A 72,089-nucleotide genomic window follows, 5' to 3' on the forward strand; every position below is an offset into this window, starting at 1 on the left:
TTTTGAAAGTATCTCACTTAAATCACCTGGAGATCTCAGCAGTAAAATGAGCTCAATATAATGACCAAAAGGAAATTTCCTGTAATTTTGTAGTTTGAGCAGTTGCAGTGTAGACTGGGGCATAGACACTGAACCACTGAAGCAGGGTTCATGCTGCAAGGTATACTTAAGATTACAGGGTTTTTGCATGGTCTACAAATGCTATCAGTTTTCTGGGGACTCGTTTTTGGCTGTGAACTAATAATTCTAACCTTGCTGGTGTCCTGTGCATGTGTCATGTGATGAGAAATGATATAGTTTCTGGAGGATTTTTTTTTTAGTTTTGTTTTGTGAGTTCTTCAGAAGTTACACATTATCAAAGAAAAAGTATTGTTTACAATAAGACTATTGTAAGGTGGTGAAGTCAAATACACCAAATATCCACTCTTACAAACAAAATTAACTAGGTTTTCAGGAAAGTGAGGTAATTGCAACATCCTAGAAGGATTTGATTGAAGGATTTATGGACTTTTCTGCCACATTTTCTGGCAACACTGTAAGCATTAAATAAAAACAACCTCACTTTAATCTCATAATTCCACTCAGCTTGTTTCTTTTTTTTTTTTCTTTTTCTGTTATTTTTCATTAGTTCTTTTGCAGCCATATATAAGACTTCTTATCAAGATCTGAATCCCATTTTTTTGTCTGCTTTATTTGTGTATGAAGACAATTAATACACCAAAGAGTTCACTGAAAGAAATTGTAATAGATATCTACTCAACAGCCCATTAAGACACAAAGGTAAAGAGAGGATTACCAGCATTAAGACTACCTGGAATGTCTTCAGCATTGAGAATTCATCAGAAGATGGCGTTGCATCAGTTGGAAAATGCTTTGTGGTTATGTATTTGTTTCAATTGCCTTTCATTCAGAAGCAATTTCAGGTCTTTGTGGGAAAGAAGGGCATACAGGGTTTGTAGAAAAGCTTGAGAACCCAAGAAGCAAAGTTTTGACAACACTGTTTCGCAAGAGAAATTTTAAGGTTTTATTTCTACTTGAATTCTGAAATAAAATCAAATTTTAAAAGCTACCCATGAAAGAGATGTGACCAAACTTATCTGATGTGTTTGCTTTACTAATGGAGGATACGAGCTGGAGTATCTAAGTATATTGCAAGTGGATATCGGTAACTCATGATACACTTCCCCTTCTTCTTTATTCTTTTTATATGCATTTATTCTGGGTTACTGTTAAATACAGTCAGCGTCAGCTTAATAAACCCCACGAGCTTAGACCAGTGTTTCTGTTCCTGTATTTTAGAAAATATAGATCTCAGGTTCTTACTGAAAGTTTTTTAGTAATCAAGAATGTTGAAAAAGATGAGTAGAAAGGGAGGGGGAATGAAGCTTCTTCATATATGTCAGACAGAAATCTCTGCACCATGTGTGATCTCTGTTCTACAGAATTCAGACAAGAAAAAGACAAGCCAAAAGAAAACTTTCAAGTGCTAAAACAGTTCATCCTGTTGTTAAAAAAGAAACCAAGCAGAAAAGCTTAGATGACAGCAGAGCTGGAAAGATCAAAGAGAAAGCAAGAATGGTTCTGGAAAAAAAAAAAAAAAAAAAGCTTTGCTTTCACATCCTACATTTGGGTTTGAAAAGTAAGGATATGGTTGTGGCCAGACATCCTTGGCCAGCCCTGGTGGTGCCAGCTGAGGACATTTTCATGGCCAGTCTACTCCCATCATCTTGCTACCATGCCCTTGGGCAAGGCTGCTCCCTCCTCAGATCCTCTCTCTGAGACAGACAGCAGGCTAAAAGTGTCCTTTTTTAGTTAAAATAAGCTCTGTGAGACAATACTGTTGATACTCATTAGACTAGCTGGGCTGTGTGTGCCCACACCAGTCAAGGAAGCACCATGCCAAGCCTTAAGACCAACACATTTAAGGGCCAATGACCTCCAGAGGTGGGACAGAGACAGAACACTGGTGTATTAAATATACGTGGCAGAGTTTTGGTAGTGGGGGGAGCTTCAGAGGTGGCCTCTGCGCAGAGCCCAGCAGCTGCCCCATGTCAGCTCAGAGTCAGCTCCAAAGAGCTCCAAAGGGGACCTGCTCCTGGGCCAGTGAGTGATACTGGTTGTGCCTCTGGGAGAGCAGATTTAAGAAAGGAAAAACACTGCTGCATCTGTGCAGATGGGAGAGAAAGAGTGAGAACCAGCCCTGCAGCCCCCAAGGTGAGTGCAGCAAGAGCATTCCAGGCATGGAGCAGAAGTGCCCTGCAGACTGTGGAGAGGCCCCTGGTGCAGCAGGAAGTCTCCTGCAGCCCCTGGGTCCCACATGGAGCAGATCTCCATGCTGCAGCCCATGGAGGAGCCCCCGGTGGAGCAGGTGGATGTGGCCTGGAGGAGGCTGTGGCCCATGGAGAGCCTCCACAGGAGCAGGCCCCAGGCCAGAGCTGCAGCCCATGGAGAGGAGCCCATGCAGAAGCAGAGGGTTCTGGAGGGAGCTGCTGCTGTGGGGGACCCATTCTGGAGCAGTTTGCTTCTGATGGATGGATTCAATGGTATGGAACCATACTGGAGCAGTTCCTGAAGAGCTGCTGCCTGTGGATAGCCCCCACAGGTTCAGTTCGGGATGGACAGCATCCTCTGGGAGGGGCCCCATGTGGAGCAGGGGCATATTTTCTCCCTCTGTCGTTTGGAGGAAGGGGAGTGAGAAAGAAGCATGGTGGTACTTGGCTGCCCTTCAGCATTAAACCATCACAACTGGAGACCATGGTATGGGGGAAAGGGGCTAGATTTCCCCATGCCACAGAGTTCGTAGGAGTTGTATCAGTGGCTTGTTGTCTGTTCAGACAAGCGTGCCCATGGGGACGTGAGGCAGATAAGGAAACCCTCATTAGCTGACCCACCAACTCATTAAAGGTGGAGGCAGCCCCTAGCAGGATGAGAGAGGAAACCAGAGCAGGTGGCTTCCTGGGTTGGTAAAGGGATGTACAGGGTATTTACATATACATAGATTCAGTTTAACAACAGTTTCCCAAAAGGTAAAATTCTCATTGTCTCCAAAGACATGTTCTGCTTTCCCACACATACAGTCTTCTGCTTTGCAGTTTTAATAAGTATCTTCCTCTATATGCCATTAATTGTGTGGTTTATAAGAGGCAATAGGAGTATGGGATTTAGCTCGCTGGCCAAGTATACATTTGCCTTGTGTGGTGTGAGTTTACCAATGAATTCATCGTTTTGGAACACTTTGGGTTCCAGAGAGTTAATGCTATAGAAGTCTTTTAGAAAAAATGGACAGAGGTGTTTGCAAAGCTATTGGGCTACACGCAGCAATCCTTAGTATAACGGCTGACGGCAGTATTTATTTTCATTTGATCAACAGTGAGAGCAGGGCCTGTCCCAGACTTCTCTCACTCCATTCAGAAAGCAATATTTATGGACAGCTGCAGGGAGTTACTCACAAGAGGCTTAAGCAGGGAGGGAAAAAAAGGGCCATTCCTCCGGGCCCACCCAGCCACTGGATTTTTCAGCTGAAGAGCAGACTCAGTTTCATCCCAACTGGCCAGTGAAAACTGAGCCCAAGCAACTGTCAGGATCACAAAAGCTGGAGAGAGGGAAAGGATGAAGATAAATGTATGAAATGTATGGGCAAATCATTCTCCTAGACCTGCCTGATGTTCTTCTTGTTTGGGCACTGTCAGATTTAACAGTGGTTTGTGGGCTAACACAACATTAAAAAAAAAAAAAAAAAAAAAGGTAATTCACAGACATCAGAAAGATGTTTGGGAAAATGTCTTTTTTAGTTCAGAGACTCTTTCAACACCAATAGCTCCACCTGTTTCAAAAGAGATGCAGCTGATTTGCACAAGTAATTCCATGCATTTCCCCTTTCTTGGTCTGGATGTAGGGAAAAAACTTGTAGAAGAAGGATTTCTGCCTTTTAGGACTCAAGGACTTATTTTAATGACTTACTGGTACACAGCTTTTGAATTTCTTAGATGTGTTTTGAGGGTTACACCACTGTTGGGATTTGGAGAGGTTAAAAGAAAAAGAGGAGTTTTCTCAGTCTCATGGACAGGGAGCCAAGTCCCATCTGTTTCTCAGCCTCCTGAAGACATAAAGTACCAGTTCTGCCTGTATAGAAGTGGAGCAACACCTTCCTTTTTCAGTTACTGCACTATATACTTTGATGGAGACTTGAGGTCTCTAAATTTAAGGAATTAACTCTTATGTGACATTTACCTGAGACTTTAGCAAAAATTCTGTCCTTTTATACCACATAGTTATCAGTTATGCACCGTATATCTTCTGTAACTTACAAAAAAGCTTAATGTGCAATTCAAACAGTTTCTCTTGTGTTCTGGGGAAATGCAAATATCTTATCCATGAGTACCTTGAATATGGAATCAAGCTGTTTACATTAAATCTATGTTGCCTTAACATAGACTTCAGTTATAATTGCTTATTAATTACAGGTAGTCTTCTGCGTAACTAGAAGTTGGTTAGATTTTCAATTTGATCAAAGCTACTGAACAAGCTGGAAAATGTTTCCTGTTTCATACTTAATTCTTTGAGAATTAGAATAAATCTGAACACTATGTGAAATATTAACAGTCTCTGCTCTTCAGCATGTGGAGTTTGCACACAAACAGTACAATTTTCAAGTGCTTTTAGCAGTGGCTTCCATGTCAGTGTAAAAAGAGTTACCATTAATTTTTTTTTCATTGTGAAAAGAATAATTTTAATAGTAGCACATAGCATATTTCATCACAGGAGTTGAGACAAACATTGATTAATAAGACTTAGAACATCTATGAAAGCATTGATTTTAAACGTGTTTTATCAATTACCACAATCTCGAAGCTCCAGTGGGTAGTCTTCAATTCTTCTGCTGCTAAGGAGGTGTTACACCATTATGTGCCAAATCCAGATATAGGGTAAAAACATCTAAAAGGTGCAATAGTTGGAAGCAAGTATGCAATATTCAAAGTGCTGGTCCAGTGACCTGCTCTACCAAGAAGGGTAATGAATATTAAGAATAAATGTTTTCCTGTACCCACATTTGGTGATCACTTTGACCCCAATCATGGGACAAGACACAATAACAAAACATGTCAAAGAGGACTCTCTGTAGCGTTTCTGTTACTGATTTACCTCATCTGGTACTCTGTCTCCAGGGATAGTAAGTCTCTGAGACTTCAGAAGACTTGAAACATTAACATGAAAAACATTGCTGAGAACAATGTGGAGCTCCTTTTTCTTTTCTAGAACCGAAAGAGAACAAAAAACAACAACAAGTAGAAACAGACTCACAGGACTCAATATAGGAATAGACTAAACCAACAAAATAAGAGTCTCTATATGGTGATTTTTACAGTAGCTTTTATGACAGTATCAATATCAAGTCATTGGGATGAATAAAACATTGCAACTGTCATTCTGCATTCATGCCCAGCCAACAAGCTGAGCTTCAGTTAGGATTTTTAATTCCCAGTAACATTAAGCGTGTCCATGTATATTTTGACAAGGCAGATTCATAAAGAAATACCTGGCAGCATCACTTCAGTATCACTCAGTACCCTCCAGTCAGCAGTGTTACCACTTCTTAAACTAACACTTCAGTTTAAACGAAAAAAAAAATCTTTAAAAACTGTAGGAAAATAAGCTTTTGAGTAGAACCAAGGACAAGTTCCCAAAGAAAGCCACAATCCTAAACCCTCACATAAATCTCCACTTGGCATTTAAGTCTGCAATTTTCTTTCTTTAGAGGCTGTACATTTTCACCATGCTTGTAGATGATTTTTAAGTCTACCAAGTCTACCATACCACTACTGGCATGGTTGGTTTTGAAAAGAGCCAGTGCCACATTCTCTGTCTAAATCTACTTCCTCCCGTAATGAGTTGAACTTCATGGTGAAATGTAAATTAATTGCAAATGAGCTTTTCCCTAGGCATCCATATGCTATAGTGAGTCCAGAGTTCCTAACTGGTTGAAGTGAGAGTAGCAGCAGAAGGCACAGCTGGATTCATCTACAAGCCATACACCACAGGGAAGAGCAGCTTAGAGGTTTCCTTACACACTGTTCTGTGAATGAATCACAGAATCACATCACAGAACGGTTGATGTTGGAAGGGACCTCTGGAGATCATCTGGTCCAACCACTCTGCCAAGCAGAGTCACCTAGGGCACGTAACACAGGATGGCATCCAGGAAGATTTTGAGTATTTCCAAAGAAGGAGACTCCACAGGCTCTCTGGGCAACCTGCTGGCAACACTCTTCTTAATGCACGCCAAGATACCGTTGGCCTTCTTGGCCACTAGAGCACAGTGCCGGCTCATGGTTAACCTGCTGTCCACCAGGACTCCCAGGTCCTTCACAGTGCTGCTTTCTAGCAGGTCAGCCCCCAACCTGTACTGGTCCACGGAGCTGTCCCTCCCTAGGTGAGGACCCTTAATTTGCCTTTGTTGAACTTCATGAGGTTCCTCTTGGACTAGCCTGTCCAGGTCCCTCTGAATGGCAGCACAGCCCTTTGGTGTATCAGTCAGTCCTCCCAGTTTTGTGTCATCTGAAAACTTGCTGAGGGTGCAATCTATTTCATCATCCAGGTCATGGATGAATAGGTTGAACAGGACAGGACCCAGTACAGACCACTGGAGTACACTGCTAGCTACAGGCCTCCAGCTAGACTCAGTGGGCTACTGATCATAACCCTCTGAGATCTATCATCCAGCCAGTTCTCAGTCCACATCACTGTCCACTCACCCATCCCACACTTCCTGAGCTTGCCTATGAAGATATTATGGGTGACAGTGTCAGAAGCTTTACTGAAATCAAGGTAGACAACATCCACTGCTCTCCCCTCATCCACCCATCTAGTCATTCCATCATGAAAGGCTATCGGATTGGTCAAGCATGATTTCCCCTTGGTGAACCCAGGCTGACTACTCCTGATCTCCTTCTTCTCCACCATGTATTTGGAGGATGAGTTTTATTTTTTACAGGAAAAGTTGTCTGAAGGGGCAGACTCGTCCCTGCTTACCCATTCTGTCCTGCTTTTTGCCTATAACTTCTTGCTTTGTCATGCAAAGTAGATGTAAGTACAGCCTGGACTATCCCCACCTGCCTTCAGCATGCACAGCTGTTTTATTGGCATCTTACTGTAAGCTGGCCAACAGCCTGTGGGTCACAAATGTGGTCTATCCAGACAGGTGTGCTTGGGCTTGGGCACTCTGTGTGCTTTGGAAGATATGCCTCAGGTGCCAGACTTGCCACAGTATGATCCACATGGAAGGGCATGCTGGTCTTGAGGCAGTGTGGTCATGCCCAAAATGCCATGGTGTCGTTAAGGGTGAATCCTGGTAAACAGAAGCTTCTCGTGAAATGATGGACTTTGGCTGCATGCCCCTGACGCCCAAGGAGCCCTGCAGGGAAATGACCTAAGCATGCCCCAGCCCTCCACCCCTTCGCCTTGGTTTCCACAAGGAGGAACACAAGAGATCAGGCAAAATGGAAACAACTGGACCTTGGCCAAGGCCTTACTCAGATGGCCATGGGCAAGAGACTACAGACAGCCTGGTGGAGCTCAGTTGAAGTACAGCCAGCACTTACCCACTTCTATGTACAGAAAGGCCAGTCTTGCCATTCTTCAAGGCCCAGCACAGAACATCAAAACGATTATTTAGGCCATGTTTTAAAGCATTGATTTACTTCACTGGCAGTAATCTGCACTGTGAAGTAAAGTGTGACTAGTTGTACCCAGAGCACCTTTAATCCCACAGATTCAGGTAACCAGGTTACTATTATGTCTCTAACTTTTGTGTGAGCTGCACAAACCTGCTTGGGACTGTGGGGACCTCTATGGCAGCCTCTTAAACACAGACACATCACTGGGCAGAGCACAAGATAATGAATAACAGTGTCTGCCTGATTTTATCCTCTTTCTGATGCAATTGAAATTCTAGCATCAAAATAATATATCCTTAAATTACAAAAAAACAACAACTTCACATTTGAGAGGCACATATTATCAGTTCACAGAATCACAGAATTTCTAGGTTGGAAGAGACCTCAAGATCATCGAGTCCAACCTCTGACCTAACACTAACAGTCCCCACTAAACCATATCCCTAAGCTCTACATCTAAACGTCTTTTAAAGACTTCCAGGGATGGTGACTCCACCACTTCCCTGGGCAGCCTGTTCCAGTGCCTCACAACCCTTTCAGTGAAGAAGTTCTTCCTAACATCTAACCTAAAACTCCCCTGGTGCAACTTTAGCCCATTCTCTCTCGTCCTGTCACCAGGCACGTGGGAGAACAGACCAACCCCCACCTCTCTACAGCCTCCTTTAAGGTATCTGTAGAGAGCAATAAGGTCGCCCCTGAGCCTCCTCTTCTCCAGGCTGAACAAGCCCAGCTCCCTCAGCCGCTCCTCATAGGACTTGTTCTCCAGGCCCCTCACCAGCTTCGTCGCCCTTCGCTGGACCCACTCAAGGACCTCAATGTCCTTCTTGTAGCGAGGGGCCCAAAACTGGACACAGTACTCGAGGTGCAGCCTCACCAGAGCCGACTACAGGGGGACGATCACCTCCCTAGCCCTGCTGGTCACACTGTTTCTGATACAAGCCAGGATGCCGCTGGCCTTCTTGGCCACCTGAGCACACTGCTGGCTCATATTCAGCCGACTATCCATCATCACTCCCAGGTCCTTCTCTGCCTGGCAGCTCTCCAACCTCTCATCTCCCAGCCTGTAGCTCTGCTTGGGGTTATTGCGCCTCAGTTGCTGCAGCTCAGCTAGATGCAGCCACATCTTTATCTCTGCTACTCTTACCAGGCATCCAAACATTTGAGCCTGAGCTCCCAAAAGTACTCAGAAGATTTCCAATGATACTTCAAACAGTGTTGGGAAACTAGGTGGGATATTACTCTGATGTCCAGACAATTTGGGAAACAAGCTAAGCTGAACTGAGTGGCTACATCAATCATCCAGTATACAGTGGAAATGAAGAAGATGGACAGGACAATCTCTTAGTCTGTGCAAGAAACTGTCAGGGTAGTTACGGTAGGAGAAGGTGGTCTTCTAATTTCTGTGTGTTTCATATATTTCCCTTACATATTCTGACTGAAATTTCCAAAGCTGTGTCCTTACATATTCTGACTGAAATTTCCAAAGCTGTGTTATGATGTTGACCCACCATCCCTGTTAAAGATTAGAAATTTAATATCTGAATCTCCTAGGCAGATGTAAAAGCCTGGGCCAAAGTATTAAATATGTAATTCAACTTGTTTTACTGTATTTTACAATAAGTGGATGAAAACACAAAATGAAATTTCCCATGGTATTTTTCTGGCCTGTGGGTTTGAGCTAAGCAGCTGTTTGTCCTACCACTACTGTGGACTCGCATGTGTTTTCCAGTGTAGATGTTGGCATGTTCATTACAACCAAAAACGCAAATGCAGGCTCTGAACAGCCCACTTGTTTTAATCTGATCTCACAATGGCCTGTTTTCTTTCAAAACATGCCCTTTGAGAATGTCATTATGCTTGTTATAAACTAAATGGACTTCACTTCCTCACCACCACAGCCATTAGGCTGACAAGGACAGCACGCAAATATAATCAGCAAGTGTAGTCAACAACAGACGGAAATAAAATCAAATTTATTTTAAATAGCCTTTTACTAATGACAATAAGGAACATTCAGCACCTCAGATACTTATTTCCAGTATAGTACAGGAGGAAGGATATCCAAGATGCCATCAGATGTAGCCAAGAAAATCTGCCCTAATTAACACTTCATCCATAACTCATGGTGTTGTGGAAAATGGAAAAGGAACCATGACATCTATTCAGGACAGAAAATCACATCTGAAGTTTCCTGATTTTCATGAGTCTGGATGTGAAGAGGCTAAGGGGAAGAGGGTGAAGATAGATATTCATGATCTACACCTTTTTTTCCAAAAAAGCAACACTATTTTTAATCTATTTATCTATTTTTGAAACCACACACACACACATACAATTTCCACTGGAAAAAAAAAAATAAAAGAAAGAAAAGTATAAACTGCTGAACATCCACAGTTTCAGAAAGTAAAGCTATTTTACAGCCTCTCTGAAATCAGGTCTAATCAAAATTATCCAATTCACTCAAAATCTATGTAACTACCTGATCTTTGACCAAATTTGATTATGTCATTTTATGTGTGTCTGATCTGGGATAACAATGGTCCCTTGAATACCCTGTTATCGAGTCTCGTCTGCCTACTGAGTCATTTCTTATGTTGTGGTCCTTCTTAAATCTCTTCAGCTTTACTTGAATATGCAGCTCAAAATTTCTGTTATCTTTATGTCACACTCATGTATCTTTCACAGAATAGTTTTGTTGAAGTGTCCCAGAGTAAAGGAGCTTGGAGATTACAAATTTTAAGAGATGTAGAAAATGTGTGCCCCTTAAAGCCATTTTTGTCTTCTTACTCTGACGGCTTGAAGGAAAACATTCTTTACCACATCACAATGCCTCTTCTGATGCCTGAAATGTCCCTTCTGATTTTTTTCTCTTTGTTCTTGACCAGCTGTTCACAAAGGCACTGTTCTGAGGTGCAACCAGCTAAGGCTGATATTAAAGGGGAAAAGGAAAAATCCCCAAGGCAGATTTTAAAGTTGCCTTATAGCCAAAGATACATATATATATATATATATTGATTTACACACTATGAAATGCCACTGAATTAACCTAATTAATTAAGAGGTCAAAAAATCCTACCACTGTATTTGATTTCATCAACTGAAATCTCATAGAAAAGTACTATCTTCCTATCTATGGAAGATAATATGTCACATGTTTGAAAATGAAAGTAGAAAAAAGCCCTCCCTGACACAATATATGACATAATTAGCTTCCTTCATGTGTTGCCCTGGCCAATAAATTTTATGCCTGAGACAAAATGGTCGAGTTCTTAACCAGTATGCTTTCAAGAACTAATGTATTTTCTCAGACACACTGTAGTATGCTTCAAAGTCACTTTCTCATGCCAAATTACTTCTGCAGTGTAACTTATTTGCCCTCAGCAGAAATACACTTCCTAAATTAATTGGTCCTATTTGTTAGTTTTATAATCAGGCTGTTTGTAATATTTATACATTTTCATTAACGTCAGGACTCCAACTGGTGCATTAGTACATCTGTAATGTTTGGGAGTGCCCTGAACACATCAAGATTGTCATCACCGACCCTCTGTAGTTCTAGACTGACGATTTCCACATGGACTGGAAAGAAATGCAGTCACCAATTTAATAGTTAAATCAAAGTTTGGGAGGTTACCAAATTGTCCAGATGTATCTCTCTTGCTGCTGGAATCCCATGTTGCTTTGCATGAATATAGAGTTCCCTTCTAAAAGTGATTGCAAGTGTTTGTGTACAGTAATGTTGGGAGGAAATAAGGAAATAATACTAGAAAAGTTCATGGCAATCAGTTCTTCATTCCAGATAAATAACGCCCATAGTAAGGAGGGACTTCATGACTGCATCAAGAGTCTTATAAGACAGCAACTAGACATAATTTTAACAATATCAGAAGTTGAAAAATATGTTCACACCTTCCTTCAGTTGCTTGTTCTGTGACCAACTATAAATGTCCATGGAGAACAAGAGTAACTGAATAAATGATAGAATCATAAAATATCCTGAGTTGGAAGGGACTCACATGCATTATCAAGTCCAACTCTTGAGTCTGCACAGGACCACCTAAAAATCAGATCAAGTGTCTGAGAGCATTGTCCAAACACTTCTTGAACTCCAGCAGACTTGGTGCCACGACCACTGCACTGGGGAGCCTGTCCCAGTGCCTGACCACCTTCTGGGTGCAGAAGCTTTTCCTAACACCTAGCCTGACCCCCTCCTGTCCCAGCTCCATGCCGTTCCCTCGGGTCCTGTTGCTGTCTCCAGAGAGCAGAGCTCAGTGCCTCCCCCTCTGCTCCCCTCATGAGGGAGCTGCAGGCCGCCATGAGGCCTCCCCTCAGTATTGGTTCCCACAGTGGTTAAGAAGTGGTTCTTTCTTCTTTCCTAAACTGTTTGTTAAAATACTCTTGTCTGGACATTGTTCTGAATTGGAGTGATTTAGTATTTAGAATGCAGAAGGGATTGGCCCAGGATCCTAGCATGCTATGTAATCAAAGACAAAAAAGAGAAAGTCCTTGCCCTGGAGAGTTTGTAGCCTATAACTTAAGAAACAACAGATAAACACAAACAAATGCAGAAAATTAGTGGGGATAACATGACTGCATTTGCAGTGGTAAACTAAATGGGTCTGCCCAGGACCAATTGGTTGCTCTAATGCCACTGGGCACACTATAAGCACGCTCATCTTCTGAAACAGGGGTGGCATACTCCCTCCACCAACTGGAAATGTCCTTGGCCTGCACTAATCTCTAAACCCTGCCTGGGGATTGTTTGGATGATGACCTCAGCAGACACTGTGCCGTGGACTAATCCAGCAACTTGGCAGCAGAGACCGCTGAGCTCCTGTGTTCAGAGTGTTTTGGGGTACAGGCTAATTTACTAGCATAGATGGAGTCACTAGCATAGATGGAGTCACAGGCCATTCTGATGGGATTTGATCAAAGTAAACCATCTGCCTCTCCAATGACCTAAAATACAGGAAACTATATAAGAGTTGGACTAGATAATCCTTGTGGGTTCCTTCCAACTCAGGATATTCTACGATCCTGTGATTGTATATACAGTGTGTTCAGATCATTATAATAAAAATGTAATCTGAGCAAGTAGGCTCACTGCTTGGATAAACCATATGAACTTTCTTTTTTCCTCCACCAGAAAAGTTTGTAAAACAAACATATCCAAGAGTTTTAAAAAGGTTATGGACCCTCAGGCTTTTGTGCATAAATCATCTTCTAATGAACAGTGGGTTAGCAGGTGATTTTCTTCCAGTGCAAGTTATTACTCTGTACAACTTCTTTTTCTGCCTCTATAACAGATGGTAGAGTTCAATGTCTAAAAGAGATTAGTGAAAGAGATGGACACCTTAGGTTTCATTTTTTTGTGCATTTATATTAGACAAATCTATTTTATTGAGACTTATCTGCATGCACACATGCAGACGTTAAGGCCATTAACACCCAAAGTATGAACACACATGATATTATATAGAGCAAAGCCACAAAAGCAATCAAATATATCTTTCAACCATCTATTAGTGTACTGCAGTGTAAACCACTTATGCTTTTTTTCTGGAGGAAAATGTCTTCCCTGTCCCATAACCACTACATTTCAAAGCAGTGTATTATAACACTGTCTGTCCTGTAGTGGTAATGATGGATTGTATGATGAAACTGCCATCATAATCCCATAAAACGAAAGTGGGAAAAAAAAATAATAATAAAAAATTAAAAAATAAAAAAGGTTTTACAAAAATCTTGGACTTGTTCACAAAAGGAAATGCATTAATTTGAGCAATTGAAAAATATATAGTCTGTGACCTGCCTTGCTGTAGGCTATGGTCCCTGCATGCTGATAATTGGGTCTTAATAATCCAAGGATATTACTAGCTGTACTAGCGCAGTCATACTCTCATGAATATCCAGTCAGACATACTCAAGCTACTGCTGCTTAACTGTGCATTGACCCTTCTCCCTCTCCTTTATGCCCCCACAGCTTTTTTTCCTTTCATACCATTTCAATTTTCTCTTAGAGAATCTTCAGGGAAAAGCTCCCTCTGGCTTTGCAGTAATGAGGTAAGAAATAGAGTTTCTGTTTTCATAGCTGTAGTAGCAATGTATCTCAAAGGGTGATAGTGGCTGCAGAATTTACAATACCAAGATTTCTTTGTGTCCTTTTGAGTTTTGATGGTGGTTATTTAAACGCAGCACCAAACCTCATTAACCCTTAATTCTTTGCTATCCATTCATGTCAGTTCTGTTGGTTGTAATGATAGCATCTGTTCATGTTCACAGACAAAAACAGGCAGCATGCAGTACAAACAACTAGCAGATTCTTTCTAGACACTTTTTTCTTTAATAGGAAATTATTACATATGGACCAATTGGACCCTTTTTCTCCTCCAGACAACATGATTTTATTGGGCCAACCAGAGACACAACAGTGAAATTTGAATACTGCTAGAGTTTCCCAGTGTTCTGCAATTTAGCATCTAGTTAAGCAATTGGTATTTGAAGGAGCCAGTGTACTGCAGATGGTATCATTTTCTTCATTGGTGAAACAGAACTGATGGCTTATCTTCAAACTATTTTCACTGAAGAGCTGGTGGCTATAGTGGTGCTGGTCAGAGGTATGCTTGCAAAGCCAAAGGTTGGATCCTGGTCCCTAGACACCAGATCCCACCCCCCTGTTGTCCCTTTCTGTTTTATCATAGCATACAATAGAAATCAGTTCAATTAAATTATTGAGACTGAAAAAGAGAAAAAAAAAAAAAAGTATTTTTAGCCCACAGAATTTCACTGATTGAAAGCCTAGCATGAACTTCCCAGCAGTGGGACCAGCACTGAGAAGGCAGAGGGCTTTAAAAGAGGGGATGGAGCTGGAGGGGAAGAGGGAGGAAAAACCAGCCCTGTGGGCCACTTGAGATGGTGTCATTATAAAGAAAGAAAAAGTGGAATCGTTTTTTTCTGTGTCTTGGAAAATGACTGAGCAAAGTACCATTTAAGGAACTGGATGTGAGACTTATCAGGCTGCAATTCAACTGCCATGAATGGGGCAGAAATACTTTCTAATGAGCACCAGGCTTTACGCTGTGATTTAAAGCATAAAACCTCCATTTAAATGGCATGTAAACTAATTAATGGCAATGCAATGAAAATAAGTAATAATTTTTTAAAGGCCACAATGGAAAGAAGTTTAACTGCTGCTTCTTGTTAAGTAAAGAGTTCTAAACCTCAAACATAATTTATGGTACTTTTAATAAAAAGTCTTTAAAAATAATACAGAAAATTCATCCCCCTTTTTTAAACACAGAAGATTATTCAACTTCCACTATATTTTCTACCTTAACATTTCTTATTTGTATGTTACTAGAAATATTTCCCAATAAATATTTTGGGCTAATACTAATTTCTGAATGCCAGCAAGTTCAGTCCTGATCTATTATGTCTGATTCTTGAGACATACAAAGAGGAGCTTGAGGAGAACCAGAACCAGCCTTGAACATGAAGTAAATGTTGCTTCCATTAAAATCAGTGGAAATGTACTATTCACTGTAACTAAGTTTCTTGTATATTCATTGCAAAGAGAATAAACATGTTTTAATGGCTTTGATATGATCATATAAGATTCTGCCAGAATCTTGACAAGCAAGAATCTTGACATTAGTGTGCTTGATTGGACAATTTGTTATTTTTCCAAAACCATGGTGATGGGTAGACCTGTTTTAGTTATCCACCTGAAATCAAATTAAATATGCCAAAGACTCATAAATTGTTAAGGAGAAAAAATAAAATTAAAAAAAATTTCCAGGCTCCCTCTTCCCTAGTGCCCTAGTGTCATGCATAATTTACAAGTAAAATTAAATCTCTAAGCATGTTGTTGAGCTTTTTACAAAGCAAAGATCATACTTAGGTGTTGAAGAAATTCAGTTGGCCTCTGGAAGGAATCCTAGACATGTGGAAGAGCTTATGCCTGTGTAGGAGCAGAGCCAGGCAATGTACAGGTATGAATGATGACAGCTGTCCTCCTCTGCAGTGAGGGCATCTAGAGAGACAGCCTATGTAGCGTAGCCCTCCCCAGACAACTTAATGTAATCTTTTAGCCATGACATCCCTCTTATCATTCCCTTTTGCCATCACCTCATATATCACAGAAGTGTTATCCATTCATTATTAGAACTAGGCATTGACAAGTATATTTTAGTAACGCGTACATGTATTCCTTGCAAAGGCTGTTTATGAAGCTAATATTTCCAGGCCTCTTTACAATTAATCATAAAGTGTCTAAGACATACATTTTCATTATCTCTCTGGCTTTTCACTAGATCAAAGCCTAAAAAACTCGTATCCTAAGATGAGAATGCATTAGTACAACCATGTGTGTTTGGTACTTCATGTTTTGGTAATTCTCTTGCTGCAAGAACCATAACCAATATTGCACCTTTGCTGATTTATTGACTTGGCCAAGTAAAAATGCACTTTGTCCACTCAGTTAAAGAGAAAGAGAGAGAGAGAAGTTTCTAGTTTAAACATAATTGGGAAAAAAAAAACAAACAAACAAACAAACAAAAAAAAAAAACACAAAGAGCAGATGTACTGCAATTTCCTTGAGAACTTAAAAACATAATATAAAGATAATCCTGAGACTGACAGCATTTTCACTGGCAGCCTTTCTCTGGCCTGAGCTGCAAGTTTTGATAAATCTGAGAGCAAGAAGCATCAAATAGCCAATGATTTTTTTTTTTTTTTTTTTCAATCTGAGATGTTGACTGCAATTTTAGGTCTGTTTTTTCAGTTTAAAGTTTTCTTACTGGAAAAAGATGATTCACATAAATCTGACTTCTCTGAGATATGGACCAGTGTTGAAGATATGCTCATTGAGACAACCTTCTCTGACCGTATTGACTATCTAGTAGTCCTGCAGCAACATTGGAGGCAAAGCTGAAAACTGACCTGGACATGGGAAATCTGCTGTAACTTACCTGCTTGTCCTGGTTAAATTATAATTTCTGAAATATGTGCAAAGAAATTAGAGCATAACTTAGTGACAATATAAATGATTAGTCCTGCATTCATAACTTGCAATAGCAGAAAGATGTTAGGAGGAAAATAGATAGTATGGAAACGGTAAATTATCAGTGGCCTTAAAACCTCCCCCTTTCTACAAACGCGTCTTCACAAAACTCTTATTCCTGTGCAAAGCCCAGCTCAGATCTCAGGTGCATCACATGAATCTGGGTATCCATATAGAGGGAAAGGACTGAGGATTAGGAGCTTATTATTGGTCCTTGATTTTTCTATAGCAAAGCAGTCTACAGAACCTTTTAAAGCAAATGTTTCTCAGTTTCTTTCCCATAAGTTCATATGCTTTAACTTGGCCTGGTGACAAATGTTAGATAAAAATGGTGGGTGTTACAACTATCACACAGCTTTCTCCATACTGCAATTCTCCCCTACTAGAGAGATGCCTCTTTGGGCCTGAACCCTGTTTTCCAATGTGAAGAAAAAGCTCCTACAGCAATAAAAATTGAGAACTTCTCATAGCAATAATGGATAATTTACATATAATTTTAAGAGTTTCTAGAGTAGTGTTTGAATGGAAACGCCTATCTAGACTGAAGTCATAAATGAACTTTGTTATTTTTTTAATTAAAGCTTCTCTTGAAATGTGGCACAGTCTTCATAAATTTTCCATCACTACATTTCACAATGTTTCTGCAGAAATCTACCAAACATCATTTAATCTGACTCTGATTAAACAGAGCAAAATTACCAAGCATAATTGATTCCTTCCTAGTCTTCCCTGAAAAACTTAATAAGAATAAAAAATTCTAAAATTCCTGGTGTCCAGTCAGCACAGTATCTTCACAGAAAATGCAGGGAAAAGATCAGATATGCAACACAAGCATGTTGGGACTTTCTCTCTTTTGAAAGAAGTTCCTGAAACAAAAACCTACATAAAAAGCTGAATTAGAAGCTGTTTGGGCTCTTTTGCTAGTCAGTCACTTTCCCTTTCCCCATGACTTTACAAACTTACACAGGTTGGGCTTCCAGTGAAGCCAAGGATAAATCAAGGAAGGGGAATCCACAAGGGAGCAGGTAAATGGTTAATGAAGAAATATTTGTGTCATAATCTTCAGCCACCCAAAAGTAGCTGTCGAACAGCCAGTGAGCCATAAAATGGCAGGGGTCAGCTGTTCACTGGGGCTTGTTTTCTAAGCCAAATATAGTAATAAATTCAGGGCTACACTTAAAAGAAATTTGGATTCCTTGGGTACTGGATGCAGATGTTTACCAGATTTCTATAACATGATATTCAAAGATTTTATTCTTGTAAAAACGCAAAAAAGCCTTCTAAGAAAATTAAAGAAAACCTGCAAACATTTTTTTTTCCTTGCTATTTTCATCGATCTTTCCTACTTTAGCATTTCTCTATCCCAGAAGCATTTGTGTTCATTGTCAGGAGTGAAATATGCCAAGAAACCTAGGATCCAGGAGAAGTCTAGTGGACACAGAGCTCTTAGTTTCCCCACTTCCCTAAAACAGGAAATATTTCTTTTTTGTACCTTCACTCACCACAAACTTTTCTTTTCAATATGCTTTTGATGCAATGCTTTCAGAACAGAAGAAAATAAAAATGCACACTGACATAGGCCGGTGGAGATTTTTTCTTATTACATAGCACTGTTGGTCTTGTTAACAAATGCATGTTTGTCTTTCTTCATTTCATACTATTTAAACTTCCTTTTTCGCTTTGGTTGGAAATCCTTTATGTATTTCTGAATCACAAGTTCTTGCCACTTTTTTTTTTTTTTTTTTTCTCATATAGTCTATTCAAGTAAAACCCAGAGCACTTATTATTAACCTGGATTAAGTTTTGAAGCTCACTCTTCTAATTTCAAGACCAAAAGCAATGAGCAAACCATCAAAGCAATTGTCTCGATATCTTTTCACTTCAGCCATCAATATTTGAAATCCTTATAATGAAAGTGGAAAAAAAAAAGAATTGTTTGAGATTGTGTCCTTATACAAACTTGGCAAATCATAGAATCATAGAATCATTAAGGTTGGAAAAGTCCTCCAAGATCACTGTCCCCCTACCAGCAATATTACCCACTACACCATGTCCCTAGTCTTTGCTTATGTTTTCTGATAATGCTAATTATTAGCTATTAATTTAATTAGGAAATGCCCCTATTATATCACACATTTGTAAAGAGGTCAGCACATTCCCCCAGTGGCATTCCTGACAACTATGGAAAGACAGCACTTTTATTGAGCCATCTTGACTTTCCTGTTAGACATACAAAGATTAGGCAAAGTTTACATGCTGCAGATAGGGAACCACATTGGACAGTGACAATAGCAGGGGCAGGGAAGAGCAAACCCTAACTCCAGATCTCTGAAGGCTGAAAGCAAAAGAACTGAAGGATACCAGAGGTACAGAAGTGAACCTGGGGACAGAGGAGGAGTGTAGGGCAACCAGGATGCAACACTGGGGTATGGTGTGGATGGCAGGTCTGGGATTCTAATTAAATCAACAAGAAATTTCAGGAGTTAGCTAGGAGTTGTAGTGTGCAGAAGTAATTAATAACCCTGTCTCTGAATCTTTCCAAAACAACCTTCTCTAACTTGTCTAGCATCCTTGTGTCTGTGCTTTCGTAGATCTTTATTATATTCAACCTTTTTGTTTACTGATGCTTACAGTAGAAAGATCCATTTCCAACTCTAAACTACCCACATTGCACTTGTGAAATTTCAAGAAGACACTTCAGTGCTTTTTCCCCAAGCTGTCCTTCAGTCTCAGGAGAAGATCCTATAAACTCCTGCAAGTTAACCTCATCAGTCTCTTTTAGATTCTTCTATAAAACCTTTCTTCACTCCAATAGATCTGATCTGCTAGACTGCTAAGACCATAAATGTTCTGCCTGTCTCTCTGACTGCCATTGTCTCACTCTGTCTTCATGATTTTAAAAATCCATTTATTGTCTCTGGCCTTACCTTTTGTTTGTAATTTCTTGGGGAAGGCTTCATATCTTATCAGCGCTTGTCCTGGCTCAGGTCAATGGATTGACCTAAACATTCAGGCACAATAGTACTACCAAAAGATAGGGGTGGCTTTTGTAGAAAGTTTTTTGGATTTGTACAAGTTTGGAAAGCCAGCTGGAGCCTATGGGACCCTGGTAAACTTGCCTTCATGCCAGAGCACTCAGGAATAGTCTGGAAGGACTCTTTTCTATGTGTGCTGGGAATGGATAATGTACTACAGAAGGGAAAGGAAAGACCAAACCTCCCACAAGATTAGGATCAGAGAATAGCCCGGATTGGAACAGACTGCAGGAAGTTGTCTAGTCCAACACAAAATTTTGTGTTGAAAAGTCATCTTAAAAATTTAGTTCCAATCTCATTTTTCTGTTGAGGGGAGGTGCTGACTTATGGTATTTGAACTCTGGGTTGGCAAGAAAACAGCGGCAGGATCACAAAGCTGGTTTCTGACAGTGTATTTTGTAGCTGTACATGTAATGGAAAGCTAATTATATGAAAGGACACAAATAGCCCATACAAGACCAGATTTTCAAAGCTATGCTTTTGAATGTCTCCTGGTTTTTGGTCCAAGTTATTAAGACATCTCATTCTCTGGAAGCACTGAGCATTCGAACCTTTGAAAATTAGGCCATAGAAAACTGATACAAATCAGGCAACAAAAATATACAGTTTCAGAACCACCAACTATTTTTTTTTAATCTTGCTGTGATTTAGATATTCCCTTTGTTGATAATCATTAAAATATGGTAATTGTTACCAGGCCTCTGCTGAATTTCAAGAGAAAACTGATACTCACTTAAAAGTAATAGGAGTACTGTTTTTTTTCAGTTTTAAAAAACAAGCACATCCTTATCTAGTGATACTTCTCAATGAAGCATATCTCGTGTCTCCAACAGCCAGGCAAACAGGGAAATAAGCTGTCCAAATTTTGTGTAGCCAGATACTTGCTCACTCCAGGAGAACTGCCAGATTGCTCTCATTTGAAAAGAGCCTCCTTCAGTCTGGAGTTGACTTCCATTTCTCCTAGCTGTGGTACGGGATTTAGCATCGTGTATTTTATTAAGCATTGTGTTTTATTAAGGAATTATATATCTGTGAGGCTGCCACAGGCTGTGGTAAGCTGCCTGTTGCTCACTCTCTCCTCATCATAACTCTGTTTTAATACTGCTGCTTGATATTTCCTAACTGATACACAGTTCACTGCAAAGAACGGTTTTCCCCATTCCTACTTGTCTCCTTACATGACATGAAACGCATTAAGCTCTTCTGGTATTCCAAGGAATTTAATATACTCAGTTCTGTATGGTGGATCCACCCATGAAGGAGCTGAGAGAAAGACTATCTGACTGCAAAGTGATAAGGCAAAAATAGTTAAAAGAATACTGTTATCAGTAAACAAAGACTTCCCAGTCACAGCAACAAAGAAAATGTCATAGCAAATTTGTCCAAGTGGTGGTTCATCTAGCTGTGTTTCCTACCTCTAGAGTCAGTAGAAGCTTAGACATTTCATCTTGAACAGACTGATCTCACAGACATCAAGCTTGGTAATAGGTATAAATCAGACAGCAACAGCTACCTGAATGAACTAAGAACCTCCCTTTGCAGCAGCCATCACATTACTGGGTTTTATGACTTGATTACAGAGCAGACAGGCTCCAAATGGGTCTGATTTGGCATCCAAATCCAGATACACACACATAGTTTGGCAAGGATACTCTGAAAAATTGTGGCATTCATGGTGGCCTTGGGCACATGGAAAAGTGTTACAGATTAAAGTGATGTTTTAGAAATGTAGCTGGGATGGTTGAGACAGAGGAGCTGGTTCTCTAAAATAAGAAACTAATCTCTTTTTCCGGAATATATATATATTTTTTAATGATATCATTTTGAGTGCTACATATCAGGGGCATAAATTTCTCACCTCGAATTCAAAATCTACAGGTGCAGCCTCACCAATACTGAGAAGAATTGCTTGTGAAAAGACATGCAAAATATCCCTGTGGTTCACAGCCAACAGTTGCTGCCTTCTGCTGACAGCCCACGGTGGACACACCACCACTCAGGGACTGGAGGACCCAAATCACTCCTGCCTTACAGCCCAGGATGGGGTCACTGCACAGACAGAGATTTTCACACCCACCAATGGAGGCTGCATTCTAAAAAATAAATAACAATATTCTCTTATTTTTTCCAGAATAAAATCCTTTAGGGACATTTTATCTTCTGTTTATCTTCCTATCGAAGGAAATATTAAAACAGCAAATCAGCTACTCAACTTATTAGCCACACTGGTTTCCGATAATCTTTGTCATCCCCCAGATTTACTGGCTAGTTTGATGGATAAGTATCTTTGAACAATTCATCATTGTCTTTGCAATCCTCTAGTCACCAAACATGTATTTATGTGTTGTATGGTTGTTGCTAAACAAGAATAATACAGAGCAGCACTCACGTCATCACGCCTGGGTTGCCATAGGGATGAGTCACAACATTTCTCTCTCTCAGGATCGCTTCCCGCTCTGGGAGCACTTGAGGGTTTTCCCTGACTTCACTACACAGTAAAAGCAGCTTTGTGTAGCAAAATTGGTGATTAAGTTCTGCTGTGCAGGCAGAACCTCCAGCAATGATAAAATTCCCTCCAGCAATGATAACGCTTTTATAAAATTGACTTCTGTAGCCATTCAAAAGCTCCCAAATTTATTTATTGTGTGAAAACAATTTAGGTTTGAATCCTAAAAACTTGTCTTCATCAAAGGCAAACAAAACAAAACAAAACAAAACAAACAAGCAAACTAAACAAAAACAAACAAAAAGAAAGCAAACACAGAGAAAACATTTAGAACAAACCGCCCACCCTTTTGTTGTGCACTAAAGCTTGAAAAGCAGGGTCTGGTAAGGTCCACGGGGAGGCACCCACTCATATCTCAGACAGTCTGTATGTATGAGGTCCAAAGGAGAATTTAGGCAAAAATTCAGTGGCATTTGTGGCTTCCTTATCTTTACCACTGGACCCGCACAGCCCAAGCAACCTCCATCTCCATCTGACTCCATGTCAGTCTCAGCACATGATCACTGCTGTTGATTTAGGCAGAGCACTTTATTTTTGTGTCAGCAGCAGGAGGACAAGCAGTTCTGGACCTGGATGAAGCCAGTGATGAAGAAAGAAAATAAAGCCAGGAGATGTACCATTACCCCATTGCTATTTTTTTGGACCAGCAGGGATCCACGTTTTGCCTTTTGTTCTTTGTGGCATTTCAGATCCAATATTTAAAGTCCAAATATTTGCCATTTCCAGTCTCCTTGTTCAGTGCTTGGGCATCTTTCTCAGGCAAGTGGATATAGGGCCAAGAGCTGAAAACTAAAAGCTGCAATGCAAAAACTGCAAGTTGTGTGCTACAAATTCATTCTCCTTGCATTGACACATTGTCATATGTTTTACGTACTGCTCTAATAAGATTCTTTTTGCCAATTCAGAACAAAAACCACCACATCTTGAAACTTCATCTAAAAAAAATTTGGATACAAATATTTTTGGATTGAACACAGTGTTTCATTTTGATCTCATGTAACACGTAAAAGAGAAAAATGATGTAAACTCAAGGTAATTTTGAACTGAAAACTTGAAGGCTGAAATGGTACAGAGGTTTCAGCTGTGTCATTGCTGGTCCACTTTCAAAATGAAATCTAAACACAATCAAAATGATTTCACGAATGGTCTTTCGGTTTCAAAAGAACTGCATTTTCCAGCTTAAAAAAAAAAAAAAAAAAAAAAAAAAAAAAAGCTGTAGCATGAAAGATTTTCTAATCAACACCAGTGAAGGAGAAAACTTTAGCTGTTGGATACAGCATGCAAAGCTCAGGGAGGGTCTTTAAAAGTTCCTGAAATGGTGTAAACACAGAGAGCTTTTTTTTTTTTAATAAAAGATTTTTTTTAAGATTAAAAAAAAAAAAAAAAAAAAAAAAAAGGAGACAGAGATAGAGGGGGGAGGTTTTACATCATATTGGAAAGAGAAGGTTGTAGAGACCCCACCCTGCATCTGGCAGGCGGGGAGGTCACTGAAAGCTGCTACAGGCTCCCAGGAGCCATCCCAACACAGGTGGGAAGCCCGGGGTGACAGACAGGGGGTTCTGGACAAAAGCAGCAGGGAGCACCCCGGGGAGCCCTAGAGAAATGACTCACTTGCGAGGGGTGGGGACATATTTGGGAAGGGGGGTCTGCAGGGAGCATCATGTTTAGCCAGCCCCAGGGATCAGGACTGCAAAAAGCCTGGGAGTTTTTACAGCCTGAGCAGGCTGCTGCTTCTCTTTTAACGTGGGAGGGAACAAAACGGGGAGGAGGTTGGAGGGAGGGAATTGTTTTCGTTTTTGTTTGGGTAACAAAATCAGGACAGACAGTGTGGTGGGCTTATCTAGCACTTCCAGATTTTTGCTAGCCTGTTTTGCTGACATAAAGCTATGGGCTGCATGCTGTAAGCAAGACTTATGCTGCATTTTTCTTGTTAAGTGTCCAATACTGAGCTACTTGGGCAAAAGTCCCTGTGTTTCTGCTGGGAAAAAAAAGAAAAAACAAAACAAACAAAAAAAAAAAAAAAGAAAAAAAAAAAAACCTTGCTGACAGCTTATTTTGCTCAGTCAAAGGAGATGTTAAGGGAGAAGAATTATCATGAGCTGTGCTGCTAAAAGACCGATTCTGCCACAGCTGTTCACATCAGAGCACTGTCCTGATTTTAGCATCCCTTACACAAATTATCCCTTGGTAATTGTCTCAAATCCCATATTTATCTGACAGGGAATTATTTTGCCTTTTGCACTATGATTGCAAGTGTTATAATATAGATTTTTTCACTCTAGTGGAGAAGGACTCCAGACTATTCTATGTTTCTTGAGAAATGAGGACAAATTAAATGCTTAACTTCATATCATGTTTTATATTTGAAACTTTTCCTGGAGTCCACTTTTAAAATAAAAAGATTTGATATAAATGTTAACTAAACAGTGGCCATTATGGCTAGACTGAATTATTTTAGTTTTCTCAAAGCCCAGCTCTTCTAGTGACCCAAAGTATACTGCTAATATATATATATATATATATATAATATTCCAACTTCAACTGAAAGTTAGTTGTCTTCTAAATTTAGATAAAATTATTTCAAGTAATGTTAATACTTATGAAATGAAAACTGTGCTACTCTCACTGTTCTCCTTTTGTTAGTTTTGTATTTAATGACTCACCTTTTTCCAAGCCAAAGCTAACAGGTATTATCAGATCAGTAAAAGTACAAAAATAGTTTGCATGAATGCCCTGGGATTGAAACCACTATAGCCTTCTGCATACATTTATAAAACTTTGTCAAATCTCCTATCACCTATCTAAAGTCTTTACTGATTGTCTTTATTTGCTTTTTTGAAGAAGTGACTTGACATTAAGAGAAGGAAATATGTTTTGGAAAATATCCATTGGGGCATGAGAAACAGCAAAATCTTCAAACTGCATCTACTTTTTTGCCTACTTACTGCATGCACCAAAGGAAGAGACAGCATGAGTGAACAAGAGGTTAGGATCCAAGGAAAGATGTAGCATAAATGCATCTTTCATTTTAGATAGGTTCACACACTCCCTCTGGTCATGTTGCAGGGTCAATGTGGCCATGCCAATGTTAGACTTGCTGGTCTGGATGATGGTGGCTGTCTCTTCATAGTGGTTCAGAACTGGTAGCCAGCCCAGTTCCCATCATTTTGAGGCTGCTGATGGTAGTTTGTGTGTGTCTCCACTGTACTGCCATCACTGCCACTTTACAGACTTATTTCTACAGGAAATGTTAAAGAAATTCGGTACTTACTAATGTCTGCAATTTCCTTCTTTTTGTCCTTCTCTCATTTCTGCTTTCCATTGCCACCCCAGCTCATACTTTCCTCTAGAGTCACAGCCGATGGCAAGATGCGGAGGACACAGTATTCCAGCATGATGCCAGGCATGAAATGAGATGTGGGACAAGCTGTAATGACAAGGTTGATCTGGGACTGTGTGTGGAGGTACTGTTTGCAAAGAGAGCTGGGTTACCACAATGAGTGCATTTAAGCCACGCCATCCAAAGGGTCCTGGCAAAACTGCACTCCGTCTTCTCACCCAAACAGTGGCATTTTCAATACTCACCTCTACAAATGTGGAAAACTGAGTTCAGTATATGTGAGTGTTTGCTGTTTTGGAACTGCCTTAACTTTTCAAGGATGAACTAAGCAATGTGTTGCTCTTCTTGGTGTCCCGGAACCGCTGCTCCCCAGCTGTTGTCTGTGAGAGCTGTCAAGAAATCTGTCCCAGTTCCTGTCCCCTGGTGGATGCACCCTGGTGGTCTGTAAGTTGGTTTGCAGCTTGGCATGAGTTAGTGGTTGGCTGTGAAAAGTTGACATTTACAATTGCAGAGGTCTAGGCCCTGATCACGTGCGTCTCCCAGTGTGTCTCCCAGTGCTGTCTGGTTCTGTGACTCTGATTCTTATATCTCCTTCCGATGGTAGTGGCAGCTCAGCCCTTCCATGAAGCAATGCAACTTCTCTTCAGCTTCCCCTCACTGTGCTGGGCATGGTGAGTATCCCACCTGTTCCACCCACTGCTGAGGTCTGGGGTACCAGCAAACCACAAAGCTGTGCAGATAAATAGACCTGTGCCATTACAGATACAGCATCCTGCCACAGCCCCCCTCTTTTGTCAGTGCCTGTTAAGAAGCAGAGCAAGAGTCTTATTACCCCCAATGTGAAGCCTTTGTGTAACAACAGCCTGAGGTCTGATTTCCAGAATGCTGTGTTTGATTGAGCATAGAACCCATACATAAGATACTGCCAGACTGCAACCCTTCTTCAAGGTTTGAGTTTCCAGGGTTTGGGCTCAACTTCTGTTACCTGTAAAGCTTAATCTCTTTAGTCAACACATGAATCTCACTATAGACAGGACTGAACATCAGGAACATCCTCGTTCACATACATGTCTTCTTCACTGTAAGGGGCAACATCACAGAAACGTTCCTGAACCATGAGCTTTGTTCCAAAAGGCTTTCCTGGCAAGTCCCTTCATCCCTTTACCAAGCCTCAAAAAATGTAGGAGATAAAGACTTATCTCTGTAGCTGGCATTTGCTGTGATAGGTTGACTAGATAGAGCTGTTTCACAGAAATCATGAATCAGAAAATAAACTGTCTAACAGACAGAAGAGAAAGTATGTTTTCTGTAAATGTCATCTGATTAAACTACCTCATATCTTACATGAACAACTTTTTATTACTTTTGCTTTCCATTTTGCTCTATCAGATGTATTTGTTGAAATGACAGAAAGACACATAAATGAAAGCGACTTCACTGCTGTAGTTACAAAGCCATTCCCCCTATACAATACATCTAGAGTGCTACAGGTTTTTTTTCTGTGAGGAGAAGGTACTAGATTTTATAACTCACTCCCTGGCCTGATGGCTGTGTTTCACCAATGAGTATATGAAGCCAGTATTTACAGCTGAGTTTTGTGTGCTGCAGCACGATAGTTCACTTCCTATCAAAGGACTGAGCAGGAGGTAATCACCCTATGGGGTCCCTGTTGGAACAGAACAAAGTGACAGTATTTTCTCTGAGTGTCAAAAGCATTCATAGATGGGTCTGCAAGAGATTAGAGACTGTTTTTAATTCACCCGAGGGTGGATTTCCTCTGGTTTCTGATACAGTTTCCTCCCCTGCGATCACTCACGAACTTTCTGCTTTTGGGTGACAGTAACAATGCCCCAGAAGAAGGTATTTCTCAGGGTGGTCATGGCCATGAAGGAGGCGTGGCTCTCCTACTGGTTGAATTGCCTGGAAGAAGTCACTTGGCCTCCAGCAGGCCAGGTATGTTTCAAACAAGTCTGTGGCACCATGAATGTCAGGGGGGCTCTTACCTACCTGAAAAGCACATGAGAATGAGGCATCCCGTTTTCAGGACATGTTTAGTTTCAGGAAGTTACATTGCTAGGCAAGCCCTATCCTTGTTGCTGCTGACCACCTGGCTGCATTTCACTTCAGGGAGAAAGTGGGGGCAGTAATGATTATATAGTACACACAGGAGAGTCAATAATAGTGCCAAAAGGCAACAAACAAAGGAGTATTGAGACAGGGTTTGTTGTTGTAAGATTATACTCAATTCAGTCATTCTATGACTACATATATTCTTCTGTTTATTTATGTAATAGGCTGCCCTTGTAAGACTCAGCAGATAAAAAAATGGAGAGCCTTTCCAGATGTGTGAAAAAGGCAGTTACTTGGAGAGGATTTTATACACTGTGTTGCTACAAGAGATTTTAACTCACCAATCATAATCAAGAATATTTGGATTTTCCTCACAAAACCACAAAAACCTTAATGGGAAAAATCATTAAACATATAAAGTTATAGCAATATAAATATTTGACTAAAACTGTTATTGAGATGGCTCTTGGGAACCTGTGTTTCTGTAAACTTTAAGGGCTATAATGAATATACACATACCCTTCTTCCTCTCTTCTTTCTCTCCTGCCATGAAAGGCCAAAATTGCTTCACATTACAACTGGAAGTCTGAGTGGCTTTGTGAAGTTTTCAATCTTTGCCTTGTCCTAAGAACACAATTTTCCTCCCAGTGTATGGAGTAGCAAAAGCTATGTTAATGTCCAATGAACAAATGTAAATGTTTAAAAATGAGCTGAGAAAGCTATATAATAGCAGAGGCAGGGAGGCCACCTTGTAGCTCCTGTGTTTTATGATCTGTGCTTTTAACGGCACAAGTGTGAGTATATTATAGTTCATATCTGAAAAGAAAAGAAAATCTTTTACACGTCTTACCTAAAATGTGTAATCATAGCAAATCTCTGCAAATTAACCCCTGTGAGGCTGTTCATATGAGGGGCTTTATAACAAAGAAAAGCTGTATGACGTATGACCCTCAACATAATTATCCATTTTTAGAGGGTATTTTTTCCCTAATATTAGCTTCATAGTTTTTTTTTTTTTTTTTTTTTTTTTTTTCCTTTTTTTTCTGGAGAGAGATTAGAACAAAACCTTTATACTATTCAGGCTTTGAAACTTCATTCTTTCCACTGCATGGACAAGGAAATTCACAAGAGAAAAGCTTAACTTGGATTTATTTTTATTCACATTTTAGAGATTTACCTAGGTTTAAAATAAGAACGAGAGCCTAAGATTTAGTGAGCATCCTCTGTATTACAGCCTGAATTGTGAAGGGATAAGGTAAGGGGAACTAACAGTGGGCTGTTTCCTTGATCGAGGATGCCACTCCAACTCCTCTGGGAGCCAAAGGACTGGAATATTCCTCTGGCTTGTCTTTGAGGAGTTAGTCTGTCATAGATCTCCCCCTATCTCACTCTCCTTCAGCTTTGAAACAGATTCCAGAACTAAATTTCACAGCTATCTCTGGTAGGACAGAAGAAGTCCTTTTGATCTCTCACCAGAACAAGGTAAACCCCTTCACAGGACTGCCGGGCATTGCCCTCTACCTTGAAGCTGACCAGTGCCTGTAAGCTCTGACCCTAACCTTACACAGCTGCTTTATGTAGGATGCACCGTTTGCCTTAAGAAAGAGCTTTTCTGATGCAGCCCAATTGATTTCCTTCTCAGCCCCCTTTGAAGTGATGTCACTGTTTCTGAATTTACGTGGTTAAACCAGAGTAGCCTTAAACACAGTTTTTTCATGTGCCAGGAAATTGTGGATTTAGTGAAAGCTCACAACAAATCAAAGCAAAGTATGAAGTTCTATATTTTATATCTTTATTAACAAGTTTAATAAAATTTTAAATTTAATTACCAGTATAATCAAACAAAGGCTCCATAGACTCTCAGTATATTGCACAATTTTAGGGCCCACAGATATTGCAGAGGGGGGTATGCCTTTTCCATAAGCCTTCAAGGGATTTAATTACAATCACATTTCAAAAGTCGTTTCAACTGGAAATTTAACTGGAAGTCATCAAATGAGTTTGCCTTAAGATATAGTACCTGGCTATAGTGTGCTTGTGTGGGAATAATGAAGGATATATTCTTTGCACACCCACCATACGATTTATATTCCCTTCCTTACAGTACATCTTAAGCAAAACACACAGTAAATTGCTGTTACTGGCTAAGCACTGACTGTCATTAAAGCATCCAGGACTCCCCCCACAAGCTGTGCTGTTCAATAGGAGCAACATCCTTAAGATATATAACCCTTGTGGTGCTCTCTTTGCAGGTCATGCTGTTTGCAGACACTGCAATTGCTGAACACTTTTGCATTCTTCTGGAGATAATCTTATACCAGTAGTCTGCCAGTTTGGCATCCGCTAGTGTGTATGTGAAAGAAATATGCCTTTATTTTACAGCATTTAGGATATGACATATGGGGAAATATGTTTTTTTCCCATTGCAGCATATGATTGTCAATACCTGCACCAGAACTTCTTTGGGAGAAACAGGTAAACAAAACAAAACAAAACAAAACAAAACAAAACAAAAGTTTTAAAATACTAAGGATAATACAATTTCAAAGTAAATCTGTCAAAATATAGAGATATATTATTCACAACACTCTTGAATGGAGTGGAAAAGATCCATCCAAGGTATACCATAGACATATAAGGACAGTTATGTCATTTCTTTGCATTGCAGTGAATACAAATATACATCAGAAGTTTGGACATTCTTTCCATGCAACAGGAGCAAAGTCTGGTTTGCCACCCAGATCTTGGTTTTCTCATATTGATGGTCATGACAGATATGGCTGGGGTAAACAGAGCCTTGGCCAGCAGCCTGAGGAGTGAGGGACTGTCCTAAGCATAAACGAGGTAGACACAGAGCTGCTGTGTGTGTAAGTGGGGATGGGGATGATCCTACTGACTAACCCTCCCACACGTCTGTAGCTGGCTTGTTGTGTTGGACAGCATGTAATAACACTAGCAATGGGAGCTGACCTGGTAGCAAGGCTTAATTTCTGTAAAATGAAGAATTATTCTCTACGTGGATATCTCCAGCTGACTTAGTGGACAGCTGTTGGAAAAAAAAATCTGGGAAGTAGAATAATGGATCTAGATGGGAAATCACTTGACAAAGAATAAGAGAGTCATTTCAGGACATCTCTGTGTTTCCTCATCGCAGGCTGAAACAGGAGAGATGTTTTGTCAGTGCAGAGCATCCCTGAAATAAAGAGACCTGAAGAAAATTACAGAACTAAAAATCCTTGCTCAGGAAAAAGGGGAGAAAAACAGATAGTCCAATGATGCTCTTTGCAATTCCAAATTTAAAAGAGATATAGATGGGGGAAGGTAATTTTCTTTAAACTTTATTGCTTTTTTCTTTTTTCTTTTTTTTTTTTGGGGGGGGGGGGAGGGTGGGTGAGGGGGGGAGAGAAATACAGTTTGCTCTTAAATGTTTTAATTCTAAAATGTTCATGTGGGGTTTTCCCTCAAGGAAAACTGCATCAGTCAGTGCTTACTGTGCTGGGATTAAGTCCAAACTGTAGTCCAGTTAGTTAAAGAAATCACAGTAAATAACAGAAGACAACTACTGCAACCGAGCTATGATGGCTAGAGAGCAGAGGAGGTGAGCCTGGAGAAGCCACAGAGGTTAAGACTCTGCCCTGGGACTGTGGAGGGCATAGGGTGATGTTTGCTCCTGATTACCATCTCCTGTCCAAGCCAAGGAAGACAGAGGTAGAGAGCTTGGACTGCAAAGCAGCTGTAATAAAGAAACCTGCCTTTGATTTTATGAAATCCATTTCAACTGGCCATGGAAATCTTTCTATAATGAGATGTCTATACCTACCATGTGCTCTGTTGTTGTCCATTATACACCCTGGAAAATCAAAGGAGGAGGTGGTGGGGACTGCAAGACAAAAATTCCCTGGTGAACTTCAGCCTGCCACCTCAGACCATCAGCGAGGGCTCCCTGGATAACAGGCAGTCTGCTTCACTGCCTTGAACCCAAGCAGTTAAATTCTGTCTTAACTGGCATTGGGTTGCAAAGTAGGTGGTCTGAGCAGGAACGGCTGCTCCTGGGGAGGAGTACAGGTGGCTGACGGCTGAGCATGGCCCGCGGCCCCACAAATGGCAGCAGGGTGCAACCTTGCTGGGAGCTCGGAAACCCTTTCTTCCCTCTGAGCACACGTTTCCACTGCTCCCTGTCCCCGGCATGCTGAGCAGCCATAAATCCTGCCTGGGCCTCCTCGCTCTGCTTGGTTGTTAATTTTCACACATGATTTTTTTTCATTTTTTTTTTTCCTGGATTTTGCAGTGCTGAAATTTCACCAGGGCTGCAGTAATTTCAAATTTTGGCCCATTTTGTGTCAGGACAACTGTCCAAGTCGATTTATTACAAACATGTGTTATGAATTCAGTTAAAACAAACAGTCTCTTATTTTCTTAAGTCAAAATAATCACACTCCAGACTTACTTAAAGCAAACATCATTTAAAAGCAGTATTTTTTTAATAGCAAAGCTGTTCTAGTAGTGGGTCTGAGATCAAAAGGTAGGCAAAGCCCTAATGCAGGCTAAATGAAACAATAAAATCTATCAGAAAAGGTGAAATCATAATGCTTGCAAGGCTCTCTCAGTCTTTATCTTCATCTTCCCACTTCTTTTCTTATTTTTTATATGCAAGACAAAACTAAATATATATATAGGTTAACATATGATATAATATATATTATATATTATATATATAGAGAGAGAGGATAGCAAAATAATGCAATGTTCAGAAGACAAATTGCAAACTACAAGCGGCTTGGAGCTTTTCTGCACCTTATCCAGCCTTGGTCCATGGTGCTGGTGGCTGGAACAAGTGCCTGTATGCAAGAACTGATAATGCTATGTTGTCTGTCCTTGCTTTTCTTCAAAAGAAGTCATCCCATAGCTTTGGAGTGGTCTAGGAACAGGGACAGCTTTTGAAGCGTACACTTTAGGCTGAATGATGCCACACAACTGCTTTAGGAGTGTTGCACTTGGATGCTATGCCTGTGACAAGTTTCCATCAGCAGAGCAGCTGAGACCTCTGTGACAAGACAGGCCACTGCCAGTCAACATCACACATTTTAAGAGGTCAAAGGCTGAAGGTTACCTCACCTTTACTGGGAGGGATTAGTTAATCTAGCAGAAAACTTATATATCTCTTCATTAAGTATAAGCAGTCAGTTTAATAAATTTGGGTGTATGAGAACTGACTTAAAAAATGAAGGAGAAAATATTTTTGCAGTTCTCCTTCCTTGGATCAGCACAGAACAACACAGCTGGAAAGGTCTGGCAGGGTCTTTAGACTGTGACCACTGCTCATCTATCTTGTTTGTTGGCCAAACAAACCTCAGAGAACCAAGAACCAGTACCAAGGTACCAAGACACACATCTACCAAGAACCAGTGGTGTTCCCTGACTGAACAGGGAGAACTTATTTAGTGTTACTGTTTAGGGAGTGTATAGCATATAATGCCATTAAATCTTGTTTGGAAGTACAAATTGTCTGTGAAGAGTTTTCATGCTCTGCAAAGTAAGCTAGGTGATAGGCAGCTCCATAGGCTGGGGGACAATGCCCAGGCAGTCTGGATGACTGACCAGATGAGAGTCCATTTCAAGAAACAAAGTCATTCCAGTCATTCAACAGGAAAGGTGAAGATGAAAGTTAAACCATTATCCTTTATTACTGTGTTATTTTGTGTTACAGACTTCTGTCTCTGTCATCAAGGTGTCTCCCCACCTTGCTGTTTCAGGATGTCAGTTCCTCATGTTATATAGTACGGTACAAATGTGACTGTAAGACATAGCAGAGAGCTGAAGACTCCATCCTCCACTTACGTTTTGTCTGGAGTAGCTAGTGGTGGGGAGCACTCACTGCTCGTGGGAGTGAGAGGAAGAGGGACAGACAACACAGACACTTGGTGGTGGTAATCACAGAACTGTAGGGTTTGGAAGGGACCTCCAGAGATCATCAGAACCAACCCCCATGCCAAAGCAGGTTCCCTACAGCAGGTTGCCCAGGTAGGCATCCAGACAGGCCTTGAATATCTCCAGAGAAGGAAACTCCACAACCTCCCTGGGCAGCCTGTCCCAGTGCTCCATCACTCTCACCATGAAGAAGTTCTTTCTCATGTTGGTGTGGAGCTTCCTGTGCTCCATTTTGCGGCTGTTGCGCCTTGTCCTGTCCCCATAAACCACTGAAAAGAGGTTGGCCAAATCCTTCCATCTCCCACACTTAAGATATTTGTAAACACTGATAAGATCCCCTCTCAGTCTTCTCTTATTAAGGCTGAACAGAACCAGGTCTCTCAGCCTTTCCTCATAGGGGAGATGCTCCAGGCCCCATATCATCTTTATGGCACTCCACTGGACTCTTTCCAGAAGATTTCCGACTTTTTTTTCTATCAGGGAGCCCAGAACTGGATACCATACTCCAAATTATTCAGTAGGTCATCAATCAGGTAGCCATCTGTCTGGGGCTCCCAATTTTTTCCATGCCACAATCATCTCCTTCTGTATATAGTTCTCTGAAGATAGTCTTCCTATGCTCAGGGCCTCTGCCAACATCTATCAGGACTATACTTTGACAAAAGCCATGAAGTCTCAACACCAGGCCACAACAGAGGAGTAATTAAACATTTCTGCACTTCCACAGCTCTTTGGTGCACACGGGAAGGTTCCCAATAGGTGCCAGTTGGTGCTGTTCCATCAAAGCCTGTAGTAAGATGTCATTCCAGCCCAGCTGTGAATCTAATCCTAGTTTTGCATTCCCGTATACTGGTGCAGGAAGCTTCAGCTGAAAATGATGTTACCTAGTATTTTGAAAGGCATCTTCTACACAGAGTGGAAGGCTGCTCCCAGTAACTCTCTGCTTGACAGTTATTTAATACATTTCATCTCTGGTTTCAGTTCTACACTCAGATTTAGAAAAAAAAAAAAAAAAAAAAGGATTCCTGACATTTTGTCAGCTTTTTCATCCATGCCTGTATTCCCACTTCATCTCACATTTCCTCACTTCGTTACAGCAACCCCTGCTATGACAGAATAGAGCCATATACAAAAAGCCCTTTCATGGCTACTTTACATTGATATCTATTTTTGAGACAGAAACTGAACTGAAGCTGCTTGACTCTTCAATTCACTTTTCCTCTTAGTCAGCAACTGGACTGACAGGACTGAGGTACAGACAGATGAAATGCCACCTCCAGTTTAAATGCTCCACTAGGAGGTAAATTCAGAGTAAAGGGAGAGAAAAAAAAATAATAATCAGTTCAGCCAAAATGTAAACCATATTTATTGTACATGCCAGATAAGGACAGCTATCATCTCTTTCTGTGAAAAGAAGCTTGCTTCTCGAGAGACAGCTTCTGTACTGGAGAAGAACTGGGTTGTGTACTCCTTAGAGATGTAAAAGTTCCCCTTGTGCTTGTTGCCTGAATGCCAAATTATCTCTGGACTTTTTCTTAGCAGGTATCTTTCTTTCAGTGCAATCTATTTAAAAGTGATTTGCTCTAATGCTTATTTTCATAAAATGATTAGAAGTCGGGGACTTTCTTTTTCTACACCTGATTCAATAAAGGTGGAACAAGCTCAGGAAGCTTTTCTGTTTGTTTTATGTCTTCTTTTAACTTGTAACATAGGAAGGAGAGATTTAATGAAATGCAAATATGCTAACTTCACATAGGAAGCAATAAAATAAGTACACTGATTAGGTGTCTTAATATACTGTTAAAAAAAAAAAAAAAAAAAAAAAAAAAAAAAAAAAGGAATTTTTCAAAACAGGATTAAATTAGGCATTTTTTTTCTGAAGAAGACATAAAGACACAGATGGTAAAAGTCAATGCCAGAGATTTTTTGGAAAAGACTGGAACTCTGTTCCTCAAGATGTTTCTTCCTCTGTTCCTCTAGTGTCTCTTCAGGATTAGTAGGAAAACTAGGATTTAGTTGATAACACAACTGTTTTACAGGGCATTGATGGTATTTTCTCAGATCAATCAGTGTTGACCTTTGTCAGAAAACATCTTGAACTAGCCAGGCTTCAGAGCAACTGAGAAAATCCTACATTATCAATAACTCTACCTCCTCTAAACCTTTTCCAGTAGTGGTTTATGTTAGCCTAAATTCTCCTGCCAGAGAAATCAGGCTCCTCTGAATCCATTCTACTTCTGATTAGCTTTTCTCAGTCTTGAGCCTGGAAATGCCTCCTTGGCCCTCATGTTGCCCCTCTGTCCCAGCCCCTGAGCTAAAAGAATGCTGCTCACTTTGTGGCTGACTCACTGCTTTTCCCATTATGTATAAGTTAAACCATTTCAAGCACAATTTCTGCCATCAGGATGAAAACAGGTGCTGAGAAATAGGAAGTGATCCCTAAGCATTTGCTAAGTTGGGCATTTAATTAATATAATCATTTTAATTTTTTGACTAATTGAAGTAATGTTGGCTCAGACTGCTGAACAGAAGTAAGTTCTGTCCTACTGAAGTCCATGTAAACATAGCCATGCCAGAGAGGAGGGCAGTTCTGTATTGGACCCTCTCCCTTCTCCCTCATGAGCTTTTTTCATTGCCACAATGCACCCTTGTGAGTCTCCTGGTGCACTCAGGTCACTGCATCTAGCAAAGAAGGTAACACTCTTCCCTGCTTCAAGAAGGGACTGTGATATTCAGTACATAAGAAATGACAAAAGCACCCAGAGCCACTAGATAACCTGGTCACAATAATTAACTTGATAGACTTTCCCATGAGCTGAGGGTGAAGGAGTGAATCCGTGCACAATCGCACCTCAGACATGCCTCCACCAGCGTCAGTTGCTCTGTACAGTAATGTCAAACTCATCCCAGAGCCAGAGCCAAATTCCATGTCCAGCTACTCCCAGAAGGCCAGGGTCTGAATTTCAGACAACGAATTTTTTTTGACAGCCCAGACTGGCACACCCACTGACCTCATGGGGAGGTCTGCACATACTTCAAGCGTAGAACATGGATTTAAGTAGTAAATTGCTGTTTATCTGCTTAATGCCTTCTTGCAATCAGTCTGGCTGAAGATGTGTTCCCCTTCTAGATTTCCGTGCTTCTTTCTCTCCCACCTTCCTCCATCCCCTGTTCTTTTCTCTCTCTCCCCACCCATCTCTTCTGCCTTCTATATTTCCTTCCCTGTAATAGCTCTCATTTTCCATCACAAAGCAAAGAAATACTTCATGTCTCCATCCTTGGACTAAGAGCTGTTCTTTGATTAAACATATTCACTCAAAAACAAACAAACAAACAAAAAACACCCAACATTAAAATGGATTTCTACTAGGTATGTTTTCCACAGACACAGAACCCACCCTTTCCTAAACCTTTGGTTTAACCAAACTTGTATTATGCCATTTTAGTTTAAATCCTATAATTTTAGATGAAAGTCAGGTGTTAAATTTGATTCCTAAATAAGATAAATCTTTCAGGCTGCCTGAAGACCTAGGAAAGAAATCCTGCCACAGCTACATTAATATAACATTTTGCCAAGCTCTCTTGCAGTTAAGGCTTTGGGAAGTATGTAGACATTTAGCTTCTGTGAATTGATGACACATTATCGGTGTTTCAGACAATTCTTTACAGTGAAAATGTTGGTGAAATTATCTGTTTTTAAGTAGCTGAATGTTGTTTTTCTAGTTCAAATGTATTAAGCAACAGTAATTCTTTCCTTCACCCTTTACTTCACTGGGAAAAGGGGCAGGTGGGAAGCTTATATTAAATGAGGAATGTTAAACCTGGAGAAGAAATGGAAGAAGACTATTAGGTATACTTTTTGGCATAAAATGCCCAAAGACTTCTAAGCATTTTAACAAAATAGACAGAAAAGATAATAGGAACGTCAAGGCAAGAAGCAGCAATATTTTACCAGAAGAGGAACTGAGGAGGAAAACAACAGAGGGTTTAGCCTTTCCTCTGTCATCCTCCCCATGTTAAAATACAACCTGAGGAAATATCCAGTCACACATGGTGCAAAAGTCCAGTGCAAAACCAGCAGTGGTCCAAGAGGGAAATTTTGAGAAAAGGAGAGAGAAAAGAGGGTGGTAGTCAGCACACTCATGTGTTCCCTTCAATATGAGAAAACATCTTGAACTAGCCAGGCTTCAGAGCAACTGAGAAAATCCTACATTATCAATAACTCTACCTCCTCTAAACCTTTTCCAGTAGTGGTTTATGTTAGCCTAAATTCTCCTGCCAGAGAAATCAGGCTCTAAATTTAAATCTGGCTACTAAATCTAAATCTGGCTACTAAATTTAGACGTGTTAATTCTGACTTTGACACAGAGATATGCAGCCACATGGATCAGATGAATTAAGGGTCATTCTTACAAAGCCCAAGGTGTGTGATTCCTCCAGCCATGGGAAAACAGAAGCTCAGAGAAGCAGGTTGAGCAGACACCTTTGCCTGTAACCCCCTTGGAACTGTTTGGGGACAAGAAGACCAAAGCTCTGCTGTGCCACATGCCAAGAAGAGGCCCTTCTCCACTTGCCAAGAGCCATACATCAAGATCTCAGTCAATGGCCTTGATGTGTGGCTTGAGGTTCAGATAAACCTGCCCACAGTTTGATCCACTGCCTTTGTTGTTGATGGAGCCCAGAAGAATATGAGGAAGGCTGGTAGTGTCTCTTGTCTGTCACTATAGACCCGCAAACACTTCTCTCCTCCAGGTGGGCCAGCAGCAGCCATCGCAGGACTGGTACCCCCTTCACGGAGTTTAGTAGAAAACTCGCTCCTTGTGATTATGGAGAGTCTGCAACTGAATTACCCAATGCTCTGTCAGCCCTGGGTTTGTTCCCAGTTCTTTCCAATAGCAGTGGGGTGTCAGGGTCAGGGCTCCCAGAAAAGGCTTCTGCACATCATCCCAGAATCCCCACTTTGGGAACCTTGGAAGGTCAGGCATTTTCACCTCTCTGCCATGTTAGCAGCATCCCTTTACAAAGCATCTGCTTAAAAAAGCACACACAGCTCTTAATCAAGGTGAGAATCATCCATGCTATGTAAATTATAAACACAGCAAGAGGGATAACAGTAACAGTGAGGCCTGGAATAGAGCCTCTACATTTGGCGAGTTTCAGTAGACTTGGTAAATGCTTAAGACAACGTAAGTAGAAATGTAGTTGAGGTTTATCATTCGCCTGGCTGCTGGTCTGCCAAGTAGAGGCACTCCTTTGCACTCCTGCAAGTTCAGAGAGCTTCTGCAAGGGTCCTGAGTGGGGAATCTGGACCTAATTTACCCAAGAAAACAAGAACTAGTTTTAAAACCAACAAGAAAAAAAAAAATCAATCAAACAAACAAACAAAAACCCCAAACAACCAAACAAAACCAAACAAAGGACAACAGAAAGACTCATTGGTTCTTCAGCTGAATTTGTTTATTTTCATAGCAGCAGGTGAATAATGACAGAAGAGGAACTTTAATCACAACCAGAACAAGTATACAACTGTGGCTTTAATTGAGGACTAATTAATTCTAAAGTAGAGCAAGTTACATTTTCTCAGGTTGCTCATTACATGGAGTTTGTATGTAATTACTCACACACACACACACAATGCATCTTGGGACACATTAAGCATTTCATTTTAGTGTATTTAAAAAGTAGCTTCTTGTTGTTAAATTGCCCTTCCACAGTCCTTCAGTATTTATATAGCTTTTGCCAATGTTTATATTAACAGCAGAGGTGCTAACAGACCAATAAGACAATTTTTCCTCAGGTCTACACAGGAACTTTCTGTACTTTCCCAAAGGGATCTAGAAGATAATCCACAATATTTAACAAAAATGGATTCATTGCCAAATACATCGCTATTGTGCCAATCTTGTGGTTTCTTAGGTTATGACTGTTATGGTGTCTGTGTTTCTCTCTCATACATACTGACACACTACCTTAGACACTGTTATAACTGCTTTTTAGGAGTATAATTAAGAGAGGCTGACACAACTCAATAAAGTTCTTAAAACAAAAAGCCTTAACTGCTTTTTGTCCTCTTCCTGACCTCCACCTTGCCTGGATGAAGGCTGTAGGTACCCTGGCGCCAGTGTATGATTTCTTTTTTCCACAAGCAAACACAAAATCCATCAGAGACATCCTGCCTGCACGACAGCTAGCAGACCAGGCATTTTCCTTACACAGGACACTGGGCAAAGCCACTGCCTTGTCCTCCCTACCACTTCTATTCACTTGCAAAAAGCTTAAAATTTGAGAAGCTGTTGGATGACAGGCTGAAGGGACAATCAGTGCACCTTGTCTCCAAAAGACATAAATGCAATACTGCTGAGGCGTCTCTACAAAGTAATTTTCATTGTAAGGAGTATCCTCATTAGGACCAGCCTGACCTACCATCTCGCTCAGGGTGTAACTGGGCAGGATCCCTTTGGGTTCTTGCCAGGAGAGAGCACCACAAGAGCACAGACAGACATGTAATGGGTACCAAAGCAAATCCGCGTCTGAAGTTACGCCTAGGCTGGCGTGCACTGACAGAAGCAATTACGCATATTGGCTAAAATCAAAAAAGCAATAAACATTCAACTATTAGATTCAGAAAACATAAGGGCACACAGAAAATCATGAGTTTCTGAATGTTTGTCAGGAACACGCAGCAATGATGGTGTAATTATACTGATCCTAGAGCCAAGGGAATGTTTTCTGCACATCTGTCAATGTGCAAAAATAGGTGCACAGATTCAGTATATTATATGTTTATGTGTTAAAAGTCACTACTCAGCAGCAACTGTTTTTTTCTTAAGGGAGGAGGAATTTTCACTACTGAATGTTTTTTAAAGATTCATTGTGTTAACGAAAAACCTAAATGATGTATTAACATGTTAGATTTCCTAATTAACAAATCATTCTTATTATGACTAGATTTCTTTTTTTCTTTTTTTTTTTAATGATTTATTAGTATGTTATCCTCCAAAATTTTATATGTTAATATACATCCATTAGTTACTAGTTTTCTGAGATAAAATCCCAGATCTCATGAAAAAAAAAGATGGGGGGGGGGAAGAAAAGAAAAATCTGGACAGGATCTTGTAGCTGCTTCCTCTATCTTTACCAAGGCTACTTGTTTCAGTACATCTGTACTACTTGTAAAGATATAGCATTCAATATATTAGATCAATGTGCTAAAGGACAGTTTTAAGTGAATTTATTGAAATATGATGTTCCTTACCTGGCTATTGTAGCCAGCCATTTGCAAGCCTAATCTGGTTCTCAGCATACCTTATAGAACACGTTCATTCATATCTTCATCCCAGTTTTCAAATGTTTGATATTTAAAGAAGTATACTTGGTCAAAAATAAACCCAGAAAATGGAAAGTTTAATATCAGAATATTTTTTCAGTAACTGAAGTCACAAGGTTTCATATACTGTCTTGCCTATTTTTTCCTCTTGCATCTTTCTTTGTTTCATGATCCCAAATTGGTTTACAGGTTTTGTCCTGATAGCATACTTTCTTGTCATCCCAGCATCAGTAATTGTTTCTATTTACCAAATTTATCTTCTCTTCCCTTGTGGTGAGCAACATGCCTGGTATTTTTTAGGAACAGACTCATTTCCTGGCAGGAAATATGCCTCATATTAGAAACTTCTACTTTGGTTATCTTGTTCCTATACCGCTAGGTGTGTTTGAAGTTTGTTATTCCCGATTTTTTCCTTGTTGCTTTTTAAATTTGGCCCATAGAATTGCAAGTCTCACCTACAAAACACAGGGTTGCTTTGTCTACCTACAAGGGTGCTGCTTTTAGCAAATCTGCATTAGCAATCTTCTTATTCCCAGCCTCATCATTCCACTCTTGCTGCTGGCATCCTTCTGCCAGTTGGGGAATCTCTCTGCCAACTGCTGTTGGTCTTCATTGAAAATGAAAGACAACACCAACATTCAGAGGATGTATTTTACTTCTGGGAAAAAACTAAGTAATGCGAACTCTCTAAGCAGGTTAAGCAGTCTCAGGAGCTAAGACAAAAGCATGCAAAGTGTCCAATCTAACTTGCACATGGCCTTAAACAGCCCATGTCTTCCAGCCCTTTGTTCATAGAAATTTCCCATGTAGCAATTTTGGGGCAGGGAAAAGCTGTCCAATATTTTGTATACATAGAAGCTGTGAAGCTCTCTGTTCAGACAGACACATTTGAGGAACAAGTGACCCTTGTAACAGGATATGTGTGATCCCAAAAGGCAGTGCATCTACTTAGCCAGATGACATCGCAGTCTTGCATATATTATCATAAAGATTCCTACAGGAAGGGATTTTACTGAGAATACAAGTTATCCTGCAGAACAAAGGTGAGTTGAAGGTAATGGCACTTAAGCTATGGCTGCAGCATTCAGCCATAGCTTGGGACATCAAAGTGAGTCCTGGAGTCACAAGTGCAGTTGTCTGATGAACACAGGAACAGCCTGGACTGGGTCTAATGTTCAGCTGCTGCATCTTGTATGTTGGGCATGCTAAATTCACTACTGAAACAAGCCGGCGGAGGAACGGCAGAACTGATTTAACCTCTTACATTAGTGAAAAATTTATCTTTCCTGAAGCCTTAAGTGCTTTAATTCTACACATTAGATAACACTGAATAAACAGGGTTTCATATTGTTAAAATAAATCCCAAATCATTACAAATATTTGCCCATTTTGATAAAGACAATTATATCAAAGCTTAGCAATTGTTTGTAGCTGTATTCTGAACCATTCTAGTATTCCTATCTTGGCACAAGGAGAAAAAGCAAATCTTCCAAAAAAATAAAAAAAAATAAAAGGCTGTTGTGATCATTACCAGCAGATAAGATAAGGACAGTTCCCCCTGCATTTATTGTGCTTTGAGCAAAGGGAGAAGAAAGTGTTTCTTTTTCCTACCTTGGGTTTTATCCAAGATGTCAGCATCCTCAGAAATGGCTAGTACTTGTGATCTGGTACACTGGGATGACATTAGACAAATACCACAGCACTGTGGGTAGTTTCAATATAGTTTCTTTTGTATACATTGGTAGATGTAGTTTACGTGGTTGTGTGCATGCTTGCTGCTGCTCTTTGTCGGATACCTTCAGACTCCAAAATGCACTTGTGCCAAGGTTTTCAAATGTGATTTGGCATGATCCTGAACTCATTTCTTTTCTACTGAAGATAAGGTGACTATTTCATGATGGCTTTATTTGTTTATTTAATTATTTTGGTCTAAAGCAGGAGAATAAGAATAGCCCATATCCTGATTATCTTAATAGGGATAATTTAGGCAAACAATGTCACTGTTTTCTTTGTGCTTTCTGTCTCTATCTCTACATTGCAAATGGAGAGAAAGGTAAAATTTCTCTAATTATGAAGAGGCTTATCAGATACTAAAAATAGATGTTCTGACATTAGACCTCCATGCTGCACTGAGAATAATGTTATTAGTTTCAGACTGTTTCATCTGTGGTCTCACTTCTTTGTTCAAAAGTTCTTCAAGTTCTTCGGAAATGTGAATGATAGTTCCACGGTGACAGAATGGAAAAAAAAAAAAAAAAAAAAAAAAAAGCAAAAGACCCTTTCCAGATTGCACCCATTTCTTTCATTTATCCATCCAGAGCTCAGAACAAAGAGAAAACAAAAACATACTTGTTCCACTAATAAAACACATCACTGATTTTCCTAAGGCTGGACAGAGATCATGTTAATCAGATGTCTTGTTATTCCTATTGTCTTCTTACTCGTATGAAAAGAACATTTTCCTCAGCAAGGTCAGCTTCCTAAAAGTTCATCCTATTTCTGTGCTCAGCCATAACAATTCACAAATGAATTCATTATTTGCTCCAGGGTGGGAAAAAAACAATTTATTCTAATTAATTTGCAGTTTCCTCTGTTGCTTTGGCAATCTTGGATGCCTTGTCACCCTCAGCAACATATGTAGACTCTGAATCATGTGAGTTCATGTGAGCCCTGTGGTCCCACATTAATCGGAAGCAGGGATGAACTAGCTGTCAGATATGCCCTATGACATTAAGTTTCTGGGAACTCCAAAAAACACCCACCCATAATCTTTGTTCAGTAGCAACACGACAAACTCTGCCTATTTAACACAGATGTGATCATTCTTACAAAGATGCTTATACCATTTCCCAACTACATTTTTAATAAGAAATTGCTAGTAACAGAGTCTCAAAATGTAAGTTCATCTATGCTGTTTCTGTTTAAAGAAAAAAGAAAGTGCAAGCATTATTATTCCTGGTGAGTTCGTTGCTCCTTGGACTTCCTTGTACAGGAAACAGATGTAAACCGAGACGTTCCAGCTATCAGAGAAATATGACATGCTGCCTTTCTCCTCTCTCCCCTTTTTGAAGACTTAAGCTTCCAGACTCCCTGCTAGAAAGCCTAAACGTTGCACAAGGAGGTGAGGAGGGGCGGGGGGGCATGAGGGGGAGAAACAAAGAAACAAACTGTCTTTCTTTTCCCTGAACTCAGTCTTTCTCTTTATGTCACTGATTCACTGCTTAGACTCTCCAAGCAAAAATATAGAGGAAAATATCCACAAAATTCTTCGCCAAGACCTTTGCTTTCAGAATGCACCTTTTCTTCATTTGGAGTTGTCACTTTCAATGAAACAATTCAATTTTATGGACAGAAGGGGAAGTTTTTTTTTGTTGTTGTTGTTGTTTTGTTTTTTTTTTAAAGAGGAAGGGTGCAGAAGAAAGGCAAAGATCCAGGGAGGGATTAGCCAAGTTCCTTTTTCATCTGTGAACATGCTGCTGGGGGCAGTAGATTCGCTTGCACTCCTGCTTTGGCCACAGTCCTGCTGATAATTCTGCTGGTGCTTGGATTTGCCCAGGAATGACAGTCTGCTAAGAGCAGTGAGGAGGCTCAGGAGTATCTAGTGAAGGGGACTCAAAGAGGCTTGAAGCTTCAGCCTGAAAGAACAAACTTAAGGAAAATCTCAGAAATGACTAACAAATCAGCCAGAGTACATATAGCCAGGGTGCAGCGCAGTGCACTACATCCCTTTCCAATTCATATTTTCTACTTGTACTTTGGTATTGCCTAAGGATCCCAGTTTGGACTGAGTCTCAAAAATAGTGTCTTAGCTGACTACCAGATGCCCTTGGGCGTGCATCCTGCACACACTGGCCTCACTGTCATTACAGCTTGCTGCAGCTGCCTCCTGCCCATACACCCTAGTTACCAAAAAACAAGCTGTGAAGAGAGATAGTGTGTCATCACATCACACAGCTGGACCCCAGAGGTGAAGTGCTCCTGGACCCCATGGTTAGATGTAGACATAGTGTCTAGCATTGTATGAACATATAGCGCTAGAAAGTTTACAGCCCAAGCAGCTTCTGGTCAAAAAGACAAACCAGATAACTACATATAACCACAAAAGCCACTGTTTGAAAGCATGGTTTGATAAAAGATCTGTGTGTTTTCCCAGTTTCTTAATCCTGAATCATTCATTTCCTTTAACATCACCCACAGCATCCGTTTGCCAGTCAAATGCCTTCAAAATCCCCACACTGTTCAATTACCCTCTTTCCCTCCTGTCATATCACCCGCAGGGTAGCTGCAGACATTTTCTGGAAGCATATTTTTTATACTATATGGCAATATAATTGTGGGTATGTTGGCCTTAAAAATAGGCTAGAAAAATAAATGAAATATGCTTTGCCTAGGATGTTCCCACAGACTGAAGTTTCAGCACTCAGAATATGAAAACCTGCAAAGTCACAGACATACCAGAAAACTTTTTCATCTGGGCATGGGCGGAGCAGGAGAAATTAAAAGGCAATGTATACCCTATGTCCTTCGTGCTGGACACTGGGGTATGTCACTTCCACTTGTGATACAGCTGCTGCACAGCCCTCCGGGAACATCCGAGTTGTGCTCATCTCACTTTCTCTGTGCTAAAGATCCTCTGTTCTCCTGAAATCGAGAGGACAGGTCAGACCTTTTCTGTTGTAACTCCTGCCATTGAAGTGAGCTGTACCACATTTCCTCGTTGCTGCAGAGGCTCCAAAAAAATTCTTAAGCAGTTCTTGGAAATCCTGACAGTTCACCTGATGCACAGTAATTTGTAAAGCTGTTGTAATTTGACCATACATCCGGGCCTTCAAAGGAGCCCTTTGATTCTCATCCAGAACCATCACAGGAGTCGACTCTAAGATAGTCATTTTATCCTCCCATATGTAAGAATGGAGTTGCCAATACTAAGATATACATTTTGCAAGATACAGATGTGGAGAAGCAACTCCACCTACATTTGCCTGAATATCAGCCAGTGAGATTTGGCACCAGTTAGCTAGCTTGAGAAAAGGACTTGTTATTAGCTTCTGCATGCTTCACTTCACACATTTTTTGCATGATTTTCTTTCCTGTCCAGTAAATCAATGACAAAATCATGTCAACCTCATCTCCATTCAAATCCATGCCAAATCTGGCAAAGACTTTTTAAAAATATTGGGTGGAGACCCTACAGAGACCTTGAAAATGTTGTTTGTTTGATTAATATTTTACAGGACTGGTAGAAAAAAATAATGGTGCAAAGTGTTTAAATATGATTTGCATAGTCATTGAAACATGACTCCACTGCTCACAGATATTATCTTGTATTATAGAAAGTTCTTTACAGATGTGGCATAATTTTGTCAGTGCATTTATGTAGTTTCTGGAATAATTACACTTCTAACCCTTCTTAATTCCTTTAAGTATACATCTTCTCAAATCTACAGATAAGAGCTTCACATATTCCAATCTGTATGGGTGACTGAGCACAGGAACAAGCTGTCCACAGAGATTGTAGAGTCTCCTTCTCTGGAGATATTCAAAAGTCACCTGGACATGGTTCTGGGCAACCTGTTCTAGATGCCCCTGCTTGAGCAGTGATTGGACCAGATGGAACCCAGAGGTCTCTTCTAACCTCTGCCATTCTGTGGTTCTGTGACTCTGTCTCTATACGCTATAGAATAATCTTCCAAGCTAAAATATTGCTTTCTTATTAAACAAACAAAATAATAATAATAATAATAATAATAATAATAATAATAATAATAAAACATAGTAGAAGAAAGGAAGAAAGACAATACAGTACCTGTCTAGCTTACTACCATCCAACAGTCCATTTAGTGGTCCTTACACATTTTAATTCCCCGGATGTATCTTTCCCATTACTTTCCCCATGTCATGGCTCCACAGCTTAGGTATTACCCTGTACCAGTAACAGGATCTAGATTATTCTCTCTTCTTCATTAAATATTAAACCCCAGTCAGTTCTATGGTCATATTCTTATAAGAGAATTATAAAGAAGCCATTTTTTTAACTTGCTTCAAGACTTTCAACCAGGCCCCAGGTTTGGAAAACCAAATTTGCAGTGTAGAGGCAGAATGTAATAGTTAAGGATCTTTCTATTTTTTTTCCAACATTCTTTGAGATGATGCTACTTTTGGTGGGGGATTGTTTCTGGGTTTTGAGTGTTTTTGTTTGTTTGTTTCATAGAATCATAGAATCATTTAGGTTGGAAAAGACCTCTGAGGTCATTAGGTCCAACAGTTAACCTAGCACTGCCAAGTCTACCACCATGCCCCTGAATACTACATCTATAAATCTTTTAAATACCTCCAGGAATGGTGACTCAACTACTTCTCTGGGCAGCCTTTTCCAACCCTTCAGTGAGGAAATTTTTCCTTATATCCAGCCTAAATGTCCCATGTCATAACTTGAGGCAATTTTCTCTTGTCCCTCAGCTGCCCCTCATAAAACTTGCTCTCCAGTCCTCTCACCAGCTTCACTGCCTTCCTTTGGACAAACTCTAGCACTTCAATGTATTTCTTGCAGTGAAGAGCCCAAAACCGAACACAACACTTGAAGTGCAAACTCACCTTATATTGCTTTTTTCTTGTGGCAACTCACAGTAAATAAATGAATTGGGCATAGAAAAGGGCATAGCAAAAATCCTGCTAGTGTAATTACACAGTTATCTCAAGTAGTCACACAGAGCTTTCATAAAATGACCCTACATAAGGTCCACACTTCCCATAGCCAAGAGAAAATGTTTTTTTTTTTTTTTTTTTTTTTTTTTACTCCTAGGTTAATCAAGAGTCCTTTAGTACCATCCTCACACCTCAGAAACAAATAGTTATCCAGACAGAATAAGTAGGTAAAAGTCTACTCTAATGAACATTAAATATTCATTTCCAGAACACAGTAATATTTTGCATGTATTAGTTGAAGAACTTTTATGTCATGTTATAACAGTGAGCTTTAAACCTACTTTAATGGGTTATAGCAATTTTTGTAACTTCTCCAGCACTTCAAAATCACCTTAAGTATTTATAGTACTCCAAGCATCTTTGGATTATGTTATAACTCCATAAGATGCACGAGATGTGTTACTACGAATATTTGTTGACACAGTGACGTGTCTCTGAGTCAGACTTCCTTCATTTTTATTCATCTAGTGGGTGGGACAATAATTATTGCTAGCCTGTTCTGTGTCAGCCGTTATAGTAGGGTGGATCTACAGACGTCTCCGTCTGTTCCTTAGCGTAAGCAAGGACACTATTTTTATTTATTCTTCTATACCTAATGTAATGTTCTAGTAACCTGTGGGAGTCAGACACCCTAACTCACTGCGACCCAGCTTTAACACTCCTTCCAGTATTGGTGTCTGTTTATGGCTCATCTGCATTTAGAAATACCCCTCTTTTATCTGATGATTTTCTGGCATGGATTTAGAGTGGTAGGTACATATATGAAAAACATATCACTTTAAATAGTTTGGCAACTCCATTACTATAATAAACATTTTATAGCAAAAGTGACATTTCAGGGAGGTGGGGGGGGAGGTGGGAAGGGGAACAGAGAAGAGGGGGAGGACGACAACACTATATCTCACTTTAACACTATTCAGAGCAATAATTCGCTGTTTCTTTTCCATTTGGTCCTATAGCTGCCACTTAATGGCAAGGGTGGGAGCAAAACCTTTTGCTAAATGTAACAAGAATTTAAATCACTCTATTGATAAAAAAGAAGGGGTGTTTGGCGTTCTATATCAACAAATGGGGTTCCTAAACAAAATGCTTTAGTGAGCTGGTTGCCAGATTTACTTCCCAGTGATCAAGCACTGCCTAGCTCCCTCTCAAAAACATATGGAGAGAGTTAGCTTCCCAGCAACAGGAGAGTCAGAAGCTGAAAGCAAGGCTGCCAGGAAAATCAAACTGCTGCAAACCCAGGAAATATGAAAACTTTTGAATCCATCTAGGAACATCCACAAGGACACCACTAGATCCCAGACTTGGCATGTTCTTTTTCTCTAGCACATATGTGATATTTACACATCACATCACAAGGTCAGGGGAAAAAAAAAAATGGAGAGAAAGAACAATCGTGCAAAAGAAATATCCTGGGATGCATCATCTCACTGCACACACAGTTTACACCTACATTATTAATGCTTTCAAAAATAGAGAACTGTATATACCCTGACATTTGTAAGGCAAACTTGAAGATTCACAAAGAAATCAAAGTTATCTAATCTGAAGAACTGTCCCAAATTACTGAACCTTGCAGGATCTTTTGACATCTGTAGGTATTAAATGAGCTGACAGACATGGCAGAACATACTAGACATGAGCAAAAATACAGTACATGTTTCTATATGTTTGGCAGGTGAATAAAGCATTGCCATAAGGACTGCAAGATATTTGGAGGGAGGCCAGATTAACTCAGGTAGAATTTGTCTCAAGATGAAGTGCTCCCTGAAGTTCAGGTATATTTTTTCTTGGTTCTGAAACTGGTCCCAGATGCAGTTTCATCTCATGTTTTTCAGAGTTCCTTCAGAGTATGTGGTAGTAAGAAAGTTGGCACTCACCAGGCACTTTTATACTGATAATAGGGACAGCCGGCTGTCTTTAACTATGATGATGTTTAATGATACTTACATATTTGTAACTGGTTCCTTAAGAATTCATTTCCTCTTTTTCTTAACAGTAATCTGTACCACTTAGACAAAGCAGACACAGCACCATGATCTAAAATCTCAGCACTCAGCCATTCATACTGATTTTCACAATGAAGAAAATGTAAACATATCCTAGTGAGAACTTCACCCTGTATCAGCTTTAATACATGTGCATAATGCTTGCATACATGCATCACCCAGTCTCGTAATGGGTGTGACCCTGTGCATAAAGTTAGAAAAGAAAGGCCCAGCTCCTCAGACTTCCATGGAAGAGTACACCAAATACATCCTATGTAGTTATGTTGATCCCACTGGTAATTATACACCTAGGTAGGATTTAGATATGGGAACCATCTTGCTGAATTTTGGATGTCTGTTTGTGAACTAGCTGTCAAATCTCCCTTTCTAGACAATGTAGGTGTACACAGTACCATCAATAACATGGTACTGTGGTCATTACTGTGATAACATGATAACATGATACTGTGGCCAATGGTCATTTTAGGATCAGATTTATCTACTAAGCATAAATTATGCTGACTGTATTGATTAACTCCATTAGTTGCCAAGGGAATCTAAGGCGACTAACCCATAGACACCTTCAATGAAGACAACCACAATTCAGATGAATACGCTCTCCTTTTTCTCTTCAGACAACATCTTCTGAGCAGGAACTGGCCAATATCTGGAACACTCATCCCTTTTCCTGAGCTAGGAAACATGGTTGACATTTATGGCAAACAAATGCGTTTATATAAATTATTGTTCAAGATATAATCTTAGAAATATTTGCATATGAGTGCTACATATTATATGGGCAAAACTACAAAGCTACGGAAGAGTAGAGTTCAGCTCATGGCAGAGCACAGTTTCTGCTTGACTGAACAGACCAGTGATACCAAAGTTTGAAGTCAATGAAATGGAGTTTTGATGAGATATTTTAAAATCTGATAAGCCAGATACCAGCAGGAAAGAGCTGCTAGGTATCAGCTGCAGAGAGTTCAGCTGACCCCCAGTGTCAAACCTGCTTCTAATACTTTTTGCAATGTGCCTTCATATTTGTGCTCACTGAAATATTCGCTTAGACAATTGAATAGTACGTAAATCGCTCACTCTGTAAATGTGATAGCTATAAATATCAATCACCTCATTGGATAGATTTTTCTGTATCAGCAGAAATTAATTTCTTTTCCCCACTTCAGGAGAGGGAGGAGGTGGATAGTGAGCTAGAGAAAAACCTCATATTTAGAATGAGAACCCCACATCTCTCTCTGTTGTAAAGTTGAGAACCTCTCCTTCTCTCTTCATTCCCTACCAGGTGAATCTCCCCAGCCTCATCTGCAAATCAGTTGCAGAAAACTGATGAAACCAGAAGAGGTGAAAGACTTCTGGTGATGGAGACACAAAGCAAAAGACAGACACAGGAGGTGAGTTGTGTGCAACAGCTCTCCTGCCCAGGAACACCCCGCCATCCCAAAGGGACACTGAAGGAAGCAGAGTCATGGCCTGTTCACCCACCGCCTGCCTGGCCACAGGCACAGTGGGAAGTAATTATGACTACAAAAAGCCCACTAGATGACCTCAGAGGAACCCTAGCTGTAGTGATTGCACTCCCACATCCAAGCTTTCTGCATGTCTCCCCAAACTTTTTTATGTTGTTTTGTTTTCTATAAAACGAAGAGAAAAAAAAAAGTCTTAAGGCATCAGAGATTTTTATGGTGATTGTATAATAATAAGCAGATTACAAAGACATCTTTACATGATACACAGTTTAGATAAGCAGAGGTTTCAGCCCAGCTTCATGGATATTAAAAATGGCTTAAAAACATTTTTGTTCAGAATACATTGAATGTGGAAGTTATATGCCTTCCTGTAATGAGGAGATAAGATGTATAAACAGTTGTGCATGTTAAAATGCCTACACATCTTCTTTTAATTAAGTTTTACTCAGCCACTCTGATACAGTCCTTCTGTGTCCTGTGAGTCAGCTACAGCAAAAGGATCTGTCAGATTTCTACTTGATTTGAATTGTCCAGGGGTTATCAGATTCAAATAAGAAAGGAAATATCCTGAGCTTTTGAACAAATCTCACACCCATTTAGTCCCCTGAAAATATATTTTTTTTATAATTTACCTACAAATTCCCAGCACTTTTCAGGGTAATTCCAGTCAAAATGGAAGTAGACAGACCTTTGGACCTCAAAATAAAGTGCTCTCTTTTTCTTTTGCAGTTTTTCCAATATGAATTCACAGGGCCATTTATATAATCTTTGCTGATCCTTCAGCTTTCTGAGGTGAACAATTTTATAGGTGACCAAAGGTAGGACTTTCCCTAAAATAGGCACAGAGAGAGTCAACTCTTCTGCAGGGACTGCTATTATTACTGAGAGAACCAATATTTCAATACCAGGTTACAGAAAGAAATAGAAATTTAAAACTAGTATAATAGAAGAAACATCTGCGTGACCTAACTGTGTTATTCAATATAAAATCCTGTTCAATAGCTCCCATAACATATTACTTCTTATCTGCTTGAGGGTGGTCCAACAGTACTTTGGATTATATTACAGACATAGATGGATTAGTTCAAAATGTCCCAAACTATCATTTGGGAACTGACCAGACAATACATGATTCTGCCCTCTAGTTAAAAGGAAACTGAAGTGATTAGCTGAGTTCAGTAAGCAATGAGTTTTTCAGATAGGAAAGAAAATTGGTTTGGTTCAAACCAAAACTAATTTTTTTTCAAGTTTCATAGTGAAATGAACGAAGTGAAAAGATGTGTTTTGGTTCAAGCTTTAATGTTTCCTGTAATCTACAATTTTGTTATTGTTGTTATTGTCAAACTGTTTAAATGTTTTGCTTATATTTTTTTAATTTTAATTTTTATTTATTTGTTTAAGATTGGGTTGATTTCTAACTCAAACCAACTTTGTGGAATGAGAAGGCAGAGTCTTGCTGAGAGAAAATATGAAATCCAAAAATTCGGCACTTCTGACACAGAGGAGTTTGATATAATTTAATTATTTCCTCTTTGCTTCTTCCCTTTCTTTCCAAGTCAGACCCATATGATAATTTGAGGATTAATTTTCAGAGGAAAAGAACTTCTTAGAACTTCATGCTGTAAGCATTTCATGCTGGAAGCATTTTACTACTGGTAAATATTTCAGCTGTAGCAATTGGTAATAATGTCTTGCATGAGAAAGACGCTTGATCCTGTGCTGAGGTCAGGGTTCTGCAGTGTGACTCCATTTTCCTTATCAGAGTGCTTGTTGTTATGCCCTGTGTTGGAATAACAGGAGAATTGGGTCCTAAAGAAGATATTAGTCTGGCATTTGTGTCCATAAAACTTTTTGACATTCCTTTTGCTGTTTCAGCGTTGCTGTTCAATGAAGGATGAACTCTCCTAGTGGGAGCTGTCTGCTCACTGGTACCCCAAGGGTGGCTTTTGCTGAAAGATCTGGACACAAAGCAGGGTATGATCCTCTACACTAGAGTTAAGGATTTAACACCACCAAAAGTGAAAAAAGAATCAGGCATAAGCAACTTAGTTTTCCAAGAAAAAGACATGGAAAGGCACCCCCATAAAATGACTGGGCAACCACTGCCAAATTCACCTATTTACTTGAAAGGTGAATATCCATTTGCCTTAAAAGAAAATAGTTCACAGCATAGCAATTCTCACTGCAGCAGTGAGATTTATTTTCTGATATTTTCCAATCTTTGACCAACACAATGTCCCAAAGAAAGTAAAACCAACATACTAGATAATAGAAATGTTGTCAAAATATTTTATGGGCTAGCATGTTCAGCGTGTAGCTTTCAACTTTTTCTTGGTGTTGAAGTCTTATTTTATTTGCTTTCTGATTTACCTTCATGGTGTCCTGCTACAGCAATAATGAATCTATACTGTATTATGCAGGGCTTTTATTTGTAGATACTCAGAAAGCACAGTCCTTCAATGTGCCAGAAAAGACTGCAAAAATACCTGTCTGCTTTTCAAGAACAAGCCCTGTTCTGTATTTGAAGGAGATGGATGCTCGCTTTCTTGTTAGTCAGGTGTGGTAACTGGAAAACTTCCCTCTTTACTAAAGTTTTCCTTGAATCATATTTTAAGAGCTGCAGGAAAACAGTGAAATGAAATTAAAGGAGGATGTTAGGAACCACAGTGGAAGAAAAACCTTCAATTTTGAGTTGCAGAGTTTGCTGCTCAATAGTGTTCAGCTGTTTGAACAAGCCACAGATGTGCAACACATGACTGCAGGTGAAGACATTACAGGGAAGAGTGTGATGAGGTTTCTGTGGAAGACGACATCCACCCTGCACCTCCACCCCGTGTCTGCTCCACCCTGAAGCACTTGGAGCTGACCAGACCCAGTGAGATCTCTGCTGGCCATGTTCCTCCTCCTATAGCCCTAGCGCAGGGGGATTACAGAGGTGGCACAGGAAGGAGCTTGGGACTTTGTCATCACTACAAGTGGGGGAATGGTAAGAGCTGAGTAGTTTAGGGTCCCTATCCTTACAGGTTCCTCATGAAATTCATTTCTTAACAGATTCTGTGGGCAAAGCCCAGCAGATGTTTGGCCTGAGCAAGGTCTGAAGGATCACACCAGCTACCTCAGGACATGTGACACCAGACATGATGTAGAAAGCCCTGATTAGTGAGTGCCTAAGGAGAAATTCAGGTGCCCAGATAGGAACATCTGTCTCTTAAAGATGTTTTGGTTATCCACAACATTTGCTTGGGTGCTGGGCAGTATCACAGCTTCTCCAGGGGACCTTCATGCTTTCAGGACTAGCAGCAAGAGGTTGGATAAAATATGTAAGACTGTCTAAATTACGTCTGGAAAACTGTTTCTAAATACTGGATTTGCTTACCTAGTATCTCATGTCTGGTGTTGAAACAAAAAAAAAGTTGAAGGAAGGTGAGTCCAGTGAAACTCCTAAATTGAAAGGGAAGGGTCTTTTCTTTCTTTCTTGGGGGAAAAGCAATCTTGCCATTCCTGGCGGCCATCTCTTTCCTCCTTCCTCATTTCAGTCCTGCTAAGGCATAGCTGATTTCATAATTCAAATCTTTTGTCTGTAGGGTCAGATACTAGTATATGATCTTCTGCTGAATAAAGATTATTCTGCTGAATAAAGATTATTTTGATCCACAGACCCTCAGATGGAAGAGAGAAGAGAATGGATTTTGTCACCAGCCTCTGAGATACATGTGTCTGCCTTACAGATAGGTGGAAGTCAATACTGTGTCATTGAGAGGTCCTGCCTAATGTCCTCTTTTGGCCTTCAAAACTGAGAATCTCTGAGCAACTTCTGGTGTACTGCTGAAGACATAACACAGCCTTCTGGTGAATTCAGTGGAATACCTCGTTACCTTTCATGTTTACATGTGTAGCATGTTCAGTTTTTGTTGTTTTTCTGTCACGTGAATGCTCAATGTTTTTGATTGTGGCTATATCCTTTGCCAAGACCCACCATTTCTTGAATTTTAATTTTTATTTTTATTTTTTTTGTGTGTGTGTGTATTACTGCAGTGATTCATTTCCCTTATGAACAAACATCGCTGCCTGCAAATCTCTTTCAGGGTTAACCTAAGACACCCCTTGGACTCTCATCATGTTTGGGAGTTACAGCCACATGTGGGAGCCATGGCTGAGCTGTGTGTGGGAAGGGGGGAGGATTGTAGCCTTGTTCTCACACCCCATTTCCAGGTGTTGAACTGCAGACATAGGAGAAGAAATTACTTCATCTTATCCATCTGGCAGCACAAAATTTAGGCTTTTACTTTCATCATCATGGGAATTTTTGCATTTAGGTGGTCGTGTGTTGACAGATCCACCTGATTTAGAGATCTCATCTTTCTATTAGTAAATGCATTTTCTATAACAAATACTTTTATTTGTAGCTTATTATTGAGCCAACCAGAGAACCAGTCATGAACAATAAAGAATGAAGGACAATTCTTACTTCCACTCACAGGAGAACAGAAAAGGGGAAAACAAGCAAACAAACAACAAAAACAAACAAAAACAAACAAACAAACAAACAAAAAAGATATCTTCCCTCTGTGGAGAAATCCTTCATTCTCAATTGTCTATTTCTAATGCAGCAAGCATTTTCTAAAGTATTCTTCTCCCTTGTTGTAACTCATTAATCTAATTTTTGCATTAAATTATATGGCAGGCAAACATATACTTAGCCTCTCAGGGATGGTACTTTCTTACCACACTTTTTTTGCATTTAAATTTAGCCATCTATCGTGAGTTTATACAAAGAGGCATAGGATACATAAAAGGCATGTTGTACTGGCTCACTCAACAATATACACACAAACTGTTTCACATCAGTGTGAAATTTCCTTTTGGTAACTACTTAATGCTGAGATTTCAAATAATCAGGATACCCGGGACTTGAGGAACTGCTGCTGTTCCTGCAGGCTGCCAGCAGAGAGAGCAAAAGGTGCCCAGTCAAAAACCATTAACTCTCTATTTGTATTCTTCATGCACAGCATAAGAAGGAGGAAAGTGTTTCCTTATGCCTTGTAGGGAACCCATGATTTTCTAATGTGTTGTAGAAAGTAAGTATAGCACAGCTACTTAACTACAATCAATATGGTTCATTTAACCCTTTTAGAAAGTTACTGCAAAAAGGACTTTTATGTTGGCTGCATACCTGTGTGGAAGCCACCTCTGTGGTTTACCTGGTTGAAGCTCCTGTTAGCACTTGAATTTCATCCATCCTGCAGCATGACCTGGTGGTTCTGTGATACCACCATCGGAAGATGTAGGTAACCTTCAATCTTTTAATGTGTTCACCTGTCCTGGGACAAGTGAGGCAGAGAAATACATCCTGGACAGGTTGGAGAGCTGGGCGATCACCAACCGCATGAAGTTCAATAAGAGCAAGTGCCGGGTCCTGCACCTGGGACGGGGAAACCCTGGCTGCATGTACAGACTGGGCGATGAGACGCTGGAGAGCAGCCTAGAAGAGAGGGATCTGGGGGTCGTGGTAGACAGCAAGTTGAATATGAGCCAGCAATGTGCCCTGGCAGCCAGGAGGGCCAATCGTGTCCTGGGGTGCATCAAGCACGGCATCGCTAGTAGGTCAAGGGAGGTGATTGTCCCGCTCTACTCTGCACTGGTGCGGCCTCACCTCGAGTACTGTGTGCAGTTCTGGGCACCACAGTATAAAAAGGACATGAAACTGTTGGAAAGTGTCCAGAGGAGGGCTACGAAGATGGTGAAAGGCCTGGAGGGGAAGACGTACGAGGAACGGCTGAGGTCACTGGGCCTGTTCAGCCTGGAGAAGAGGAGGCTGAGGGGAGACCTCATCACAGTCTACAACTTCCTCGTAAGGGGGTGTCGAGAGGCAGGAGACCTTTTCTCCATTAACACTAGTGACAGGACCCGCGGGAACGGGGTTAAGCTGAGGCAGGGGAAATTTAGGCTGGACGTCAGGAGGGGGTTCTTCACAGAGAGGGTGGTTGCACACTGGAACAGGCTCCCCAGGGAAGTGGTCACTGCACCGAGCCTGTCTGAATTTAAGAAGAGATTGGACTGTGCACTTAGGCACATGGTCTGAACTTTTGGGTAGACCTGTGCGGTGTCAAGAGTTGGACTTGATGATCCTTAAGGGTCCCTTCCAACTCAGGATATTCTATGATTCTATGATTCTATGATCCTTGTATCCTTGTTCGGTAGCTGATGAAGTAAGGGCCTGAGAGGTGGGTTGTATGGTGGCAGCAGATGAGTGGCTTGGATGTCTCCAGCCCTTAGGCTGGAGTCTTGTTTATTAGCCCAGTCTTAAAAATGTATAAAATCGCAGTTACAAATGATAGGCTGTGGCAGTTGGCTGTGCCTGGCCTGGCAGAATTAGGGAATTTGTGTTTCTTTCTCAACAGCAATGACTGAAGAGAAGGGTGCTGTTCACACTGACACACCCACAAACACTTCCACTGGCTCATTGTGAAATATTTGGCATTTCGTGTTGCAAAAGCCAAAAGGGAAAGGATTTAGGCTGACAACTGGAAGTAGAGGTGAAACAGCAGTCAAGGTGTACTGAGGATGTTGCCAGCATTTCATATCTCCATGGATCCCAGCCCAAAGATGACAAATATTTAGTGCAGGGGACTAGAAATGGCACTGGGAGAAAACAAGTTAAGGGGAGTGACTAAGACAGGTTTCCCCCGTCATTTTCTGTTTTGTAATATTAGAAAGATCTGGTATGGATCAGTGTTTATGAACCAGACAGCAGTGACCTTTTAGAAATGGGATTTGGCCGTGGTCTTACAAAGGTCCTCAATAATGTAAACTCTACTCACACAAATAAAGAAAACAAAGTGAGATTTCTGCAGGGTGTGTAGCCAGAACCTGCTTTCCACAGCAGACAGTGGTAGAGGGCCCTTACTTGCTGCACTAAGCTCTGCTGATGGGCAATTCCTGATCCTTGCCAAAGGATTTCCAATGACCTGGCCCATGGCAGATGTACAAAGAGAGGCTCGTAAGAATATACATCTTCTGTGTGGCCCAGGAATCGTAACCATGGGATTTTTCTAACTGGGTAATTTGATTTGCTATTCAGTACAGGCCTGATATGCAAAAAGAGAGAAGAATGGATGTTTTCCCAAAACGGTCAGTTTAAGGACAAACTAAAATATGTAAAATGTGAGTTAACAAGGAAAGGAACAGCCATTTTCATCTTTGCTACCTTTGACAGCAGAATATAAATTACTGCAGGGTGAATCTTGAGGCCAGCATCAAGGGAAAAATATTCTTAGGGTCAATCATTGTATTCACATCAGGAACACTTAAATTCAGCCAGATGAAAATTTAAGATGGTTATCTTGTTCTGAAATACTTTTGAAAAATATTTTGTTACTATTTTTCTCCAGATTTTCATTATGGCTTCAATCTATTCACTCCATAGATATCCCCACCTCAAATTGTTTCTAACATCCCATACTGGTGTGAAAACACCAACTCAATTAACTTAGAATTGGAAAGTAAATGAGAAAGGAAAATTGGGGATTGCATTATGACCATAATATAAATATTTGGTCAATATAATCCTGGCCTGAACTGAATTATTCTCATATGAGTTTTGCAACACACTCTGTCTCTGCAAATAAAGTCACTTAGAGTTGGAGGCCTAAATGTGGATAATGTGGATTTTCTTTTTACATTGTACTTGGTATTTGTCTTTGTTTAATTCTCATTAGTTGCAATGCTGATCTAAAATATCATTGTGGAACTACAATATCACGGAGGAATTTTGGTAAAACATTGGAAATCTTATTCCTCTCTTTGACGGTGATTTCATTTTACTCTATTTTCTCTGATTTCTTTAAATCAATATAAAACTTGAAAGTACTGTCCAAACAGTTGAAAAGCTGTCTTTCACCTATGTGGTACTCATTATGCATGCTGTACAATTGCTCAACCTGTGAATCATAAGGGTATTTCTGCTCTGGGACTTGAAGTTTTCCACCACAAATTTTCATTACAACCACTTCACATCTGACTGACAGTCAGGTGTGTTAGAGTATCAGATGAATCTATGATTAGTGGCAATTTTTTAGACTTTTTATTTGCTAATCTTTTCTTACACCATTCAGTCAGCTATAATGAAGAAGAAATAAATAAATACAGATTGAGCAGGTGTCTTCTGACAAAGGCTTCTAGTAATGCGCAAAAGGTGGTTAATGGTGAGAAATGTGTTTGATATGTACTAATTCAATAGGTCTCATGGATCTCTGACATTGCCTCTTTTATCTTTTCATTATATTTTAGCTGGAACTGTAGGTTTATCCAAAACCTACACTTCACTTGAGGTTCTTTGCCTCAAGTGAAGCATAACAATGCCAAATACTGAAGCCACCTGGGGTACAACTATACCAAAAAAAAAAAAAAAAAAAAAAGACACAGTCTATTGAATGCAAGAATGCAGAATGGTGTAGAAAACTTGCAATTTCCTTTTACACATTTTCAAGATATTTCCTCAGTTACACTGTAAGCACAAGGTAGTGGGCAGCAGGACAGAGCCCCAGAATTTTGTTTAAACCTAAAGCAGATAAGCCTCTTGCTCTGCAGAGAGTGATTCCCCATTTGGACAAGAACAAATAACCTAGGAGGATACTTCCATCTTTGTCATGTGATCCAAGGACAGTTAAACTGTTGGCACAAGATGAAGTGCATGGGAAGAAAAGAAGATGAAGGGGATTACCTTTCCCTATAAAGTTTCCTTGGGCTTCTTACCTTTTACAGGGCGTGATGGGCGCTCTCATTTGTTTCCCATTAGCTGTAGAAATAAGGGGAAGAGATGCTGCCTTCACCTGAACCATGAGAGGAAACAGTCCTCCAAGCCCTAAATAAAGTTACTGAACATGTTCCATTTCTTGAAGTAAATGAAATGTGAAGAAAAATATAGGCCAGCCTATTTTTTCAGTAATTCTCAATTAATTTCAGTGATTACACTAGGACTGAATTTCATCCAAGATTTTTTTTTTAGTATTTTTCCATTAATTTGAGATTGCTGAAGCTAGTGCTTGCAGAGACAGAAACTCGATTAGTTGAGCCAAGTAAACACAAAAATAGTGTTTGAAGACAATGAATAAGTCCACACAGGCCTGTGTTGCACAGGGCCTACAGATTTCTCCTGAACTTATATTTGATGTTGGTCTGTTGCGTAAACTACTCGGCTTTCATTAAGGTCATCACTGAAGAAAAAGCACAGGCAAGGAATTACAAAATATATTAACAACATGTATTATTACCCTTCAGAGGGACCATTTACGAGCATACGGAAATAATGTACTCTTTGTTTATTATTATTTGCAGTGCTTTTTTGGTGCACAAAGCAGATCTACTCTGCTAACCCTCACTGAGATTTAAAAAGGAGCAGGAACATGCTATTAAGTATATTGTTTTCTTTTAATTATTTTTAGTCACAACAGTTTTTACTCTCTGAAGGATGCTTATCTTGTGATGTTTCAGTCTCTCTCTCTTTTTTTTTTCCTTATATATTATTATATGCTAACCCTGAGACAGAATGAACATTGCTGAGTTAAAATTAAGAGTTGTTTTAAGCTGCAACTTGCAACTGGAAAAAGCTGCCTGACAGTTGATCTTGAGAGTTAACTAAGTCTCTAAGCACAAAAAGATGACAGGTCTTGCTACCTGGTCACTAAAGATTTCTTTTGCAATTAAAAGGGAAGACAGAGATTCAAATTACTACACACTGCTCTAATTTTGTCAAATAAATTACCATTATGAATATTCTATGAATATATTTGCAGTCCCAGAAAAACAGCATTGAAAACTTCCATTCAAAATAGGCAATATGTAAGGTAATGTGCACCTTACAACATTTACGTATGAAGAATAATCTCTTTAAGGAAAGACTTTCTTATCTATGAAGAAGCAGCTAATTGATATTAAACAGTATCTGTTTAATATCAATTATGTGTTCTGCTTAATCAAGTAAGTGTTCTGCTTAATCACCACTGAAGTTATTTTTGATCTGGACCTGTTTCACTTAAAAAATATCCCATAGTGTACATAAAATAGTTACGGTATTATTTATGAGATAAGCAGCTAAGAGAAATGGTAGAACAAGGTAGTACACTGTTTCCTAAAATTAAATAAAGAACAGCATCAATAAATAAAAACCCAAGCAATATAAATAGCTTCATGGATGTAGAAATTACTCATTTATATTTCTGAATATCTGGATCAATGTTCCTGTGGTAAAGGCACTGGTGTGTTCCACGCCTCAGTTGTACATACTCAGTTCAAAACAATATACTAGTACCCATATGTAAGACATGAATAACGCCTTTTCCCTGATTTCACAGCTGTTAGAGAAATAATTCATTATTGTTATTAAGTCATTAATGTCCATGAAATAACAGGACGCTCAGGTGAAGAGCCAGGGAATACAGAACAGGATTTCACCCATGAGATTATTATACTCCATTGCCCTTGCCCATGTAGTAGTACTAAAGATCAGCTCTTGCTCTGTGGATTGGACCCACTCCAAAGGAGTCTCACCTGACATTGGCCATGTATTTGTAAAACACAACAGTTGTCAGTACACTCAATGTTTTTCTGCTCAGGCCTGTGGTCCTCCCCAAGCTGCTCTTGTGCCCAGAGCACAGAGAAGCAAAGAATATTACTGAGATGTACTCCTCACAGTGGCACAGTATACAGCCATAGCATTCAAAATGCCAGACCACCACGGTTACTTAAATCTGAGCTAGGTTTCCAAGAATACAGTGGTTTTCATACAAAGACACTGCAGGATACCCTAGAGTTCTGGATATTCTACGAACAGCTTAAACTAGCTCTTACTGCCAGAAAAATAATCTGGAAATCTTGCAACATCACCATGATAATGTAGTATGTCTCCATAACATTTTCAAAATTTATGGCATGCTGCCTGCTGGATACAGCCAGTAGGTTGTAGCCTGGGGTAGTATTGCAGCTTTTAATCTAGGGTTTTATTAAATACAAAGCCTTTAGATAGTCAAGCATGCTTCAGATTTGTGTGTAGATGTGAATGATGAATGCTGGACAAATTGTCAGAGCTGTTTAGAGGGGCTTTGATTTCTTCTTCCAGTTGGTCCCATTCCTTATCTGGAATATCAAGCACTGGGATGCAATTCAGAAAATGACAAACCACATTTTTAAGGAACTTCTACTTCCTTAGAGTACATTTCTTTTAAAGAGGAGCTGCAACTTAGTATTTTCTGATAAAGAGTTATAACAAATACTTGCATCCCTGTGTTTTGATATTTTTTTACTCTAATTGTTTTTCCTAACAAATTTTACTCAGAAAGCACATTGACATCAGAGTAGGGGTCTGACTCTTAACAACTGTTAGAAACAAAGAGACCTAGCATGGAACTAATTAGTAACATTGACCATAATAGTACCAACGCTGAATGCTTGAGCTAATATTGTATAAAAGGTTTCTGCATCCATGTAAAGTCTTAAAAATTATTCACAAATAAAAATGGTGCTTTGCCTCCCCTAAGTCTAGAGCAATTGTCAGAGAGCAGAACAAAGGTCAATATAAGAAGAGTCTGCAGGACCTATCTGCTTTTGGGGGCATTTTGACCTTGTCCTCTATTCAGAAGTGTCTGCTCTTTGCAGATCCATAGCACAACAAGGAATCAGGTTATGGATCTGAAATCCCCCTATCAAAACAAAGAAGTGGGCACCATCATGTCCATTTTAATAAGATACTGTATCTCATAACATTTATGAAGTGATCATAGAGTTTATATATGTGACCAAGTGCATCATATTGCTATCAGCTTAATTACACTTATATTTACAAGCTTTTCAGCAGTTGGAAAATGCACTGTAGTGCCTCTCCTAGTTCCAAATGCAGTAATAACTGGGTCTTCCATCCATGGCAATGAGGACTGTGATCCATTTTACCAGCCAACAAATTACAGGTCCATACAACAAGATTTCATGAGGAATGAGGACATTTCTGGGATACAGGATTGTGCCTTGATCTGAAAGACCAGCTGGTCTCATTGGATTAATTGAACTATCATCTACTTTTTTTTTTTTTTTTAATTAAAGACTTTATTATATCTTTTTTGTTTGTTTGTTTGTTTTTATTATTATTTAACAGTGACAAAATGAATAAGTAGACTGAATTCAAACAAAACAAAAAGTTTGGGTAGTGTATTTTGCCTGAATATCCCTGAAACAAACAACCAAAAAAAATAAATAATTGTTATAATGTCTTACAATATTAGATTTGTGAATATATCCAAAAGAGACGCGTAGAAAGAAAGAAAGAAAGAAAGAAAGAAAGAAAGAAAGAAAGAAAGAAAGAAAGAGGGAATAAATTGTTTATATAAGATTGGATAAGTATAAAACAAAGATCTAACTACATTCTTGTAGTTGTTTTCCTTATAAAAGAAAGAGATACATGTTCAGAAATCATTGCAACATGAATAAAGTGGTTTTTTTTAGCTCCATCATACTCTCTTCTCTTTTTTCCAACAACATATTAGGGTGTCTTTTTGAGAGATTCCATATTTATTGTTTGGATTCTGCAACAGGCCATTTTTTTCCCACTCATTCATGACCTTTCTCAACCATCTGGCTAGTAATGGGTTTACAAGAAATTTCATATTTTCTGGGGCTGCCTCCAGCCAAATCAATGTAGAAATAATAGTAACCATTTGGGATAAAACATATAATTTCAAATTCACCCAATATGACTGATCAAAGACACAATATGGAAAACCGCTTCCTATAATTTTATGGCATATTTGTTTCAGTTTTTAGATGACCTATAGTTTCCCGGATTCAATTCCCTAATTTATTTAGAATATATTCATATTCTTTTCTTATACAATAGGCAAAATGATTTATTATCTATATTGTTACAGTACTCGAGACAGGTACAGAATATACGACACTGTAATTTTCTGCCGGTTATTTTCAGGACCTTCCTCTAGACTGATTATATCATTTATTTCCTTTCAAAATAATTACACTTTCCCAGGTCATGGCCACATCAGAAATGAAGGAGGGCTCTCTGTATCTTAGCTTCTTAGCATCTTTAAGTAATAGACACTAAGCATCATGATGAGTATTCTGAATGCTTCATAAAGTGGTGCTGGAAGGATCAGAGCGTGGTGTCATGCTGGGTTTTGCTGTGGCACTAACTGACTCTAATAACCTTGCTAATTCTGCAATAATTCTGCAACAGGGAGTTTGCAGGTTCAGGGTTATCACTATTTGTGGTTTGTACAGGCCTCCAAGGAGCATGGGGGCACTCCAAGACATTTCAGTCTGATGTTGAAATGCCAGTGGCTATCCATGCCTAGCAGACATCCTTCAGATACTGACATTTCCATAGCTACACACTAACAGCAGCCACATTTGGATAATATCAAGCAGCGGGAGATCAGTTGATATTTATGTACTGTCATGCTTCCAGATCTATGAGATCCCATCAGTGTTAAAGGAATATAACAATAGCACTTCCTTCCTCAAATTAAGGCCAAAACCCTCTTCTAGGCTTGAAATAAAAGGTGTCTGTAGGAAAGAGATAACTAATTGCTGAAAAGGGAATCATTTTCTCCTTTATCTTGTGAAAGAGAGACTGTAAATCCTGTCCTTTACTCTCAGCAGTTCCTAATGAGAGAAGCCCAAGTGGCTTACTTAGGGACTTTCTCCTTCAGACAAGCTTCTATTCAAATAACTATCTCCATGCAGTGGACAGCCATGTATTCTTTCAGTCACAAGTGTTCCTGTATTGCAAGAGGAACATCACGACATTTGCATCCTTCTTGTCAGTCTTTCCCCTTTTTGGGTTCTAGAGAGTCTTAGCATTTGCTAAAAGACCATTTGGGCCCTGAGAACTCCATGGATGTTTTTGTTCAGAGCTCTAGGCATTACTTGGGAAATACAAATCTACTCTATTCTAGTCTCCTGGCTTTGTGTAGACTTGTGATTTTTTGAGTATGCCAATGGAAACAGAAATGCCAATTTATTGCTGATTGAGGAAGGACTGTGTCCACCAGACAGTGTTTGTAGAAATTAGCATTATGTGAAGCACAAGAAGAAAGAAAAAAAGGGATAAAAAGGAAAAGGAGCTCTTTTATGTATGCAGTTGCTCCTCTCAGCAGCATACAAAGTCAAATGGAGTCCAAATTCTTAAACCTGGACAATATTTTCAAGGAAATTTTTGTGTTTCTCAAAAGGGGACTAGCAAGTTTTCATACTGGGAACTCTGTGGCACCACAGGGCTATATACAGGCTAATTTACCTCAACAAGAAGGTAATCTAAATCTTTCTGAGCAAGCTAATATAAAGCTAGCAATGTTATCTTTACCCTGTTCTGCAGTCACTTTTCTTATTTGTGATATAAAAAAATGACCTGTTCACGTCATCCCTTGATGTGATCATTGCAATCAATCTCTGTGAGGCTGCACTCTTGAGTAGGATTTGGGTGATTGCTTTAAACTGAACTCTTAAAGAACTGAAACATGCTTCTCCTACTCCACATCTATGTGCTGGAAGATAAATGAGACCAGTGGGTGTTACTTTGGAGAACGTCTCCATTCAACATGACACCAAAAGCGCAGACAACCATCCCCACATACATGAAAGTCTGTATCTCTTCTTCTCATCCTTCTACAAAGTCTGTCTGTTCCAATCTGTTCATCTGCACCTGAATATTGTGCTTATTGCAGGACAGCAAGTGATTTTTGACAGACTGGATTGTAGTTTAAAGAAAGACATATAAGAACAATTATGGCTCTAAAGTGAATTGGCTTTTGAAAAACAACTACGAGTTAAGTATAAAAGGCTGAAACGTGATGATGGTCTACGGATATTTGAAAAATGTAAACAGAAAATGGGAAAAAATATTACCTGGATATAGAGATTGTGGACCTGAATGTGAAATAAAAATATATTATTCAGTGCCAGGAAAATACACATTTAAATGAAGCATTCCTGAAAGAATGAGGAAAAAACACCACCAGTGGAGGGGAAACGTTTAAAACAAAATAGGGCTGCTTCCTATTTCTGTACACAAGGGAACATTTTTTCACTGACAGGGACATGGGTGATATGACCTCATAAACCTTTTCTACCTCTAGCCTCCAGGATTAAAATTCAAGTGCTATATCCTGAGCTACTGAAAACATGACTCAGGACAATGGTGTTATGCCAATTTCTATCACTTTAAAATCTGGCATTACCTCAATTTTTTTTTTTTTTTTTTTTTTTTTTTTTTAAGAATAAAACTGGCAAACCCATTTCCTGCTTCAATAAACCTGTGTGATAAGTGTTGCATGCAAGGAAGTATCAGATGTACTGAACCTGTTCTGCAAAAACATTATTCTGTTTGGAGGTACTGCTACAGTGCCAAAAAAAATCAAACCTAATCAGACTTGTTGGTGTTTAAAGATTTATAGTTCATTTTTAGCCAAAAACTGTGGTAATTAGTACCACACCATGGCCTGGACACAATCCAGTTCTTTAAGGCATAACTAGAAAAGTGCCACACGGAGCAGTTTTGCTGAGGTCAAATCTGGGACAATGTTTTCTACATGCAAAAAGCAAGTCTCTGTCATTTCTTCTGCCCATTATGGAGACTATTTTGCTGTCATCGAAGAGGAGATTGAGAGTGAAATAGCCAACAGCAAAGGAGTTGACTGCAGGGCAGTGGACTATGCAGTCCTGCCAGCCAAATCTCCCAGCTACAGCAACCATCAAGGCTGAAGGAAACTGCAAAATGTATTTCATGTGTACCAGCAAATTAATCATAAAACAGGCAAGTGAATGACTGACATGATTCATGCCACTCTGTAATGAAATGGATTAGTTGCCAGTTCAGCCTTCATGAAGTTTACTTGATCTCGAAGAAGGTTAGCCTGGCCTTGATACACTGCCCAAATGAGACTGCTGCTAAAGGTGAAGACAGGGCACACAACACATGGTCTTCCCTGAAAGGGGCTAGAAATTACAAAGCATTACAGAAAAGCTTAACATAGTTATACAGCAAAATCCAGTAAGCCAAATGTTAGTTGAAAGGATGCATTCTGGGTTTGTGCCAAAAACCACCTCCGCCCTTCTTCCTCTAAAGATATCCTTCACAGGTGGCTTGAGTGTATTTCTGAGCCTGTGGTGGGGGTGTAGATTCCATACATGGTTTACTGACTGAGTCAATCTTTGTGTATTAACACACAAAAGTCAGGTAGAAAGTGAGATACATCATTACAAAGCCTACAGCCAGCAAGAAACGTGAGTCAATGCAGTTATTTATAGCTAAAGCCCAGTACTTTTTGCTGGGATGTAATATCATACTGAAGAAAGGAGATAATAGTGGCAATGTCACAGCAATTTCTGAGTTTGGGCATTTGGTCCTGTAGTTCCTGAACAAGATGTGCAATTGGAAGTTTTGCTGTTGTGTGGTCATGTGAAATATTGGATTGACACTTGTACCTGACTGATGCAGGAGAAAATAACACGGGTCAAGCAATCAGGGCACAAGTTTAACAAGGACCTTGATGTAAGACAGCATGCCAATTTTATCATCTAACAGGTTAACCTGGGAAGAAAACACAAACTTTTGCACTTCAAGTCCAAGACTACTTTTCCATTGGCTTTAGTTCTTTCTGTGACTGGTATTATTCATTCATGAGATGATGTACATAAAAAGGACAAAAGTGGTCCAGACTTCTGAAATATAACAGGGGCTCTGCAACTCTGCCTATATTACACACTTCCTTCTGTGTTGCATAGCACTTTGAAAGTTGTCCTACTTTTAAAATACTTGTACTTTTCTTATATATGCAAGATCCATCATATTAACTTTCTTTAATCATGCAACATAGCTATAGGAGAACTTATCTATGCAAAGGTATGTAAGGTTTTTGCTAGGTAAAAGATACTTGAAATTCTTTGAAAATTGATTTATTGCTACACACGGAACATATTTTCAATTTCAGTAACAAAATGTGAAAATGACAAAGGAAAAAATGTCTTATCTGAAAACTTCTCTGTGTAAGACAAATTCTAAAAAGCTTGTGCCATGTATCTAGATTATATATCATCTGGGTATGGTATGGATTCTCTGAGGGATGAATGTTGTGAGCCTCCCAATGAGCAATACAAAAGCAGTTCTGGTGGTTTGGGATGATTCCTACTTAGCTTGGCCATTTAAGGATAGACACTGATCTCACAAAAATGACAAGTTTTGTATGACTCTACTGCCTTTCTGTGGTTTTCTGGCAGCACTGAGTGGCTGCAATCAACAGGCAGAGATGAAGCCAGAGCAGTCTTCCAGGAAAGGGAAAAACACTCTTCTTGATTCATCACTTTTTTATGCCTGCCTGTTAAGTGACAGCATTTCCTCCAGCAGCAAATGATGACTCCTGGATGATCCAGCAGGGTTGGAATTTCATGTGAAAAAGGTTAATTTCATAGTTTAGTGCTTTAGCCAATGGTTGCCTAAGGTAGCATACGAAATTGCAGACCTCTATATGGTAGAGATAGCATTAAACTCTTCTCCAAACTATTGCAGTCTTTCAGATGCTGTAAGATTTAGCCTAGAATGTTTCACACAGTCATGAGCTAATAGTAGTTTGTGCATATAACTTGTAGAGCTGGAGACCCGTTCCGAGTTTCTTTTCTTTTCTTCTTAAAATTCCTCTTTAATAGCATGCCAAGGACAAACTGTGCTCAGTCTTTGTTCTCCATCCACATTTGTGAAAGTGGCTTAACTTATCTACTCTCTAAAACCATGTGGTAAATGATTTAATATCTGCAAAATTATTTGAAAAAAAAATACAGCACTGAAACTGTGCTTTTTATTTTTATTTATTTATTCATTTATTTTTCCAAAAGGGCGAGGATTCACCTCACCAACTGTTCAAACAAATGGAAATGACTTCAAAACTCATCTGTCACTTTCTAATAAGGTTTGACAAGGTTCTTCTGAAGTTGAAGAGTTTCCTGCATCAGGTCTCGTAAACCTCAGCCTGAAACAATTCCAGCTTGGAAAGAAAGGTTGGACCCATTATAGGAAGAGTCTGAATCACAGAATATCTCTATAAGTCCTTCTTTTTTAACTCCCCATGGTGGTTGGCGCTGCATTACACTGTGCAAAATAAGGTTAACAGCCCTGGATTTTGTATAACAGAAGAAGCACTCAAATTTTGAAGTTTATAAGGGACAATTCATCACCAGCTGTCTGGGAACTGGAGAGGGGAAATTAGCTACCTCTTTTCCCAGACACGTCAGCTACTGCTCTGGAGTGAAGGTCAGTTATGGCCATATGGACCAGGGAAATCCAGTGCGACTGCTACAGGTGCTCCCCCAGCTGGTGGCACAGCCCCTCTTCTCACAGGAGAGAAATGAAACACAGAATATATTTTAATTCTACATCAAAGTTGAGCTCTTCAACAGATTGAAAACTTCAAGGTGCATTTCTCGCTCCCACAGCAGTGGGAGTCCACTTGGACTCTGAGCGTTAGAGACTGGCATTAGGTCTGGTGATTCCAGACCATGAGGTTGAAACTTCAATATCCATCTTTTACAGAACACAGCAGCCACTTGAGCCTCAGCTTGACTCAGCAAAGGTTGCACTGTCTGTTCTGGTACGTGAGAAGACTGTCCCTAAATTGGTTGAGATGATTATTGTTAAAAGAGGTGACAATATACAGTAGGCTTACAAACAAAACTTCTGAAACCTTCTATTTCACAAACCAGTCTGCTAAAACAGGTTCCAACTTAATTTACTTTGAAACAACAGATTAATATGGGCCTGAGTCCAGGGAATGTCATGCTGGGAAAACCCACCAGTGGTATTTTCATAATAAACTGGGATTATGAGAAAGCAAGATGTTATAACTGAAGTCCTCTCCATCCCATGAGGACTATTCACTGTGGAAGCAAAAGAGCTGTGAAAAATGTCTTCTAATTTGGGAACATAAAAAATAAAAGATCTAGTTATTTGCCACCTCTGACAAGGGAAAAAATATATATCTGGAAAGAAACCTCTTCTCTTCATGTGACTGTTCCACTTCAATATCTGTTATCTTAATCTCCCTCTATTACTTTTCCTCTACATTTTTCAGTCCCTCCCTTAGCTAGGAAGTCTTTCTATTCTCACATGTACTGTAACTTCTATGCTTCAGTATCAGGTTCAAAGATAAAGAGTGTCTTCAACCATTAGTATGAAAACTCTTTTTGAAGCTGCCACCAAAGAACAGTTCTCGGATTAAAATTGCATTGATTTAACAAGTAACATTCTTCAGCTGCACCACATATCTGCCCACCTGCCCTAACTGTCAAAAAAATGTGTTAGCATATTTCAGCTTGCAAAACTTTTCTTAAAAAAGGAGATGATTGATGCAGCAAGATTTCCTCTTCCTTTCTAATTATATGATATTTTATGATCAGTGTGTTACCTACAGAAACAAGTGCAAACTAAGTGGAAGTCTGTATTCATGACTCATTCACATATAAACAGCAGAGCTTTAAATTTGTGTCAAATATTATTTTATTCGTAAGAATGCAGTAGTCATTTATTTGGTTTCTAAAATTAATTGACAGGCTTTTGGCAGAAAGATGGTACTTTATGTGGTTGAGCCTGGAATAAATTGGGTTACACCAAACTGTTCAAATGTAATTTCTTTTTCTTTTATTTCTGTTATGATAATTTCATTGAACCCTAAATAGGTACACAATATGATGGAAATTTAGTCTGAGTTAACAGAAGAAACAGAAAAGAGAGGTCATTCATTCTCAAGCAGTACATCTGACAGGCAAACATTGATATGACATAACATTTTTACCCCAAAAAGATTTTTCACATGTGCAAATATTTAGAACATTATGCTGACTAATTTACCTGGATCTGTATTGGGCACTAGCTCAAGTAACACAGAACTGAACATACCACTTAAGAACACCACAGAATATTTAGAGCTCTTCATAAAGAAGATTCCATTGTAGTCTGACCTTACAATTCTCTTTTGTCATTAGCCTGCCAGGAACTCTTGGACAGAAATTAAAATTACTGAAAAATGTAAATTGTCTTTTAATTTCACCTTAGATACCATCCATCCGTAGTGAATATGTACCTCATATTTTCTCTCTAGCAGTAGAAAGTCTGAGATGTCATAGAAAGTGCCAATAAAATAGATTCTGGTAAACTGTCTTGCAATTAAATCTTTAGTTCTTCGGTTTTCTCACCAATCACACGTGCTTCCTTTTAGCAATCTCAGGAGTCTGTTACAAACCTAATTTGTAATGAAGTATGCTTGGTTGTAGCAGTGGTAGTCAGACCTATAACATATCTACAGAAGGATGTCAAAACTCCATAATTAATAGAGCTGGTAAACGATATTTACCTGAGTTGTAAATGACAGCTATAAAGATGTGGTAAAGTGAATATTGGCTGATATTTTCATAGAAGCTGTTCACTTAAAAATACAGATTGACGAGTCTATTTGTTTCCATGGGTTTGAATACACTATGTATAGTTTAATTTAACAGTTAAACAAACTCTCAGATATTTAAAAGAATTAACCTCTTCCATCCCTAATGAAATCACTACAATTTTAAATGATGTTTTCCACCCTTTTCTTAAAATCTCTGGTACTTCCATTTAAGACAACATTTCAAAGTGTTGCAGTCCTACCTAATTCTGCTAGGAACAATTATTTATTACTTTTAGCCATCTTTCCAGCTCTCCTGTTTACATGAATAAAAACTGATAAACCAATTTCAAGTTAAGCAGCTCAAAACTAAACTAAGACTGATGGTTAAGCATATATGAGGATCTTCCAGAGCTGCTGATGACTAACAAACAAACTAGATTTGATCAACAAACAAACTAGATTTGTTTAAAAGATGCGAAGTCATTTTTTTACAAGATTTTTCACAGATATCTTTTCAGTGTTTAGTTGAAAAAATTAATTAAC

At 39.6% G+C, this 72,089-nt stretch overlaps 1 long non-coding RNA gene across 1 annotated transcript; it reads left to right on the plus strand.

Moving 5' to 3' along the window:
* Nucleotides 1-26,272: 26,272 nt before the first annotated feature.
* On the plus strand, nt 26,273-54,801 carry LOC311430581. Its single transcript, XR_014688885.1, has 3 exons — nt 26,273-26,286; nt 50,934-51,042; nt 54,775-54,801. It is a non-coding gene; the product is annotated as an uncharacterized lncRNA (long non-coding RNA).
* Nucleotides 54,802-72,089: the final 17,288 nt, after the last annotated feature.

The sequence above is a fragment of the Aythya ferina genome (genome assembly GCF_964211825.1).
Source record: "Aythya ferina genome assembly, chromosome: 2".
Taxonomy (NCBI): domain Eukaryota; kingdom Metazoa; phylum Chordata; class Aves; order Anseriformes; family Anatidae; genus Aythya; species Aythya ferina.